The sequence below is a fragment of the Schistocerca gregaria genome, chromosome 6 (genome assembly GCF_023897955.1).
Source record: "Schistocerca gregaria isolate iqSchGreg1 chromosome 6, iqSchGreg1.2, whole genome shotgun sequence".
In the NCBI taxonomy this organism is placed as follows: Eukaryota; Metazoa; Arthropoda; class Insecta; order Orthoptera; family Acrididae; genus Schistocerca; species Schistocerca gregaria.
Window position 1 is genome coordinate 375,868,675 of NC_064925.1, and position 72,089 is coordinate 375,940,763.

The window sequence follows — 72,089 nt, forward strand, 5'->3', positions numbered from 1 at the left end:
GGCCCAGAAAGCCAGCCGTTTGTGCCGTTATTTGGTATTGTACTGGCACTTTTGTGTTGTATGTTAAAGGGTAACAACCCTGGAAAGACAAAGTTTCAAGGTTAGTTTTTCAAACTTATTTTAGTACTTTCATAGATTACAAATGATGCAGTAATGATGGCAGAAGAATAAACATCCTTCTAAAAGAAAGTGCGAAGCGACTTCTTGAGCTGTTGCATACTGATTGGCTTTTCTCTGGAGAAGTTGAAGTGCTCGACGGAACATGTATTCAGCCAAGTAACCCACAAAATGTACGCAGTAACATTTCTAGGTATAATCCTGCTTGTGGGAAATATTCAGCTACTACAATTTAAGTTGTGTTCTTAGGACCCTGTCTAACCACACTTACTGCAAAAAGCAGCAAAACAATTTTTTACGACCGATGTTACATTCGAAGGCTTAGCTTTTCATGTAGCGAAGTTGTATGTACGTTAATTTCAATCATTAACTTTTCCTATGTGTGTGTTCGCCCTACGTACCAATAACGTTGCTGTTGGCTAACTACTTCACGTGCCCTACGCTCTGAATATCTGCTGTCATTGGCTGGTGAGATCACGTGACATAAGCTGTGACTGGCTGACAAAAGCGTATCGCAACCTCGATTTCAGTGCTTCGGAAGCTACTGTGCTGTGTTTGGTGGAATTCCTGTTGCTATATTTGATAGAATTTCTGCTTATACTTTCGTAATATCAAAATATGTAGTGCATATTTTGCCACGCATCAAAGATCTTCCCCAAACAAGTTGTTTTTCGCTGGGTTTAGTTCCCTAAAGTGTCGGTAAGTTCTATGTAGCTGCATAAACACTTCACCATTCAAAACATTGATATGTTTTACATCTCCAATGGAAAGTATATTGTCACTTAATACGGAAAAAATGTGCTTCCACCCGGGAAACACTGTGTTTTTAACTGGCAAATCTGGGAAAATTCTGAGAATTTTTTTTCCTCGGTGTTTGTACGCCCTGACAGTTTCAGTAATGTACACCACATACTCACATGCCCTGACCTCCTGCCGGCCGCGGTGGTCTCACGGTTCTAGGCGCTCAGTCCGGAGCCGCGCGACTGATACGGTCGCAGGTTCGAATCCTGCCTCGGGCATGGATGTGTGTGATGTCCTTAGGTTAGCTAGGTTTAAGTAGTTCTAAGTTCTAGGGACTGATGACCTCCGATGTTAAGTCCCATAGTGCTCAGAGCCATTTGAACCATTTGAACCTGACCTCCTCCCCACACCCTCAAAGTACACACAGACAGAGAGAGACAGAGACAGAAAGACAGAGACATTAAGTGATGCACGCTGATCCAATCAGAGTCCTGCTCGACCTTTCACGTGTTCGAACGCCAGCAGTCTCACGACAGACAAAGACCGTCGGTGTTTCTCGAAGGCATCGATAAAGGTCAGGGAAGATACTGAGGTGCAGATGTTCTCAACTAGGTTGCCAGCGTCCGCACGCAAGATACCGCATCCTCCACTGCCCCTGCTTCATTACAACTCTGAGCCACATTGAAGAGTTCAGATTACTAGTGGTCCATGGTGGATCCAGAAATTCGCCACTTCACCGCAATCATACTTTAAGACGCCTAAAGAACAACTTAAGTTAGCATATCCTTAGATGCGCTGCATGCCATAACTAACGAGTACCACATGTGCGCGTAGCACACAAACGACACACTGAAAAGCATACAGTCTTTGTTGGGAGGGGATAGTCATGCTCTGTGTTTGGCACATCGTCCCTTGATGTTTGTCAGTGGCAGCCCAAAACATGCAGGATACAGTTACACATTTGAAGAGTTGGGCACCCAAGCCACCGAACTGGCGCCCTGTAGAAACGGTTGCATCAGGTGGTGAGTCGCCACGAAGATGTAACAAACAGCTTCGAAGCATCTGCGAAAAAAAAAAAATGGCACACAGTGGAGGAAAGAAGAGCGCATAAGAGTTCCAGCATACACTGTTGTCATATTTGCCTATTCAATGGGCATAGTTCTTTAATTCGATAGTTTACTTAAATAAATTAATGTAGCCCTGCAATGTTTCATGAAAGTTACTGTGAAAGTTGCTGTGTCCCGTCGCTCGTGCGCCGTCTATAACACCTCTTTCAAGCTCACTTAAATCTTGATAATCTGCCATTGTAGCAGCAGTAACCGATCCAAAACTGCGCCAGACACTTGTTGTCTTATATAGGCGTTGCCGAACGCAGCGCCGTATTCTGCCTGTTTACATATCTCTGTATTTGAATACGCATGGCTATACCAGTTTCTTTTACGCTTCAGTGTAAGTCTTTGACTCAGTACCGACAACTTGTCTCTCACTGCATCTAAGTTCAGCATCAGAGAATGAGATCCTTTCTTCCCGGGTGAACAGAAGTTTACGTGCAGACTCAAACAGAAGAACTGGAAGTGAAGTCTGAAAGTGAACAGTCTATCTGCAGAGCGCTTTCGATTAGGAAAACTTTGAGATATGTGACTGTCGGCATTGCGTAATTATGAGTGGTAGAGTAATTCATATAAGTATCCACCGTAAAATGCTGAGTTACAAAATGTTGCCCCCCTGCCTTCCTCGAAAAAATGGTTCAAATGGCTCTAAACACCATGGGACTTAACATCTGAGGTCATCAGTCCCCTAGATTTAGAGCTACTTATACCTAAGGACATTACACACATAACATGTCCGAAGCAGGATTCGAAACTGCGACCGTAGCAGAAGCGCGGTTCCGGACTGAAGCACCTAGAACCATTCGGCCGCAGGGGTCGGCTGCCTTCCTCGAATTTGAGATGGATAACCATTAAAACAGTTATACTTGGGGTTCCAATTTGTGCACTGGTCAGTGCGGTTGGATCTCTGTAGACACAGTCGCAATCTCTAATACCATTCCCAGATTATGTATGTAAAGTAACAGAATCTATCTTTACGTTTCTTTACACATTCGTTCAAATTTACATCAAGCGGTCGGGTGTCGGCCTCTTACACATTTCAAAGAAGTCCCAGCTTCTTGTTCCCACTCCACTCTCTAAGATGTTATCTATCAAAGACCGCGTTTTTCGGAAAACTTCCCACTGTTTCCTTCTACAAAACTGCAGTTCTTCCGGGACACTGGCTGTTAGACAGCAGGCACCCCATGGGCACGGATTGTTAAAAACAAACTCAGCTGTCCTGCACATTCCTGTGATTTACTCTGCACTGTATGACTTCAAACGCACAGCACCAACTGGGGAGGTGCAGTTCTTTCCTTTCTCCCGCTCAACAAAACACAGCTCTGGCCGATTTCACCTGTCTAGCTTATCCCTTCAAGCAGAGAGGTGAACGGCGATTTTCGAATAGCGCTGTGGGCGGACTCCCTGGGGATTTTTGGCCTTGAGCGCCCTCACTGGCCCTCAACCTGTTTCCACAGTGTTCTCCTATTTAGCTACACGTGCAGTTTAACGTAGGAAATGAGATCAAAGTAGCTATGTGTGGGTAATCACTATAGTCACATTAAAATCACACTTTAGTTGACACTTCACTAGTTAGAGCTAGTTTTATCCAATCAGAGAGCTCAACGTCACGTCCGAACCACTCGCCATCCCGACACTGCCACACATTTGGTCAGCCCACTTCCAATACGCACACACAAAAACGCTGCTAATGAAATAAACCTGTTTCATACACAGCACTAAACAAATACTATCGGATACTTCCACACAAGACGCGATTCAGCATCACATATTAAGTTATCATAATCAGAGATATCGACTTACATTAGACAAGCTTCGAACGATGTTGCATGAAGCCAATTTTCTTTTATTTTTTTAAGATTTCAATTCATCGTTGCGGCAACAGTCATAAACATAAGATCAGCTGTCTACTGGCGTAGCACAATGCATAGCGTATTAATACGACGTGTAGAAGTCCGTAGATTCGAATCTCCTCAAATGGAGTGATTTTAAATTTTATTTTTAAATGTAACCAAAAGAGGCAAACTGAGGAGCTACTTGATAGAGAAGTAGTGGGTCCGGCCTCGTAAACTGACATACGGCCGGGAGAGAGCGGTGTGCTGACCAAATGCCCCTTCATATCCGCATCCAGTGACGCCTGCGGCCTGAGGATGACACGGCGGCCGGTCGGTACCTTTGAGCCTTCATGGCCTGTTCGGACAGAGTTTAGTTTAGTTCCCTATTAGTGTCGTTAAAACAAAATAATTTTCAAGGAAAGATCGAATAATAAGATGAACCCTTTACACAGAATAAGAAAGGAACGGAACCAGTCGCTCTGGCAGTTATTATAACCTTTAAAAGTGTGTACAGTAGCGCTCTCTCCTCTCTCTCTCTCTCTCTCTCTCTCTCTCTCTCTCTCTCTCTCTCTCTCTCTCACACACACACACACACACACACACACACAGAGAGAGAGAGAGAGAGAGAGAGAGAGAGAGATACACTCACACCGATTCACTCAGATACCTACACATCCCAATCATTTCAAAATTCTGTATTTGTCAACAAAATTAGTACACCGTTTTAGACATTTCAGATTCACTCAAGATTTATTGTTGCAACATTGCATATGGAGTGCGTGAAATAACATTTACAGATCAATAGCACAGGTGGTTCTGAAGTAGCAGGTATCGGGTAATGCTGAAACCCCAAGTTAGTAGTTGATGTTGCCTCCACCGGTGACAATGAAGGTGCTAACTCCGGTACCCAGTCGAATGTACAGATGGCGAATAGTGTCCTGTGATATGTTATGCCACTCCTGCACGACCTGATCACTTAGTTCTGCAAGAGTTGTTCGCTGACGAGTCGCATGATTCACTTCTCGATTGGAGACAATTCCGGAGATAGTGCTGGCCAGGGAAGTTGCTGCACGTCTTGTAGGGCACGTTGAGTTTCACGGGCAGAGTGTGTGCGATCACTACCGTATTGGAACCGCACAACACCTTCCTATTACAAGAACAGCAAAAGAACAGGACTAACAACATGCTGCACCTACCGAGCGCTGGCTAACGTCTTCTCCAGCCACACTAAAGTTGAAGGAGGGTTGTAGTTTATTGCACTCCAGACCTAAAACTTGTGTTGGCCCCAGTATATCTTATATCAATGCAATCTGCTAGACAGCGCTCACGAGGTCTTCGTCGTACGTGCAAACGACCATCACTTGCGTGCAGGCAGAATCTGTTTTCACCGCTGAAGACCACGGTGCATCATTCCACGTTCCGAGTCATCCTCTGATGACCCAAGTCGAGTCGTGCAGGTTGATGCTGTGGCTTGAGTGGAAGACGGGCTAGAGGTGTGCTTGCCAGTACTCCCACTGCTAATAACCGTTTCGCAACAGCTTTCATGGGCCCTCTTATCTGTTCTGTGGTAGCTGTGCGAACTGACACTGCTGCCTTCACAATATGACGATCCTGGTGGGCGTCTTCGCTGCGTGGACGCCCAGAACCTCGTCTGTGGGTGTGAGAATGTTCACGTGACCACTGATACCAGCATCGTAGCACAACTGACGCAGCACGTCCAACTTGTTAACAATTCTCCGAAAGGACCGTCCAGCTACTCGGAACTTGCTCACTTGGCTGTGCGAAGCAAGAGTGCGTCTCTGTGGCATGGTTGCCTGATTGCTTCACATGTCTGCACCACACTGAGACTTCTAGCTGTGAGCATTTCGTATAAAAGGGTAGACACAGATGGCGCCCTGATAGCTATGCCACTAGGTTATCTATTGGCGGATGACTTTGAAATCATTATCAGTACATCTAGTATTACCCAGGTAGCATAGCCCTCATCGGATCAAAATCGACATTATTCTTTCCAGGTGCAGTAATATTTTTCCCGCTAGTATATGAAAAACCCAACAGAGCAATAAAACTAGTCTGAACTTTTTCGCAAAAGCTTGTGGCCGTCTGACCAGGGATACAAACAGTGAGAAACAGCGAGCACTCCTATGCATTTAATCTCTATGTATGCCCTAATAATTTAAACCACAGTCCTGTTGCCTCACAAAATTCTGAACTCTTTGACGCACTCACTTACTCATCGCGTAAAGTAGAGGGCAAGCCCATAGGTAATTGCTCACCTGTCAGAGAATAAATAAATTACATTCCCCTAAAATGTTTCGTATAGCAAATGGTACATCGCGAGCAGTGTTAGTAACAGGAGGTGGCAAGCTCAAGCAGAGAGCAACGGAATAGGACAAAAAGCCACTTACAATTAACGCAGTTGAATCTGAACAAGTACATGAACTCATAACTACATACACTACCGTAAGGTGTTTTGAATCGTACCTGATAAGTCCGATTTCTGCAAGATCTGATGCTTTCGTCATCTGTTGTCTACACTATGTAATAACCTATGAACAAATAGTATGTTCGGGAAACTCTGTCATTCGCAGCCATATTGTCTCAACCGCAGGAAATTTTGAAGAAACTGCGTCGGCGCCAGTTTCACTGGTTTGCTGAGAATCTTTTACAAAACAAGAAGTTCTATTAGGAAGCAGTGTAGTCCTTGACAAAAAGAAAAGCAAGCGTAGGACACACACACACACACACACACACACACACACACACACACACACACACACACACAATCAATCCACACTAGAGGAGGAAGCATGTAAAGGGAGTCTGTCCAATACGGAGACTTGTTTATAATAAATTTATTGCAGCCAAATAGCCGTACAAGTTCAAAGTACGATTATAATAAGACATGAAATTAGTAATTTTACATATTGTGGTTTACAGTCACTCATTGACCTTGACCTTTTGGTACGGAGTACTGCCGGCCGCGGTGGTCTCGCGGTTCTAGGCGCGCAGTCCGGAACCGTGCGACTGCTACGGTCGCAGGTTCGAATCCTGCCTCGGGCATGGATGTGTGTGATGTCCTTAGGTTAGTTAGGTTTAAGTAGTTCTAAGTTCTAGGGGACTAATGACCACAGCAGTTAAGTCCCATAGTGCTCAGAGCCATTTGAACCATTTTTACGGAGTACTATATGATAACGTTTGCGTATTCGATAACATAGTTTGGTTCATGATATGACGTGTTGTTGCAAATAAAGTGGTGGAACAGTGGAGTACCATTCTCGTTGTCACGTGTCTCATCTCGAATTTTCCTTTCTCCCTGTTCGATCAAACATGGCACCTGTGCTGCAAAGTTCTTGAGGTACGTCTTCCCTTTTCCCTTCAATGCTCTTAACGGACTTTCCGAAGCTCTACTGTTAGGTAGCATGGGGTTTGTCGGTAGGTCTTCAATGACGAAGCTGGTATACAAGTCTGGTTCACGTTGTTTTGGACACTTCAATTGCTTTCTTTATGTGGGTCGCCTTTACTATTAAGTGTAAACTGTGAGATGTGGTCTGATGATTTCTATGCTGCACGTCAGTATTGGAGAGAATCTGGTTGTGAATAGGACCATTTCTGGCTCTAGACTGAGGGATCTAACGTGTTCTGTTCCACGGATACCAATTATTGCTTCCATTTTTTTCTATGTTACAAGTTTTGTGAAACATTTTGCACTTGTTTGTATCGGTATATTTGAAGTCTTGTACGATTTTCAATTTCTCTCCGATAAGAAGATCGCAGCCGAAGCAGGTAGCCTTCCTCCAGTCCTAAGTACCATCATTTCTGTGTTTGCCACATTTATTTAGAAACAATGTTCGACGCACCAGTCTACCATCTTTGCAATGCCTTTTGAGTCAATTCGTCTCCATATGTGTATGATATTACGCCCTCCTTTTGGGGTATTCTCAAAATGTCTTCCGCTGCAAGGATAAATAACAAGAGGACTCCGTGGGTCTCCCAGAAGTACCCGTTTGTTTGGAGTATCGGCTCTGATTGGGAGAAGTCGTGTAAAATCCATCCAGTATTGCGCACATGATTAGTGTCCATATATTGTTTTCACTTGATGTTTCCTCTAATTGTTTTGTCACTAACTTTCTGTGTATAAAGTCGGTGGCCCTTGGTAAGTCTATAAATACTACATAAAACTTCTCTCTTGTCTTCTAGGGCTTCGTCTTTTGCAGGAATTCTTTTGCGGTCAGAGTTGATCTTTCTTTCCTGAATCCCATTTGGCTTTTGGGGAGGTGTTCGTCGATTGGTGTTTACGACACTTCATTCCCCTTCGGACTTCGATTCGCGGCCGTGGATGTGCAAGCTACGTCAGTTTCGTAACACGTCGTTAAAACAGTCGAATGGCAAGAAAGTAAGAGTCGACCGTTGGCCGGGTCGATTTGTGACGACCTCGGAAGCGAGCTGTGGGGAGACTTGCGCCCGCCCCCTTCTGCCCCTCGGTCACCCCTCGGGTGGCCCGGGCTGCGCTTCCTTCCGGGAGCCCGACAGGGCAGTCCAAAGGGGTCAAGGGCCGCTGTGTGGCTCCCCTCTCCGCGCCACCTGTTGGCAGATATTTGAATATGTAACGAGCCGCTTCCTGGCCACCGCTCTCATATCCTCCCGCGGCGCCACGGCTGACAACGCACCGGCCAGTTACCTACCTGTTGACTGTCTATCACTGGCTGCTGCTTCTCAGCGGCTTAAATCCGACTATTGCGTCTGCTTGTATACCCCTTAATTCACCAGCGAGCATGGTTCCTAGCTGCCTTTTTCTGATTTCATCATCACATTGCAATCTGCTATGGTGGGTACGACATTACGCCAGTGTCAAACGTAAGTATCCGATGCCATTTCACACTACAAACACGCTGATGAAACAAAACATGATGACCTCTACCCACCGCGCTATTGAATGCCAGCTGGTACCGTTGCTGACGCGTGACGCGGTAAGAAAAGTACCTATGTAGTGGAACAGAGACTAATGAAGACATGATTCGAGTGACGATATGAGCAGCAAATTGGGAAATCCACTGACTTAAGCGAGTCTGACGAACGGGAGATTTCTATGGCTCGCCGCCTACGAACAAACCTCTCGGAAACAGCAGAGATAGTTGTCTGTTCGAGGGCTTGTGTCAAGAACATCTGTGGAAAGTGGTTGAAGGGCTGTGACACCACGAGTGGGCGACACCATGTTGGACGTCCATGGTTCAAATGGCTCTGAGCACTATGGGACTGAACTGCTGAGTCCCCTAGAACTTAGAACTACTTAAACCTAACTAACTTAAAGACAGCACACACATCCATGTCCGAGGCAGGATTCGAACCTGCGACCGTAGCGGTTGCACGGTTCCAGACTGTAGCGCCTAGAACCGCTCGTCCACTCCGACCGGTTGGACGTTCATGTTTCATCAACGAATGTGGGGGTCGATTTACCTACTCTGTAAAGTACGATAGGCGGCGATCTGTGGCAGATCTGACAGAACAATACATAGCTGCTGCAGGCACAAGTCTTTTGGTGCACACCGTTCAGCAGACATTGCCGAACACAGGCCTCTACAGTAAACAAGTTTTACGTATATCCATGATGGCCCAACGACATTGTCAGTTACGACTGCAGTGCGAATGTGGTCATCGAAATTGGACAATGGATCAATCGCTGCTCGAAGCACGCACCATGCACTGGATGGAAGCAGGTCTAATGCTATAGGGAACATTCACCTAACCTTCCACGAAATCTGTGGTAGTAGTCGAAGGCACCATGACAGCCGTGAAGTACGTGAGCATTAATGTGAACCACCCGCATTCCTTGATGGTTCAAATTGCTCTGAGCACTATGGGATTTAACACCTGAGGTCATCAATCCCCTATAACTTAGAACTACTTAAACCTAACTAACCTAAGGACATCACACACATCCATGCCCGAGGCTGGATTCGAACCTGCGACCGTAGCAATCGAGCGGCTCCAGGCTGTAGTACCTAGAACCGCTCGGCCACTCCAGCCGGCTCATTCCTTAATGGTTGATGTCTTTCCAGATGGTGATAGCATCTTCAAGCAGGATAATTGTCGTGGTCACTGGGTCAGAATCGTCCTCCAGTGGTTTCAGCAGCATGATACAATCTCACTCACGTTAGTGGCTTGGCCGCCAAATTCCCCTGGTCTGAACCCTCACATGAACCACCAGAACCTTATTTACGGGTATTACGTGACCTGTAAGAAGACATGTGGTACCACATACCTTCGGGAACCTGCCAAGGGCTTGTGGAGTTCATGAAACGCAAAATCACTGCCCTACCGCGCTACAAGTACACTCCTGGAAATGGAAAAAAGAACACATTGACACAGGTGTGTCAGACCCACCATACTTGCTCCGGACACTGCGAGAGGGCTGTACAAGCAATGATCACACGCACGGCACAGCGGACACACCAGGAACCGCGGTGTTGGCCGTCGAATGGCGCTAACTGCGCAGCATTTGGGCACCGCCGCCGTCAGTGTCAGCCAGTTTGCTGTGGCATACGGAGCTCCATCGCAGTCTTTAACACTGGTAGCATGCCGCGACAGCGTGGACGTGAACCGTATGTGCAGTTGACCGACTTTGAGCGAGGGCGTATAGTGGGCATGCGGGAGGCCGGGTGGACGTACCGCCGAATTGCTCAACACGTGGGGCGGGAGGTCTCCACAGTACATCGATGTTGTCGCCAGTGGTCGGCGGAAGGTGCACGTGCCCGTCGACCAGGGACCGGACCGCAGCGACGCACGGATGCACGCCAAGACCGTAGGATCCTACGCAGTGCCGTAGGGGACCGCACCGCCACTTCCCAGCAAATTAGGGACACTGTTGCTCCTGGGGTATCGGCGAGGACCATTCGCAACCGTCTCCATGAAGCTGGGCTACGGTCCCTCACACCGTTAGGCCGTCTTCCGCTCACGCCCCAACATCGTGCAGCCCGCCTCCAGTGGTGTCGCGACAGGCGTGAATGGAGGGACGAATGGAGACGTGTCGTCTTCAGCGATGAGAGTCGCTTCTGCCTTGGTGCCAATGATGGTCGTATGAGTGTTTGGCGCCGTGCAGGTGAGCGCCACAATCAGGACTGCATACGACCGAGGCACACAGGGCCAACACCCAGCATCATGGTGTGGGGAGCCATCTCCTACACTGGCCGTACACCTCTGGTGATCGTCGAGGGGACACTGAATAGTGCACGGTACATCCAAACCGTCATCGAACCCATCGTTCTACCACTCCTAGACTGGCAAGGGAACTTGCTGTTCCAACAGGGCAATGCACGTCCGCATATATCCCGTGCCATCCAACGTGCTCTAGAAGGTGTAAGTCTCACGCGGTCCGCACGTCCAGCACGAACGCTGGTCCAACTGAGGCGCCTGGTGGAAATGGCATGGCAAGCCATTCCACAGGACTACATCCAGCATCTCTACGATCGTCTCCATGGGAGAATAGCAGCCTGCATTGCTGCGAAAGGTGGATATACACTGTACTAGTGCCGACATTGTGCATGCTCTGTTGCCTGTGTCTATGTGCCTGTGGTTCTGTCAGTGTGATCATGTGATGTATCTGACCCCAGGAATGTGTCAATAAAGTTTCCCCTTCCTGGGACAATGAGTTCACGGTGTTCTTATTTCAATTTCCAGGAGTGTATATTCTTCCATAACACACAAGCGCTAGGCGTGAAGTACACTCGCGTCAAAAATTAAGGCAACAAACGGAAATTTTGCAAAAGCTTGCTTTTATTTTACCACAAAAGTGTAAACAGGTGAAAAATGGAAATATCGTGTGACTACGGCCTCCAGTCGGGTAGACCGTTTGCCGGGTGCAAATCTTTCGATTTGACGACATTTCGGTGACTTGCGCGTCGATGGGGTGAAATGATGATGATTAGGACAACAAAACATCCAGTCCCTGAGTGGAGAAAATCTTCGACCCAGCCGTGAATTGAACTCGAGCCCTTATCAGTAATACTCTCTCGCGCTGACCGCTCAGCTACCAAGGACGGACAGTGTAAACAGGTGATGGCAAAGTTGAAACAATGTGAAGGACGTAACGTAAACAACTGCAGCATGCATAACAGAATACGAAAATGTGTTTCATTTTTTCCAACTTAAGAGATTTGCACACGCATTCCAACAACTGGTTAATGTATTTACTTTGGTGTGTGGCTACCTCTGGCAGCAGCACAGGCCTCACATGGACAGAGCATGCTGTGAATAACGTCATCAATGCCATGTTGAGGCAATAACGCCCGTTCTTCCTGCGGAGCTTCTCGCAAGTCTTGGAGAGATGCTGGAGGATGCTGACGTGATGCAACCCGTCTCCCTAGTGCATCTGAGACATGCTCTATGGAATTCAAATTGGGAAGCAATCAGGCCAGGCCATGTCTACAGTATCTTCCAAGAAAAGATCTAACACTCGTGCTCTATGAAGTCGAGCATTATCATCTTCAATAAGAAGTCTGGACGCGCAGCATCTCGCAACAACCGTACATGAGGTCCCAATATCTCGTCACGATACCTGACAGCATTTAAACCTATCCGATTCACCCGTACAATTTCATAACGAGATGTTCGAGTGACCAACATAATACCTGCCCTCGCCATTAGAGATCTTCCTGGACATCTGTTTCTTGCCACAATGTTCGGATCTCTAAGTCGTGTTCCACATTACCTTCAGATGTGGATCTGTCGAGAAGTACTCTCCAGACCAAATCGAGACCCATCTTTAAAAAGAAAACTGACCTGTCGCTCGACCGTCCGAGTCCATGTTGACGACTCCACTCCGGACGTTCCAGTCTTTGAAGACGCGTCAGAGGCACACATACAGAAGGCCTGCGACAATAAAGACTCTGTCGAAGCCTTCTCTACACCGTTTGCACCGATACAACACGTCCAGTGGATGCTACGAGACCCATGCTAGTTGCTGCTCAGCATTAAGGAGTACCTTAGTAACCTAATAACGGTCCTCTCTTTCTGATGTCACATGTGGTCGGCCCTGCCCTGGTCTTCATGATACTGTTTCGGTCTCTGTGCCGGCCGCTGTGGCCGAGCGCTTCTAGGCACTTCAGTCAGGAACCACGCTGCTAATACGGTTGCAGCTTCGAATCCTGCGTCGTGCATGGACGTATGTGATGTCGTTACGTTAGTTAGGCTTAAGTAGTTCTAAGTCTAGGGGACTGATGACTTCAGATGTTAATCCCTTAGTGCTTACAGCCATTTGAACCATTTGAACCATTTCGGTCTCTGTAAACTGTTGCCACATCCGAGAAACAACAGAACGATTCACGTTAAGCGAACGGGTCACTTGAGTTTGTGGTTGTCCTTCTTCCATTCTTCCTATGATCCTCCAGCATAGAGAGTGTGGTAAGCGTCTCTTCTGCGCTATACTGCACCGTCAGTGACTGTGTACACAGCAATGGCGATTGTGGGGCTACCCGGTTAACACTACTCCGTTTGACAGGTGCCCTGACGTCATCGCTTGTGTGGTTTTCCGTCGATCGAAATGCCATCTTCCGTGCAGAACAGGATTATACGGATATCTGTTGACATTTTGTACGATTATATCGTGAATTAGATGTGTGACGGGGAAACAGCGGTTTGTTGCTTTAATTTTGGACACCAGTGTAGTTTCTACCAGCGTCAGTCCTATCTTCTTCTGCCCCATTCACACAAACTACGAAGAGAAATGAGTACAATTTACCTTACGCCACCTGACCCATTTTAATCTCACAACCCCTACGCGAAATAAACAATGGACACAGTATTAATGTCGTTTCGTGTACACCAAACACGTTCGTCTTTATTCACCAAACAGGCTTTCGTGAGAATGAGGTCGCACTTCTTCCAACGATACACATTCCATTTCCCTGAGCATCTGGGATACACTTTCGTAAAAGGTGTACTCACTATGATCTTAACAACGCGTTTCTCAAGTCATTCGACTTTATACGCGGGACCGGGAGTGGTAAAGGCATCAAGCAATGGTGCAGTATTACTGTAGTTTACGTCATACTAGACACCTGTATAGAGTTTGCTAACAATTGTGGTGTGCTTTCCAAGCATCCTTCTAGTAAATCTACGTTTGTCATTCGTTTCCTCTGCTGATGATTTCACGTGTGCATTTATCTTCATATCTTCCATACTGCCACTATCTTGATACTTCAGAGGTGTGAAAGGCTCCAGATATTTACCACTAACAATGCAATTTGAAACTATTACGTTCTTTTTCTTGTTTTCATGCCTTATTTTTCACTTACCCATATTCAAGAAGAGCTGTCGTTCAGTACGTCAGTTTCAGACACTAAGTCTACAATTCCTTACAGCCACTTTCGATTATACACTCACGTAGACAACAGGATTGTCAGCAAATAATATGTAATGCTGGTAGTTGTAGCTGATAAATTAATTAACTATAGTAAGAAAATTAAAACTCATGCTTCGATACCATCGACACCTAATGTTATTGCTAAGTATTCGGAGAACGATCACTCAAAACCTCATGGAGGTAACTGCATATTTGTGAATATGGTGTACACTGTATGATTATATCTCTGTTACACTTGAGCCTTATGTTGCAGTGAGTAGCACGCAACGGAAATCTAGGGAGGGAATGTACTAGTTTACCTGTAGTCTAACATGAATGAATAAAACAAGCTGCTTTTCACATGTTTGGTATTTCCTGAGCCCGTGCTCGGTTTCTTTATATTGGAATTCTTCCTCTAGGGAAGTCTCAGTAAAATAACTGAAAGAACAGATTATGATTCTGCAAGAAACGTAACAAGACTGAAATACACGACGCTTTAAGGTGACCCTACACACAAAAATCTATAAGATTCAGTCCAAGTGTCCTACGAAATCGATCTACGGAAGAGGTTCGACCAACCGTCTATCACTCGCCATTTTTGCAGCAAGCATTCGCGAAGTTTGTTACTGCTCAGGTTGCTCGAAGAGAACTGTATCCCTCCTTCGTTGAAAGAAAACGCATTTCATACAAGGCATCAGCCAAAATTTGCTTACCAGCACAGTGTCTTAATTAAATTATGTTTATAAAGAACGAGGTCAGTAACTGCTGGTAACATGAAATTTGTAGTTGTTACACAAATCGTTCAGTTGCAGAACATTCTTTATTATGTTTCTAACGCTTTGTGCTGTCTCAGTTTTCAGCATACGGGTTACATTTCCCTGATCACAACTCTTACTCACTTCTTTCCAAAAATAGTTTTTAAATTTTCCTAAGGTATTAGGCAAGCTTGTTCTTCAAATCATCTCTCAGTAAATCCATCCGAGAGCTGCATTCTTCTTTCTCTACATCTGCGTCCATATTCAGCAAACTACTGTGAAGCACATGGCAGACGGTACGTCCTATTATACCACATAAGTAGGAGGGCAGTGGGAATTCTGGGTCATGGTCGTGGGACGAGAGTAATGGCTGTACTGTATCATGCAAGGAATGCAACTGGCATTCTAGATCAAATTTAAACTTTGCCTTTGGGTTGCCTATATGCATAGACAAATGTATGATGTGATTATTCCCCTCCCCATCTTCCTCCTTCTCCCCCTTCCCATTGATTCCTTCTAGGCAATCTTATAATATCTGTGAATGAATTGTCCACCAGGAGTGTGCTTTCCTTAACTGCACATAGTGAAGTCGATATATCTACACTCTCTGAATATCATCATGTGATATAATCTAAGCGCTAGTGCAAAGCATGTCACATTCGAAAAGTATACCAGAAAATGATGGGAGGACATAACTGATTACTTAATTTGGTATCAAAGTCTGTACGATAGTTTAAGGAAATGGGGGTGACATGGAAAACTAATTAACAGAACAATAGGTTATGTGCCGACAAAGGGCCAAATATTAGGCTAAGACTCCCAGAGCACAGTGCCAGACATTAGGTTATGCAACATGTTTGCTCTATGTAATTACTTCATACAAGACCTGCATGATTCCACACAGCAGAGAATGAGGAGCAAGAGAAATCTCACCCCCATCAACGGATTATTTTTTATAAATAAACAATATACCCTTGAATTTCCTGTTGTGAGGTCCTTCCTCTCCACCACCAGATAGTCATCTTGGATTACGTCACGAGAGGCAAGACAGCACCCTCTGGTGGCAACACTGTGTACTAGGTCAGCTGGACTCCAGTGCTCCAGGTGAACACACTTGAAGGCAGTACTGCCTCTAATTGTTTAAATAAAGACTGAAAATAAAGACTTATATCTATCCTATCCAGGACAGGCTGAGTCCTTTTCCAGGCAAATTCCTAGGAAGACGTGGCAATCAGAAGACTTGGTTAGTGTAGGTAGCAAAAGTGCCCTTTTCTCCCACCATTTTCTTAGATTAGTGGAGATAGATGTGGTATCTTGCATTTTCCTGATGGAATTTCAACTTCCCGCCTTTTTCTGGTGGAGGAGAGGGGAAGCGGAGGGGATTTACCAGAGGGGGAGAGTTTAATTAATGATCAATTTAATTAAGTAGTCAATCAAATTGGTAAGAGTGAGAGGAGCTATTCCAGTAACTCAGAACTGAAAGTGTACCTGTAGTAGCGAGGGGGAAATTTCCTGAAAGGAGGAGGAGTGGTATGGGTGAGAACAATAGGTTAAGTACCTGTCAATCAAAAGGAAGGATTCTTTTAGCAGAACAATAGGTTAAGGACCTGTCAGCCAAAGGAGAACAATAGGTTAAGTACCTGTCCATCAAAAGAGAACAAAGTTTGCCCCTGAGTACATACCTGCCCCTAATGTAGGCAACCTGCATTAACAAAATTGACCAGAACATAGCTTGTCCCACAACTACCACTGTCTACAAAGACCTGATGACTAACTTGAAAAGTAGTGCCATATGTTTCTGTCGCTTTCAAGTGTAGAACCATTCAATAGAAGTTACTTGTTCTGCTGTCATAAAGTGTAACTAACTTTTGAAGTTACCTTACATTTTCATAACACACATCCCTCTCGTAGGTTTAATTTCGGTACATTACATTTACAATATGTATGTTACCATTTCATTTTCAGCTAGTTTATTCCTAAATCAGTTTTAAATCGCCTTAACTTCCACATTCAGGTGATGACTAGGCATGTCTTCCAAAAAACAGCCTCATATTACACTACAATGAAATGAACACACTTAGCTGCTTACAGGCGTTGACATACGGCAAGGGGGACAGATGAAAATGTGTGCCCCGACCTGGATTCGAACCCGGGATCTCCTGATTACATGGCAGACGCTCTATCCATCCTTTTTTATGATGAAAATGCTCGGGATCGAACCCGGCCCCCCTGCGTGGTATAAATCAGTTTTAAATAGCCTTAACTTCCACATTCAGGTGACGATATATATATATATATATATATATATATATATATATATATATATATATATATATATATATATACTAAGATGGTATCTAAGATACCATCAGTGACCATGCAGTTCGTTTGAATGAAATTACAATGAATGGGCGGGGGCAGTACGAATGTAGTGTGGGACAATACGGTGAGAATGTGGGTTTCGCGGGAGCCGTGCCGGAGATAAACACCTGCAGTCGTGCTATCCTGTGTGTCCTCGGTGGCTCAGATCAGTCGGTTCTCAGCCGTGACACCGTGCGGACGGGCTCGGCGCGCCGGGCAGTGCGCCGCAGGTGTTGTTTACCCGCTAGCGCGCGGTCGCGTCGTTGTATTCCTTATAGTACCTGTACCGACCCGCCATGGCGTTCTCATATCGAAAAGCTACAATCAAACTAACGTTCAACGCATCGTACACGAGACCGAAAGGCCATGAAATTGAACGGTTTCTGCGAGACATCATGCACATAGAACCACAAGAACTGATAGGCATTCATCTGTCTATTGTAACCAGCACAGTGTACCTCAAACTAATTGACGAAGCGGCCTGCGACAGATCACTCCAACGATCTGCAAACGGCTTTAGCTTCTGTCACGCAGACGGTAACGTGAGCGTGGTAGGAGTTGACCATGCTGGTCTGGGGGTGCGTACCGTGCGCATCTTTGAACTACCGTTCGAAGTTCCAGCCAACCTAGTCGTTGATGCGCTGCGGCCATACGGCACAGTTCTGAGCCATACGGAGGAGAAATGGAACACATTCGAAACGTACCCTGTCCTTAACGGGGTACGACAAGTGCGCATAGAACTTAAGAAGCACGTTCCATCATATATTTTCGTTGGTGGCTGCCTCGAAATTGTTATATATGACGGACAACCGAGGACCTGCTCGGGCTGCGGCCAGGAGGGCCACGTTAGAACTGAGTGTCTGCACCGCCGCCTCGTTCAGGCGCCCCGCAATGAACTTCCCCAACGATCCACTATGACCTCTCTCCCTCTAACATATGTGGAGGCGGCACGACATGATGTGATGGATGATCAAAACCTGCTACCTCCTGAAGCCGCTGGCAGTTCCGTTGGAGAGTCAGCGCCGTCGACGACGCCGCAGCCCAACGGTGCAGAGGTTCCTACAGCCTCTGCCCACCGCAGCGTCGTGGGCACCCAGCCACCGGACACAGGGATTCGTAGTGACCGAGACTGTGTCGAGCCCCGCCCTCCAGTGGATGACGAATCTCGGACCCGAAAGCAAAAATCACCCAAGCGACACAAGAAGAAGCGATTGTCAGTTGAAGAACAGGACAATATTAATGTGCTAATAGTAAACTGCAGAAGCGTCTATAGAAAGGTCCCAGAACTGCTCTCATTAATAAACGGTCACAACGCCCATATAGTACTAGGAACAGAAAGTTGGCTGAAACCAGACGTAAACAGTAATGAAATCCTAAACTCTGATTGGAATGTATACCGCAGAGATAGGCTGGACAGTGAAGGGGGAGGCGTGTTTATAGCGATAAGAAGTGCAATAGTATCGAAGGAAATTGACGGAGATTCGAATTGTGAAATGATTTGGGTGAAGGTCACGGTTAAAGCAGGCTCAGACATGGTAATTGGATGTCTCTATAGGCCCCCGGGCTCAGCAGCTGTTGTGGCTCAGCACCTGAAGAATAATTTGGAAAATATTTCGAGTAGATTTCCCCACCACGTTATAGTTCTGGGTGGAGATTTTAATTTGCCGGATATAGACTGGGAGACTCAAACGTTCATAACGGGTGGCAGGGACAAAGAATCCAGTGAAATATTTTTAAGTGCTTTATCTGAAAACTACCTTGAGCAGTTAAACAGAAAACCGACTCGTGGCGATAATATATTAGACCTTCTGGTGACAAACAGACCCGAACTATTTGAATCAGTTAATGCAGAACAGGGAATCAGCGATCATAAAGCGGTTACTGCGTCGATGATTTCAGCCGTAAATAGAAATATTAAAAAATGTAGGAAGATTTTTCTGTTTAGCAAAAGTGACAAAAAGCAGATTACAGAGTACCTGACGGCTCAACACAAAAGTTTTGTCTCAAGTGCAGATAGTGTTGAGGATCAGTGGACAAAGTTCAAAACCATGGTACAATATGCGTTAGATGAGTATGTGCCAAGCAAGATCGTAAGAGATGGAAAAGAGCCACCGTGGTACAACAACCGAGTTAGAAAACTGCTGCGGAAGCAAAGGGAACTTCACAGCAAACTTAAACATAGCCAAAGCCTTGCAGACAAACAAAAATTACGCGAAGCGAAATGTAGTGTGAGGAGGGCTATGCGAGAGGCTTTCAATGAATTCGAAAGTAACGTTCTATGTACTGACTTGGCAGAAAGTCCTAAGAAATTTTGGTCCTATGTCAAAGCGGTAGGTGGATCAAAACAAAATGTCCAGACACTCTGTGACCAAAATGGTACTGAAACAGAGGATGACAGACTAAAGGCCGAATTACTAAATGTCTTCTTCCAAAGCTGTTTCACAGAGGAAGACTGCACTGTGCTTCCTTCTCTAGATTGTCGCACAGTTGACAAAATGGTAGATATCGAAGTAAACGACAGAGGGATAGAGAAACAATTAAAATCGCTCAAAAGAGGAAAGGCCGCTGGTCCTGATGGGATACCAGTTCGATTTTACACAGAGTACGCGAAGGAACTTGCCCCCCTTCTTGCAGCGGTGTACCGTAGGTCTCTAGAAGAGCGAAGCGTTCCAAAGGATTGGAAAAGGGCACAGGTCATCCCCGTTCTCAAGAAGGGACGTCGAACAGATGTGCAGAACTATAGACCTATATCTCTAACGTCGATCAGTTGTAGAATTTTGGAACACGTATTATGTTCGAGTATAATGTCTTTTCTGGAGACTAGAAATCTACTCTGTAGGAATCAGCATGGGTTTCGAAAAAGACGATCGTGTGAAACCCAGCTCGCGCTATTCGTCCACGAGACTCAGAGGGCCTTAGACACGGGTTCACAGGTAGATGCCGTGTTTCTTGACTTCCGCAAGGCGTTTGACACAGTTCCCCATAGTCGTTTAATGAACAAAGTAAGAGCATACGGACTATCAGATCAATTGTGTGATTGGATTGAGGAGTTCCTAGATAACAGAACGCAGCACGTCATTCTCAATGGAGAGAAGTCTTCCGAAGTAAGAGTGATTTCAGGTGTGCCGCAGGGGAGTGTCATAGGACCGTTGCTATTCACAATATACATAAATGACCTGGTGGATGACATCGGAAGTTCACTGAGGCTTTTTGCAGATGATGCTGTGGTGTATCGAGAGGTTGCAACAATGGAAAATTGTACTGAAATGCAGGAGGATCTGCAGCGAATTGACGCATGGTGCACGGAATGGCAATTGAATCTCAATGTAGCGAAGTGTAATGTGATGCGAATACATAGAAAGATAGGTCCCTTATCATTTAGCTACAAAATAGCAGGTCAGCAACTGGAAGCAGTTAATTCCATAAATTATCTGGGAGTACGCATTAGGAGTGATTTAAAATGGAATGATCATATAAAGTTGATCGTCGGTAAAGCAGATGCCAGACTGAGATTCATTGGAAGAATCCTAAGGAAATGCAATCCGACAACAAAGGAAGTAGGTTACAGTACGCTTGTTCGCCCAATGCTTGAATACTGCTCAGCAGTGTGGGATCCGCACCAGGTAGGGTTGATAGAAGAGATAGAGAAGATCCAACGGAGAGCAGCGCGCTTCGTTACAGGATCATTTAGTAATTGCGAAAGCGTTACGGAGATGATAGATAAACTCCAGTGGAAGACTCTGCAGGAGAGACGCTCAGTAGCTCGGTACGGGCTTTTGTTGAAGTTTCGAGAACATACCTTCACCGAAGAGTCAAGCAGTATATTGCTCCCTCCTACGTATATCTCGCGAAGAGACCATGAGGATAAAATCAGAGAAATTAGAGCCCACACAGAAGCATACCGACAGTCCTTCTTTCCACGTACAATACGAGACTGGAATAGAAGGGAGAACCGATAGAGGTACTCAGGGTACCCTCCGCCACACACCGTCAGGTGGCTTGCGGAGTACGGATGTAGATGTAGATGTAGATGTAGACAGGGATGTGAAGCCGGTGGCAGACATCGACTTCGTTGACTCGTCCACAATTGCAACGGACTCCAGTGGCATCATTCACCAGAAGGTGCCTGAAGACAAGGAGCACTCTCCTAAATTTGGCGGCCCAGAAAACGAGGCGCATTGCGTCGACTCCCAAAATGTGGGCACCTGTGAAAGCGACCAGCCACCAATGACATCACAATCGTCTCTTGGTGATTGGGCAGACGACATGGAGGCAGATGATTCACAGAAAACATCGATATCTCCACCATGGCTGACATTGAGCCCGGAGGGCTTTGCCAGTCAGCGACTCATACGGCACAGTAAGCACAGCATGCAGATGGATGGCTGTGTGGTGTGTGAGATCACTGTGGGCTTGCACCGGCACATTGCCTCCGCCACTTGATATGTCTCAGTCTTACCGTGTGGGAACAGCCAATGTAAAAGGTGTCCACTCCACTGTCAAGACTTGCATGTTACACGACATGATCAGAGCGGCAGACTTGGACATTGCCCTTCTCCAGGAGGTCCGTCCCGAGCTGCGTTTAGACCTATATGGCTACACCACCTACAGCCTACCCTTAGGTGATGGCGCAGGAGGAACGGCCATCCTTCTCCGAGATGGCATAGACGCGACGGACGTGACGTACTTGCCGAACGGGCGAGGCATCGCACTCACACTTGGCGCAGTCCGCCTCATTAACGTCTACGCTCCCTCCGGTAATTCGCACCGTGGTGACATGCATGTCTTCTCTTCGGAGGAGGTAGCCCCACTTTTGCAAGGAAATATGGACCATTACATAGTGGGCGGCGATTTTAACAGTGTTCTGCGGCTCGAGCGCCAGATACCGCATTACGTCCCATGCCCGGCTCTACAAGCATTGATACGTGACCTCGCGCTCCACGTCACATGGCTCTTACATCATGGACCCAGAGTGGATATACGCACTTTACCAGCCATTCTGCCAGTCGTCTGGACCGGATATACGTCTCGCGTGGCCTCCGCACAGCAACCTGTGATGCAGAACTTTGGCCGACGGCCTTCACGGACCATCTCGCGTACATCTGCACTGTAACCTTACCCCGACAACTCACAAGACGCAGCAAGGGCCCGTGGACGCTGAACGTGTCCCTCCTTCTCGAGGAAGCGTGTCGGCGAGCAGTCACTGACACGTGGCATTGATGTATCAGGCGCCTACCCATGTATTCTTCCACGATGCTGTGATGGTTGGGATGTGTCAAACCTGCACTCCGAAAGACCTTGATGGCCTACGGGCGTGACAGATCGAGCTGGCAAAGGGCAACATCGGAATTTTACTGTACAGCGTTACGTGAGCTGGCGACGCAACCGCCGTCTCCCGTACGTCAGATGTCCGTACAACGCATCAAAGCTCGTCTACTCCGCATCAGGACAGAGCAGCTAGAAGGTGTCCGTATCCGTGGGCGAGTGCAAGACTGTATCCCCCAACGAAACGTCAGTGTACCACATTGTGCGCGAGAAGCGCCACCGCAAACGTCAGCTCATTACGGCGGTAAACACGGAGGAGGGCGGACGCGCAGTGACACAAACGGACATCACGCACACGTTCGCCAGACACTGTGGGATCTTGTACATGGAAGATCCGCGAAATGTACGCGATTATGACGAGCTGTTGCACGATTTTCTCACCCCTAGGGATTTGGCACCCGATGATAGTCTGCTGTTGCCCATTACACCCGACGAGATGACATCGGCCTTGGCACGTGGAGCACCGAACAAGTCGCCTGGACCGGACGGTTTACCCCTGGAATTCTACCGCACTTTTTACGACCTTATGGGCGACAAGTGGCTCCAAATGTTTCAATACCTGATCCGACCTGATTTCACTGTCCCCACAGAATTCACAGAAGGCATCTTGATCCCAGTACCGAAACCGAATTTTGGTTGTAGGTGGCAGGACTTTCGCCCACTCACACTCCTCAACACCGACTACAAGATCTTCGCCCGTATCCTCCGCGCGCGTCTCCACACCGCTATCGGGAAAGCCATCCACACCGATCAGACATGTTTAGGTGGTGTCAGCAACATTCATACGGCGTTAGGAGCATACTGCGACGCAATTGCTTTGACGGCGACCTGCAAAATACGAGGCGCCCTTGCCGCGGTAGATTTTGACCACGCATTCGACCGCGTCGACCACGGCTTCTTACGCGGAGTTTTGCAACACTTGGGCCTCTCTCCGGAGTCTGCACAAGTGGTCCTTCGACTGGTCCATGGAGCGCGCTCCCGCATGATGGTAAACGGTTATCAGTCTGGTCACATTGTTGTTGGACGGTCAGTGCGACAAGGGTGCCCCCTGTCGGCTATATTATTTGCTGCAGCGCTTGAACCAGCTTTACATGGTCTACGGCAGCGATTAACTGGTATCTCCTTGCGGGACGTGACCTTTCGTTGTGGTGCATTCGCCGATGACGTGGTGTTCCTGGCCAGATCAGAGGATGAAATGAATATGCCACTTCAGTGGTTACGCCAGTACGGTGCGGTCGCTGGGAGCGTCATCAACGTGAAGCAGACAAAATTCATGGATGTCGGAGGGGGGCTTTCCCACACAACGGCGGTGCCCTTTGACAAGGGGACCGTACTCAAGTGTTTAGGAGAGCAATTTTATAGCGATGACTGCCGCACGGCGGCGGCTACGTACCGCCGGCTCCTACACCAGACACGTGCTCTGCTGCAGGACAACAAATTGCGTCTCTTGGATATGCTACTCAGAACACCTATCTTGTCTCAAAACTGAACTATTTTGCGCATGTCCTTCCCTTGACGGCTACGATGGCCGACAGATTTCAAGCAGCATTTGGACATTTCGTAAGCACCGGTCTGGTTTTTGAAGTCCGATGCGCCACCCTGATACTGCCGCAGCGGGCGGGTGGTATTGGTTTAATTCATGTTTATAACCGTGCCCGATCGCTTTATCTCAACACTATGCGTCGCACATGGACCTCTGCCCACGCCTCTCTGACGGGCACCCTAATAGCGGAAGTGGCACCACACTCTCTGCATCCCCCGGTTTCTGTAGGACACATTTCACCGGCACTCACCCACATCAGAGTGTTTTTGATAGACTTCAGCTACTTACGGTCAGAACTTCCGACGACACGGAATCCCAGCCTAAAAGACTATTATCGCCTCTATCAACAGCGGCAACCTGTAAATACGGTCGCCCACAGACATCCTAAAGTTGCCTGGAACACGGTGTGGCGAGCGGTACACACGCCTTTTCTACCTACGACGGTGCGTTCATTGTGGTACGTGGTTGCGAATGGGAAGTTCGCTACTCGTCAGAGGCTCCATTCCATACATCTGTCGGACGACCCCTCGTGTCCGACATGCTCAGTCGCTGACTCGGATGCACACCGTCTGACGTGTGCCGCGACCAGCGAGTGCTGGCTACTGACGCAGCCCATGCTGGCGTTACTTTGGCGGCGATTGCGGGAGTCCGTCTCCCCTGATGAGGTATTGCGCCCCGACGGCGCATACTTTCCATCAACCCTAACGAACGTCGTTAACTGGCTAAAAGGCATGGCCGTTTACTACATATTTTGCGATGCTCCCAAGGGCACACTCGGCTTTTGGTCCCTATTGATGACGACACATGCAGCTTTCAGCCGCCACCCGAAGTACAGAACTCGTTTCGCAAATTATTTAGGTTCATTGTTTTCGGATCCTCCTGCCCACTGGGGCGTTCCGGGTATGAGACGCTGAAACTGAAGAAGAACCCTGGAGCATATTGATCCTCTACGGACGGAATAGGGGGAAAACCTCCCAACAGACGAGAAGAGCACTCGGACGCTCGGCTACGGCAGTGGTAGCTTTGTAATGAAACAAAATAAATCTATAAATACAATACAAAATGAAAATAAAATAAAAAAATTAAAAATATTCTAAAACTTAAATAAATAAATAAATAAAACAACATCGACAAACCCACTACATCCCCTTCCTGATCCTTCGATTAAACAAAAGAAAAAGAAAAAGGAAAAAGATCGATAGAGCGTCTGCCATGTAAGCAGAAGATCCCGGATTCGAGTCCCGGTCGGGGCATACATTTTCATCTGTCCCCGTTGACGTATGTCAACGCCTGTAAGCAGCTACGGGTGTTCATTTCATTGTAATTTCATTCTAACGAGCTGCATGGTCACCGATGGTAACTGTTCTTTCGGACACGCCCGAAAGAACAGATACCATCTCAGTATATCATATTACACTGCCCACTTTATCACGGAGTATAAAACGGTTTTCATATTTTGCCAGTAATGCCAATTGCATTACTTTGCATGCAGATTGGATTAATTTATACAATGAATAGTCAATTTATCAATATAATTTAACACACGTTCTAAGTAATCATCAGTGGTTAATTCCTTAAATCATAAGCATTTCACCCCTTTTGCTCTGCACATTGTGTGTTTGTTTCAATTTCCAGAGATTACATTTTTCCTGAATGAGATTTTCAGTCTGCATCGGAGTGTGTGCTGATATGAAACTTCCTGGCAGATTAAAACCGTGGGCTGGACCGAGACTCGAACTCGGGACCTTTGCCTTTCGCGGGCACGTGTTCTGCCAACTAATCCACCCAAGCACGACTCACGCCGCGTCCTCACAGCTTTACTTCTGCCATTACCTCGTCTCCTACCTTCCGAACTTTACAAAAGCTCTCCTGCGAAACTTGCAGAACTAGCACTCCTGAAAGAAAGGGGTATGGTGGAGCCTAGCCACAGCCTGGGGGATGTTTCCAGAATGAGATTTTCACTCTGCAGCGGAGCGTGCGCTTATATGAAACTTCCTGGCAGATTAAAACTGTGTGCCGGACCGGGACTCCAACTCGGGACGTTTGCCTTTCGCGGGCAAGTGCTCTGCCAACTGAGCTACCCAAGCACGACTGACGCCTCGTCCTCACAGCTTTACTTCTGCCAGTACCTCCTTTCTTTCAGGAGTGCTAGTTCTGCAAGTTCCACAGGAGAGCTTCTGTAAAGTTCGGAAGGTAGGAGACGAGGTACTGGCAGAAGTAAAGCTGTAAGGAGGGGGCGTGAGTCGTTCTTGGGTAGTTCAGTTGGCAGAGCACTTGCCCGCGAAAGGCAAACGTCCCGAGTTGGAGTCTCGTTCCGGCACACAGTTTTAATCTGCCAGGAAGTTTTACATTCTCCCTGTCAGTCTGGGAATTCTATAATGATGACCCCTAGTAATTTATCTTTCATTAAACTCACTTCACTTTTATTGAGGCATGGGATGTTATAAGTGCTATGAAGGCATAACCCGCTCAAGCTGCATATATGCATCACTTTTAATATCATAAATACACTGATAGATAAAAAATCGCAACGCCAAGAAAGGAGACGTTCCACATAAGCGAAAGTTGGTAGACGTGTTTCTACATCTGAAAAGTAATGCCTCTTCAAATTTCGTGCTAACCTCTAAAAAGTAGCGCTGGTAGCGCCATTTTGAGGATGCAAAACAAGTTTGCTTTAAATATATTCTATAACGATCGTGAGCATTAGTTACCATCGAGAATGGAAGTGATGAAACTGATGTTAGTCAAGAACACCTTTAAGGTAACGGCTCTGATGGCTTTGAGCACTATGCGCCATAACTTCTGAGGTTATCAGTCGCCTAGAACTCAGAACTGATTAAACCTAACTAACCTAAGAACATGACACACATCCATGCCCGAGACAGGATTCGAACCTGCGACCGTAGCGGTCGCTCGGCTTCAGGCTGTAGCTCCCTGAACTGCACGGCCATTCCGACCGGCTTTTAAGGTAACAGAGCGGACAAAGACGCCATTATCAAAATCTGAGTATGCGCTGAGGTCGTGTAGCAGGGCTAAGAGAAGCTGGAAGATCCTTCTGAAATACTGCAGAAAGACTTGGCAGGAATGTAGCCACCGTACATGGTTGGTGGCAGTGGTGGTCATGAGATTGTTCGATTGTAAGAAGACCGGGCCCTGGGCCGTCACGTGGCAATACCGTGAGGAAAGACAATGGTGATCAGTGTATGGCTCTGGCCCATCTTACTGCAGCTGCAGTAGCAATTTGAGCAGCCGTTGGCACCACAGAGACACAACGAACTGTTACAAATCAGTGAGCCGTGCTGCGGCTCGCGTTGGTGCTGTTTGTAGGTTTCCGCCCTCTGTTGGAGGCGAGACAGTATCGTTTAGTTGGCATGGTTGCGGTTGTTTGTCTTCCTCTCTTGTTGACTGCCGCCATGTGTTTCGCAAGGATTGCCTGTCCGCTAGTGGCAGCAGCAGCGGTTATCGATATGTAGTAACTGTAGCCCTATCTTTGGGGCTACGTCGTTGTTTTTCCGGATCGTGTGAATGGGCCAGTTCGGCTGGAGACTCAGGAGGAGTCAGGTCCGCGCAGTGCCAGAACACGGCGGGACTGCTGGCGGCGCACATGGACTGCCAGATGGAAGTGCTGTGGTCGCGAGGGTGCACGACCTCGTCGTAAACCGGATCCAGCAAGCCTTAAGATGACTGCATTTCAATTCAAGTAGGGAAACCTCCACCATTGTGATATCTCCCGATTCTCCAGTGACTTGGGTCTGCATTGCTTGTCGTAATGTCACCGAGGCGAAGAGCAGCGAGTAGAGTGCTTGGGAAAGGCGGATCTGATGAACTTTCCTTGACTTCTTATTACTATTTACTACGTTCAACTTGTTACCATTTATTAAGTTCAACCAGTGGTAATTTTTCTTGCCTGGTGGCCGCTAACGCCCCAGTTACCTGCCCTGGGGGTAAGTGTATGTCACGGCAGTGTACGTTTCCTCGCCTTGCCGATGCTGTCCGGTAATTCGTGTGGTTTTGACAGCTTTCTTGATTGTAGGCCTGTTGGTGATTCTTCTACTTTGGTGGTAGTGGTTCCTTTTTCGTTCTGGGCGTTCTAAACACAGTATTCTGGGGACGTAGTGCGGACCACCGGTTCCGGCTTTGGCGTATTGTTCCATCGTTATCGGGCGTCAGGTACCTTCAGCAAGATTATCATTAGTCATTTGTTAGACTGCCACAAGTCTGAGTTACCATCTTGTGAACTGAATGCAACTCTTGGCTGCCTATCTCATCGCTCGCGGAAGTGTTTGTTGCCGGACTTTCAGAGGTCAATTTCTGGAGCACCGTCTGTGGCTCCCTAATTCTTGTAAGACGTGTGTGTTCTAAAACGAGGTCTTATGGCCAGTAGTTCTTTGTAACGCTCCTTAAGCCCATGCCTCCAGTGGGTATAATCTGCCTCAGTACCCTTTAAGGAACTTACGTACTGGTACTTGTGTTTCATTATTGTATTGTTTATTACAATATCTTGTAATGCCTACATTAAGTTACATATGTATAGTTAATTGTTCTGATCGTCTTCTGGAATAAATCTAGCAGTGGAGTGTTCAGTGGATTTTAAGTGTTGTGTTACAAATTTTACTGTCATCTTATTCACTTGTTTAGTGACAAATTGCTTGTTATTTAATTAACCTTTGCTATTCTATTTTCTGTTTTATAGCACGTTTCCAAATTTTCTATATTTTTGCCGTTCCTGGCGTGTAAGGCCTTCAGCCATGATTTTGGTCATTTGCCTTAAAATTCTAATTTGATATTTATATTTTCAGATCGGAGCAGCAACTGACTATGTGCCTTCTCTGATGGTTACTAGTTTCACTACACCCGCTTTTTAACTTTCTGCATAGCTTTGCCAAATTAGTATTAATATCAACACATGATTTCATGCATGGAGTTCGACGAAATGATAATATCTGGTGAATTTTTATTAGAATAAGATACTGATTTATTAGAATAAGATACTGATTTAAATTTCTCTAGTTAACCATATGATTTTCTGTGTAATGCCGAAATCAGCTTCAATGCAACTAATGGCTTGTTGCTACTTTGCGCTGGTACTATTTTCACTGGACTTGATGACAGATGGTCAGAGATAATTTCTTGGGTTTTTCTTGATACTCGAAATCTGCTTCTAAAATGTAATCCTTGTCTGAATCATCTGTCGTGCTCATTAAATGAAAACTCTTCAGAGATACTCGCGAAAAATCAGGGAGTGGTATGTGTACCATTATTGTCCAGCTGCAGACAATTGACATTAAGGTATAGATTATAAGACTGATGGTTAGTTTCATTATACTCAGCCATGAACGTCTTACTTGCAACAGCATGTCTGTGTCAACAGTGAACAGTAGAATCTGTGACTCCAAGCCCGACAAACTGTAATTGTTCTAAGCCCGAAATAAGTTGCAATTTTAGTTTAATAATTTTTAGCAAACCGCCTCGCGCTAAACTACATGAAGCAATCTCCTAACGTTTTGCATTTAAATAAGCCCCGCTTCATGTCAACTCTTGGGATTCATGTTCTTTAAACGTTGTTTCACCGGTCAGCAAGCTTACAGACGCTTCAATTGATGATAACTGTCCTTCCAACAAATCAGATTCGTCAGTTGCATACTCTTATGGAAACATACCTTTCTTATAGATCAAATTAAACTGTTCAGTGTTGGGGAAAATTATTCATGTTATTTTGAGATCATCAGGCTAGAAATATTGTAAGTAGGCTGTATAGGTTTTTTTATGGGTAACGCCAAATAGCGCTCTCTATGAAAAATCAATGGCTGTGCTGTGCGCATTCTGTGGCTAGTTTACATTGTTGTCTGCCATTGTAGGGTTGGGCAGCGGCACCTGGATGTGAACAGCGCGTAGCATTGCGCAGTTGGAGGTGAGCCGCCAGTAGTGGTGGATGTGGGGAGAGAGATGGTGGAGTTTTGAAATTTGTAAGACTGGATGTCATGAACTGCTATATACATTATGACTTTTGAACACTAGCAAGGTAAATACATTGTTCGCTATTAAAAATCTTTCATTTGCTAACTATGCCTATCAGTAGTTAGTGTCTTCCGTAGTTTGAATCTTTTATTAAGCTGGCAGTAGTGGCGCTCGCTGTATTGCAGTAGTTCGAGTACCCAAGAATTTGGTGAGGTAAGTGATTTGTGAAAGGTATAGTTCAGAGTTAGTCGGGGCCATTCTTTTGTAGGGATTTTTCAAAATCAGATTGCGTTGCGCTAAAAATATTGTGTGTCAGTTTAAGCACAGTCTTGTATAATTGTTCGAAGGGGACGATTCAATATGAGACGCGTCAAAATGTTGAAGTAAGTAACGAAATTATATGTCGCAATGATGTTACACTGTGATAGTGTTAGAATCTGACTTATACGTTACCATGGTTGTCGCAATCACAAAAAATGGTTCAAATGGCTCTGACCACTATGTGACTTAACATCTGAGGTCATCAGTCCCCTGGAACTGAAACGTAGTAGCTAACCTAAGCACATCACACACATCCATACCCGAGGCAGGATTCGAACCTGCGACCGTAGCGGTCGCGAGGTTCCAGACAATTCCGCCTAGAACCGCTCGGTCACCACGGCCGGGTCGCAATCGCAAAAACATGGCATTGTTTTAGTTTTACCGTGATATTATGCTCAACTTCTTGCTGTTCTTTGCATAGGTTCATAATTACAGAATGAGCATCGCAACTAAGCAGATTATGACACAGTCTCGGAATTGCAAAATTAGGTTTGAAATTTCAATTACAGCTAGTTTGCGCAGAATCTCGAACTCTGCCAGTAAAATTACAGTGATTTCTCTGTTTCAAATCAATTTGTTTCAAGCTTTACTTCTAGACGTCGCGTTTCTTCCTCATCAATGCTAATAATCGTCTGTTAGCTTTGTAACAACGCGCTCAGCAGTCAGATATTTTGCTTTGCTTTCTTTGCTGATCATTGGTTTCCGATTCCCTTTTGACCTGTGTGTTGGACATCGTTGCACAAATTCCCTAGTTACAGTACAACACAGACAGCAATTCACTTTATTTAATGTTAACAGTGCGCTTAGCTTGTCCACATATTAATTTACATAGATTTTGAATTGAGGACTAGTTGGCGCAGTTGACGTGCAATCAATAATTGCCCCCCAGATACTGAACTCTAAGTTTCTCTGCAAAACGTATTTTTTCCTTGTCGCACTTAGAATGAGCACATAATCATACAATCACTTCTCTATCTTGCAGTTTTCTCGACCAGTGTTCAACATGAAGTAAATGCTGTTACACAGTAAGCCAGTCTCGGCATAGTGCAGCCGGTTGTGCCACTACCTTGCTTGGAGTTGACAAAAATGGTAGTCTGTGAGCCCACTGAACACAGCATGCTATAAACACAATTTGCGTATTTCATCAGCGTAATCTGAGTGATTAATTTAAAAACTGCAGTTCATTTAGGGCTCGGGTCGGTTCAAAATCTCACTGGTACCATCATGTTTCTGTAGCTATGTGTGGTGTAAATATAACTAAAATCATGTCTTCATAGCGAAATGTTTATTTCTAAAACAACTTGCAAAAGACGCTCATAGTCACAACTCACATCTGATATATTTCTGCACTGTCTCTAATCTATATTTAATTTGTATGACCTACTGCAATATCAGTTCAGTCTCAAGTGGCGCTTGGGATCCCTGTGAAATCTATTGAAAAATGTTTTTCTCCCATTAGTTCAAGGGATATGATGCCACAGATCGATGTATAAACATGTACTTAGTCGGACAGGGTGGCCGAGTAGTTCTAGGCGCTACAGTCTGAAACCGCGCGACTGCTACGGTCGCAGGTTCGAATCCTGCCTCGGGTATGGATGTGTGTGATGTCCTTAGGTTAGTTAGGTTTAAGTAGTTCTAAGTTCTAGGGGACTGATGACCTAAGATGTTAAGTCCCACAGTGCTCAGAGCCATTTGCCATACACTTAGTAATATAAGTAAGCTGCCTGAATGCTGTCACTACTTAATTTTATGCTCTTATTAAAGAGTTTTCCTACTGCATACCAGTTGGACGTACCGATGTGGTAGCGATCATACTTTAATCGACTATTATTTTCACAAAACCGTTTGCCACAGAATACGTGCAGTATCTACGAAATTTAGAACGACTGAGATTTCATGTCTAAAATGTCTAATTTTAATGGGATTTTGGTACTGAATCCAACAATGGTCTTTGATTTTGCGAGAGTATAATATTTCTGAGGTTATGAGGAATTTAATATTATCATTTATGTTTTAGTAACATCAATTCGACAGATGCGTATGGGTTACAGTTGTGCATGTAAAACATGATCTTTTGTCCCAAATAATCTGCTGAACAAATGAAAATGAATTTTAATATTGCACAACAGTTTCCTGTGATAACATGTTATGCAATTTTGAAATCAGCCAGATGAGTAGGTCTCCCACGAAATATTTTTGTCGTGTTATGCTACAAACCATGAACTCGTGGGAGCGAGATATGGGATAATGTTCAAGTGGTTTCAGTTTGAAATATGGATTTCATACAGGAAACTTAAAACAAATTACGGAAGGATTGGATGCCATCAATGGAATTACCAAGCAACCACATATGTTGGGCCGTTGTCACAGATATGTGTATGAAACAAATGGAATTCAGTTGACATAAATTCTGATCAGTATTTTGTTTTTATGTGTCGTGATCGAAATTGCATCGACAATCGATAATCGACTATGAAATTATCACAGAATGTATGCTATTGAGCACGGAGGAGATAAATCTGTTTGACATACCTTATTACGTAAGAGCTGAGAATAAATTCTAAGAGTCTCTTACAGATGGGTGTCAGAGACATTGGCCGGTAATGTTACGAATCACTTCTCTTGCCCTTCTTGTGGGCAGGTGTGACATGTTCTTTCTGCCAACTATAGGGCAGAGTTTCTTGTTCGTGGGATGTATGATACGTATTGGCCTGACTAATCTGAAAATTCTACATATGCCACCGGGCCCTTCCGCTTTGTTCAGTTTTAGCAACTACCGGTGTTTGTCAACGTCGCTGAAAGTTATATCATTCACTTTTGCTATGGTACGAGGATTAGATGCTATATTTAGAAAAAATTGGAGAGTAGAAAAGTAGTTATATAATAACCAAGAGCTTCGATGGTAAACCACTACGAAGCAAAGAAAAACTAAAAGTTAGAAGGAGTATGTGTATGTAGAAGCGCTATGCAGGGGGAATCAGATTAAAGATAAGACGTAGAAAGAGATGAGGAAGTCGATAAAGATGACTTAGGAGATATGGTACTGTCATAAGAATTCGACAAAGCACTGTAGGCCATAAATCGAAACAAGGTTTCTTTAATAAATGACATTCCTTCAGAGTTAGTGAGGTCCATGCGACCCAGCCTGACCAACCTGTTCCTCCTTGTGTGTAAAATATATGATATTAATGCGTGGTACCTGTCCTTCCGTACACGTCGGGAAGAGCAAACACCACGCATCAGTATAACTGGTTCGCCTATATGGGAAATGGATCTGGCTTCTTCAGTGTGGATGCACAAATACGTAAGGAAATGGACGGGACTGCAGATGGGTGGAGCTCGGTGGGAATGTTGATCGGCCATGAGTGCAGAGATAGTTCGCGCTGATTCGATAACACTATGTTGCCAATGGCGCAGTTGTTAACGCACTCCCTAGTAAGCAAGAGATCCCGGGCTCGAATCCCGTTCTGGTACACATTTTCACCCTTCGCCACTGATTCCGCGTAATTTCCCGGTGCAGCTGACATCAGTAATCCCTTTCCTTTGCTTTCTTTTCCTTTCCTTTCTCCACCTTCCACGTTGAAGTTACATAAAATATATAAGATAGGCAAAATACTCTCAGATTTCAAGAGACCGTTATAATCCAAATTCCAAAGAAGACAGTTTCATAAGTCATTCTAGCAAAATTTTGACACAAATTGTTAATAGAAGAATGGAAAAACTGATAGAAGCCGATCTTCCGGAAGATCTGTTTGTATTACGTCGTAACTAAATGTATTATGTATATATTCGCTCATGGGAATTGTAGTTAATAATATACTCATTCATAATAACCATGGTATCTATTCAACGAGCCTCAAAATTATTTTAACTTAAATAACACATTTAACCATTCAAAGAATTCAATCTGATTAAATAGATTTCCATTGTTGTCAACTTCTTAGCGGGATTAAAAAATATAAGTCATAAACACAGAGGTTTTCAAATAGAAGTTGAGAGGCTTCCTTTCATATAAACTTGTTAGGCAGTGGAGACCCTTACACTGTATTTTTCTGTGGAACGTAAAAGAAAAGTCAATAAAACGCACTCATGTATTTCTCTTGCTTGCCGCCTTCGCCATTTTAACGTCGTTTAGAGAACATAATATTAACTAGGAAAACTCTTCCTAACACTTGGTAGAATCGTGTATATTTAGTCGAGAAGCGTCTTTAGACTTCTTAGTCGATCTTCAGGCTACAGTTGAAGTCACAAACAAAGATAAAAATTATGTGTAATTTACACAAATATTATCTGACAGAAGATGCAAAAATGACGTAGATTTTTTGCATAATCACATTAACTAAAAGCAGGGCGGAAAAAAGGTTTTTATGTGGAGATAAATCTAACAACTGATGAGAAATAAGATGAATTTACGATTTGCATCTAGCTTTTGTAACGTTATAAATATTAGAGTCAAATCGTAAATTAATTTGGTTTCTTATCAGCTGTTAAATGTATCTCCACATATGACCTTTGTTTCCGCCACTATTTTAATTAATGTAGTTATTTCTAGGTGACATAAAGTAATGTTTTCCTAGATAAACAGTCTACGTCATTTTTGCATCTTCTGGGCAGATAATATTTGTTTAAGTCTCACACCATTTTATCTGTGTTTTAGACGTTCACTTGTCATCTGAAAATGGCCTAAGAATCCGACAGCTATGTGACCAAATAAATACGATTTTGCATAACATTAGGAAGCATTTTTCTATTTCATAATATTATCGTATACTATCAATGACCAACGGAAAATACAGTTAATATTAAAATATGTGTGAAATGTTGGAAGAGAAACGCGATTAGAATTTTTACCACAGTTAGTAAGCACTGAGTAAAAATTTAGAACTCAGCTTGAAGAATGACAACATTTTTTGCATACACTGCTACTAAATCTATCTATTTACAGTGGCGATTTTAGGTGTCTTGCCATCCTAAGGCAACTGCGTACTGTGAAGTGAGTCAGTACCTATTCATTCCTCTCTAGAGGACATCGCTCTCGTAGCTCTTATGTAGACACATTTAATGTCACATTGATAACAAAACATAATTTCTCGCCCTTTGTACGTCAGACCATCATAGTGGTCATCATTGATCGGCTGAGTGTCTTGGCTTCATTACATCATTCATTGTTTAAGTAAGTGTATCTTCGACTGGACGCGTCAATCCACAGCGATTTGCTGCTCTTCGTAATGTCATGTGAAGAGGTGTGCAGGTATTTTCACTTGCTTCATGCAGACATCTGCTCACTGCTCTTCCCCGTCATCTTTGGCCTCTAATTTGCCTTGAAAGATGATCTTTTCTAAATTATCCCCTTCTGTTCTGAAAATAGCCAAAGGAACTGGAAGTAACTTTGACTGACCCGGGAGGAAAATTACTTGTGAAGCTCAGTTCTTTTGTAATGGCAGCAATGTTACTTCTTACAGTTCACGCGTAAGATCTTCCGCCAACATCACGTCACGTAGGGAATTCGGCTTTTGCGACTAGCTTTCAAGTCCAGGTCACAGCCAAGCAAAGACGCAGGGAACATAAACTCTTGGATATTGCCCGGTTCAGCCAGAGCTTGAGTTTAGCCATTTCGGCTCGGCCAATGACAATTCGCCGTTTCATTTTTTTATCACAATTTCCAGTGTCAATGATGAGGGATCCTACATATGCAGAATCATTCACTACCTCCAGATTATTTAAGTAACCTGTAAGCTGCATTTCACATAAACCTTTAGGATTAATAAACAATAGTCTGGCCTTTCTTGTGTTTACTATTAAGCTAACAGTTTTCACTCTGAAGAACAGACGACGAAGCTCCTCCTTACTTCCTGAAAGAAGCGTTGTGTCATCGGTATAGTGCAGATCGTTGGTTTTCCTGCCCAATTGTAAATCCACCATTCCAGCCATCCCGAGCTCCCCTGACCACATATTCTTAATATACCCTCTAAGACAAAAAATTCGATGCATCCAAATCGGTAGATATAAAGTACATTTACAGACAAAACAAATAATTACAATTTCAAGAAAACTGAATGAATTATTCAGGAGCAAGAGCTTCAGAAACTGAGCAAGCCAATAATGCGTTGGTACCTTAAACAATCAGTTATTCGGCTTGACATTGATTGATGGACTTGTTGGATATCCTCTGGAGGGATATTGTGCCACATTCTGTCCAATTGGCGCCTTAGGTTGTCAGTATCCAGAGCGGGTTGGAAGGCCCATCCCATAATGCTCCAAACTTTCTCAATGGTACAGAGACCCGGTGACCTTACTGGACCAAGGCACGATTTGGCAATAATGGAAACAGGCAATGTAAACTCTCGCCGTGTGAGAGCGGGCATTATCTTGCTGAAATCTAAGCCCATGATACTTTACCATGAAGGTCAACAAAACGGGGCGTAGAGTATCGTCGACTCTCCGCTATGCTGTAAAGGTGCCTTGGATGTCAACCAAAGGTGTTCTGCTATGAAATGAGATGGGACCTCAGACCAGCATTTTGAGAGCCAAAGTGACACATTCCCGTCTTGACTACACCTTATGAGTATGATTACGATCCGATTAGTTTATCTGCCTGTCAGTGTCGCCCTTACTTCCCCATACAGCTTAAGAAGAATGTTATGATGATCTTACTAGAGATGAGTTTTGGTGAGGTCGTTTTAGGTAGTACCTTATACTCCCAGTGAAATTGTTTGATGTCGGTTGCGAACTTAGAGGAATCGCCTTGCTTAAGTAGGATTTGACATTTTTGTTAGTTTGTTTCACTGTGGTAATGCCGACCTGTTATGTGATATAAAGCAAACCAAATCATACCTTTTTATTCCTATTTGCTGTATAACCTAGATAACAAGATAGTTGTGGATATTCTTAGTGTTCGCTATCCATGTTATTTTCTATTAATATGTGGGACTGCCGCTGGGTTTTGCGCCAAGTTATTTTGGATGCTGTGACAACTACTTGTCTTACCACCCGTGATATTGCCTAGGCTGTAAATCTGCATACTATTGTATTTCATAGCTTACTGTGTGACATTTTACTTTAAACTAAGATTGGTTCTCATGTATACTAGGTGGTTCCGCATCTAAAATAATTTTATAGGATTTTATACACATAAAAAATAATAAAATTTAAAAGAAAATTAAAAATTTAAAGAGGCTAAAAAAAGAATGATGGGCTTTGTTGCAATGGAGCACTTGACTGTACACTGTCTAGTGCTGTTCTTTTTAATGTATTTACATGTTCCCTGTGGTGTTAAATAGTTTAGACCATTCACTGTGGATTCTGAAGAAGAGGCTTCACCATAATCACTATCCAAGCGGAGTTTGATTTCTTCTGGTGCTATTGCTTCTTTTTCCAGGAACTTTATCTCTGGACGATGCTCGATTTTATCCACTGTAGTACATAGCATGCAATGCTTTACTCAAACGAGTGCCGCCATTCGACTGAGGCTAATAGCGGGCGTCAATTCGTGTGCACGTCCGTACTACGTTGAAACTTTAAAGCAGGGAGGAGCCCGATGTGATATTACAAAACATAAAATATTAGATCACTTAATTATAACATGAGTATTGAGAAATATTTAGCTTTATTTCAAACCATGTCCACAGGGCTGAGTATTCATTATTGCCAGTCAACATTAATCTATCATTTCATGCAGAACTAGACATTAGTCTCTTCTACATCTACATTTATACTCCGCAAGCCACCCAACGGTGTGTGGGAGAGGGCACTTTACGTGCCAATGTCATTACCTCCCTTTTCTGTTCCAGTCGCAAGCACAGATGATAAACATGTATGCAGAGTCGTGTCTAACACAAACGTCGCACCGCTGGCTCGGTAGAGCGAGAATGCAGTCGTCTTCGGCGATGATTGCTGAGTAGGAGCGGCAGTGCTCTCAGACGTAAGTAAGAGAGTTGACGCGGTGGCGTGTGAGAACCCTTCTCGGCGTGTCTACGCCGCCCCCTCTCTTTCCTCGTTATTTCTGGCAGTCACAATTCGGTGGAACTTGTGGTTCCGTCGCGAGGTATCAAAATTGCCTTGTCACCTCGCTCTTCGGACGGCACTACAGTTACGAACTTTCAGGAATGATGCAGAAGGGTAAACGTACCAATTCGAGGTAAGGGACCATGACCACGAAACGTCAGAGTCGAAAATTATTAGCGAAAATCGTTCTGATACCTCGACAGTGGAATACATGTACCGATACTGTTGTTACTAAGATTGCAGCGTAGATGACTTTCAGAGGTCGTGGAATGGACCAAAACTAAAAAAAAAAAATAATCAGTAAACATGGGCTGTAAGGTGCATACAATAAGAGCTATGAGCACCCGTTCATGTTCGATACCGTTAAGTACACATTTTCTGTTGAACAAGTGCCCATAGCTTTTAGGGTACGCATGTTAGAGCGCATGTCTACTTGAATATTTTTTGGTCCTTAGTACCAACTCTGAAAGTTTCCTGTTCTACAGTCTTAACAACAACAGTATCGGTACATGTACTCCGCTGTCAGAGGTACCAAAATGATTTTCGCTTATAATTTTCGATTCGGTCGTTTCGCGATCAAGGTCCCTTACCTCGAATTGATACATTTACCCTTTTCCACCATTTCTAAATATTTGTACCATCATCATCATGGAATCACATTATATTTGTACTAAAGTTTTATACCACATGTTAAAAAGTGTGTTAGTACAAAGCATCAAAAATGGAAAATAAGAAGTTCATAAATTGCAACTCCAGGACGTAGAGTAGGTTGGGATAAAGCTCTGCACGGGTTAAACAGCCGCACAAAATTTTTGAATTGACTGCAATCGATTCACGAGTTGACCACCAAGTAGCAGGTTTCTCATATTGTAACTCACTGTTCCAAGAAAGTTCGTCCCGGCAGGTCTCTCAAAACGCGTGAGAAAAAGGTAAATCTGTTTTATACTACTTACACGGAAGTTTTCTCATGGTTTATAATGTATAATGTCGGGTTTGAAAAGAAGTATCATCGAATTACTCGTTAACGCTACTGCATTTAAGCTTCACAATCGCGTAAAAATAATTGTTCCAATTGGTCTCCAAAGTCAACAACGGCGCACTTGTCAGGAAATGGTGAAATGGGGCAGGCGTTTGGGGGTAAATCCCCGCAGCTCCAGCAATGTTACGACAATTCTTCAATGATAAACCTCGCAAAAGATGACGTTCGAGACACATTGCATGAGATTATCTCGCCTGAAGATATAACAAAGAATTAGACAAAATAAATAATTAGGGGAAACTTTCTAGCAAAGCATTGATATTTGTGCTTCCGCCATCGACACACATGGAGGACCGAATGGAAGAAGGATGCGTACGCTAGGCAGAGCTTGATACTGAGAACAAAAGAAGCTCCAAAGAGATAAAAAAGCGTGCTACAGAAACTGAACGACTTAAGCTAGATTTCATTACACCAATACTACAAAAGCAAGAAAACTGATCAAACGGCCAGCTGATTATTCTTCAGTCAGATTCAGGATTCTTACATGTTAACAGTAGCTCTGATACAGATATGGATTTAAAGTTTATCGAATAAGTATCCGAAGAAGAAGTCGAATAAGAGCCTGGGACTTCAAGGAAGAGTCAGAGGACCTAACAAAGTACGCTGTTTATTAAGTAACTCGATAGCTTAGATTTGGATGACCCTAGTAACCTCCTTTGAGGAAAATAAAATATTATTTTCGTAGAAGTATTTTAAGCATTATATTCAAATTTACGCAGCGTTGCAGTTAAATATTGCTTTAGGTAACGTGGCTACAACACAACAATTGTTCAAAGGATTATTACAAGTGTTTTTACAGTGCTGTCACCCATTTTTATACATGTTTATCTGAAATGGGTCCGCCTTGCAAAACTTCTCTCAATTCTGTGTGGTAAAACACCGCATTTTTTTCACTTATGATGACGCGGCTGCGGGTCGGTACCGGTGGGCCTTCAAGGCCTGTTCGGACGGTGGTTTTTTAATTATAAATTTCTCTGTAATTAACAATCACGGAGAGTTGGAATTTGGATGGGTTATAGGTAACAACACAACCGACGATTTAAATTTGAAATAACGGGAGAATCTACCCCTCATTGACCACAATATTAGAAATACTGAAAATTGTGGGCTTTATCCCCACATAACCTACAGAGGAACAAAATTACAAAACCTTTACTGTTGCAACTCTCTCCTAAGTACAAAAAAGACAAATAAAATAAAAAGAAACAAATTGGCATCCTATCAAATTAGTGTTTTCACAGGATCTACGAACATGTACTTTGAGATGGTCCACCAGGAACCACAACCAACGTACAAACCTGCGAAATGGTGCACAGTCCATACGAGTCATGTTTCCAATTATATAATACTGCAAGGCTGTGGACACGAGTAAGAAGGAAACAAAGATACAGGTTAAGAGACTGGAGCCGCTAGAGGGACTCCGCTGCGGCTGTCCGACCCGTACGAGTCGGGCAGAAGGCGCCTTACCCCGTAAGTGTAGGCGGGCCGCTCGCCCCCATATCGCACGCGGGCTCCGGACGGAGGTAATCTAAATGGAAATACGGCGGCGCGCGCGTCCGGTGCTCCGCGGCGGCAGGGCAGGCCCTCTGCAGGGCGGACACAGGGCGGTGTCGCAGCGGTGCGTGGCGGTGAGAACACGGCACGGCGCGCAGATCAACCGGCCGTCTCCCACGCGCCGTCGGCCGACATGTCCCGCCTGTTCGCACCAACAGGGAGGCCCCCAGCTACACGACTGGACGCCGCGTGGCGTCGCGCCGGCACAATGACATTTATTTACTGCCGCTGCCTTGCCTAAGATTCACATCAGCAGGTGGTACCCTCTTACACGACTCGTTAATAGCTTGTTAATAACGGCTGTCATTCTTACCATGCGGAGTTTCTTACGTAGATGCGCACAGAATGTTTCTTACTCCCCTATTAGTTTTTATTTCCTAGTCCGTACTACGTAAAATATGCACAGTGCTTATCGGAGGCCCGTGCTGTACATACACTCTAAGACAAGAAATGACGCACCACGACAGAATTATCCAAATGGAACAGAAATCGGTAGATGTGTTACACACTTACAGGCAAACCAACGATCACAATTTCAGAAAAATATGGATGATTTATTCAAGAGAAAGAGCTTCACAGAGTGAACCACTCAAAAAATGTTTGAACTGGCTCTGAACACTATGGGACTTAACATCTGAGGTCATCAGTCCCCTAGAACTTAGAACTACACACAGCCATGCCCGAGGCAGCATTCGAACCTGCGACGGTAGCAGCCGCGCGGTTCCGGACTTAAGTGCTTAGAACCGCTCGGACACCCCGGCTGGCAGTGAACAAGCCAATAAATTGTTGGTCCGTTTCTGGCCCTTATGCAAGCAGTTATTCGTCTTGGTGTTGATTGATAGTTGTTGAATTCGTACCAAATTCTGTCCAATTGGCGCGTTAGATAGTCAGAATCCCAGGTGGTTGGAGCGCTTTGCCCAGAATGCCCCAAACGTTTGAAGTTAGGGAGAGATCTGGCGACCTTGCTGGCATTGGTAGGGTTTAGCAAGTACGAAGCAAGCAATAAAAACTCACGTCTTCTGCGGGCGGACATTATCTTGCTGAAATGAAAGCCCAGGATGGTTTACCATTTAAGTAGGCTGTTTAGGTATTTATGTTGGTAACGCCACGTAGCGCTCTGTATGAAAATCACTGACTGTGCTGTGTGCAGTCTGAGGCTGGTCGGAATTGTTGCTATTATAGTGTTGGGCAGTCGGCTGTTAACTGCGGTAGCGTTGCGCAGTTGGAGGTGAGCCGCCAGCAGTGGTGGATGTGGGGAGAGAGATGGCGGAGTTTTGAGAGCGGATGATCTGGATGTGTGTCCATCAGGGGGAGTAAATTTGTAACACTGGATATGGGAAAAAGAACACATTGACACCGGTGTGTCAGACCCACCATACTTGCTCCGGACACTGCGAGAGGGCTGTACAAGCAATGATCACACCCACGGCACAGCGGACACACCACGAACCGCGGTGTTGGCCGTCGAATGGCGCTAGCTGCGCAGCATTTGTGCACCGCCGCCGTCAGTGTTAGCCAGTTTACCGTGGCATACGGAGCTCCATCGCAGTCTTTAACACTGGTAGCATGCCGCGACAGCGTGGGCGTGAACCGTATGTGCAGTTGACGGACTTTGAGCGAGGGCGTATAGTGGGCATGCGGGAGGCCGGGTGGACGTACCGCCGAATTGCTCAACACGTGGGGCGTGAGGTCTCCACAGTACATCGATGTTGTCGCCAGTGGTCGGCGGAAGGTGCACGTGCCCGTCGACCTGGGACCGGACCGCAGCGACGCACGGATGCACGCCAAGACCGTAGGATCCTACGCAGTGCCGTAGGGGACCGCACCGCCACTTCCCAGCAAATTAGGGACACTGTTGCTCCTGGAGTATCGGCGAGGACCATTCACAACCGTCTCCATGAAGCTGGGCTGCGGTCCTGCACACCGTTAGGCCGTCTTCCGCTCACGCCCCAACATCGTGCAGCCCGCCTCCAGTGGTGTCGCGACAGGCGTGAATCGAGGGACGAATGGAGACGTGTCGTCTTCAGAGATGAGAGTCGCTTCTGCCTTGGTGCCAATGATGGTCGTATGCGTGTTTGGCGCCGTGCAGGTGAGCGCCACAATCAGGACTGCATACGACCGAGGCACACAGGGCCAACACCCGGCATCATGGTGTGGGGAGCGATCTCTACACGGGCCGTACACCTCTGGTGATCGTCGAGGGGACACTGAATAGTGCACGGTACATCCAAACCGTCATCGAACCCATCGTTCTACCATTCCTAGACCGGCAAGGGAACTTGCTGTTCCAACAGGACAATGCACGTCCGCATGTATCCCGTGCCACCCAACGTGCTGTAGAAGGTGTAAGTCAACTACCCTGGCCAGCAAGATCTCCGGATCTGTCCCCCATTGAGCATGTTTGGGACTGGATGAAGCGTCGTCTCACGCGGTCTGCACGTCCAGCACGAACGCTGGTCCAACTGAGGCGCCAGGTGGAAATGGCATGGCAAGCCGTTCCACAGGACTACATCCAGCATCTCTACGATCGTCTCCATGGGAGAATAGCAGCCTGCATTGCTGCGAAAGGTGGATATACACTGTACTAGTGCCGACATTGTGCATGCTCTGTTGCCTGTGTCTATGTGCCTGTGGTTCTGTCAATGTGATCATCTGAAGTATCTGACCCCAGGAATGTGTCAATAAAGTTTCCCCTTCCTGGGACAATGAATTCACGGTGTTCTTATTTCAATTTCCAGGAGTGTATTATGACTTTTGAACACTATGAAGGTAAACACATTGTTTGTTCTCTATCAAAATCTTTTATTTGCTAACTATGCCTATCAGTAGCTAGTGCCTTCAGTAGTTAGAATCTTTTATTTAGCTGGCAGTAGTGGCGCTCGCTGTATTGCAGTAGTTCGAGTAACGAAGATTTTTGTGACGTAAGTGGTTCATGAAAGTTATAGGTTATTGTTAGTCAAGGGCATTCTTTTGTGGGGATGTTTGAAAGTCAGATTGCGTTGCGCTAAAAATATTGAGTGTCAGTTTAAGCACAGTCATTTATAATTTTTCTAAGGGGACGTTTCAGCCATGCAGGACCATAAAACGGGACGTAGAATGTCGTTGGCGTGACGCTGTGCTGTAAGGATGCCGTGGATGACAACCGACCCTGCAATGATAACAAATGGCACACCAGACCATCACTCTCTGTTGTCGGGTCGTACAGTGGGTGGCGGTCAGGTTTGTAGCTGCTGGTAAACCTTTCGGGATGTGAGGTCGTGGTCCAAGAAACTCTTCCGTTCCTGACGTTTCGTCCATGACTTCGGTGGACATCTACAGAGGCGCTCTAACACGCCAGTTATATAGAATTTTGTACGGTATCCTTTGGGAGGGTGTCCATCAACTGTTTCAACCAATGCCAAGCCGACTCTTGTCGACAAGACTCAGCGGAACAGCGCCTCTGAAGACGTCCAGCACAGTCGTGGATGAAACGTCAGGAACGGAAGAGTTTCTTGGACCACGACCTCACATCCCAAAAGGTTTACCAGCAGCTATGTCATCCGGTCGTGAAAGCCGTCATTCTATAGTCAGGTTTGCATCCCGCCATCGTCTGGAGCGTCTCCAGATATGTCTTCCTCCTGAAATCTGAATGACTGAAGCAGAATTGTCTTCAGTGGTGAGTCCCACTTCGAACTGATCCCTGCTGATCACCTAAGGCGGATGTTGAGACGCCCCAGATAGTGATAGGATACCAGCCTGACTGTCGCTCGCCATAAGGTCCGACAACTGGAATGATGGTATGGGATGCCATTTCCTCCATAGTGCTTTGTCATGTGCGGTACCGTTACAGCACATCGCTATGTCGACGATATTCTATGGCCAGTTGTCCTTAGGGGCAAGCCATATCCGGTTTACATTTCAGCAAGACAAGGTCCGTTCGGGCACGGCGACAGTTTCTACCGTTTGTCTTTGTGCTTGCCAAACGCTAGCTTGGCCAAGCAAGGTCGCAGGATATCTCACCAAATGAGAACGTCTGGAAAATTTTGGACAGTGCCCTCCCACCAGCTCGGGATTTTGACTAACACGCCAGTTAGACAGAATTTGGTACGGTATCCTTTGGGAGGATATCCAGCAACTCTTTCAACCAATGCCAAGCCGAATAACTGTTTGCATAAAGGTCAGAGGTGTACCCACGCGTTATTAACTTACAGTTTACGAAGCTCTTTCTCTTTAATAAATCATCCAATTTTTCTGAACTTGTAATCATTTGTTTGTCTATATATGTACATCAAATCTACGAATTTATGTTGCATTTGAAAAATTTCCTCGTGGTGAGTTGTCTTTTTTTTTTTGTTAGATTCTACTAGGTCTAAAACTTTGCTTCCGCCGTTTTTTCTCGAAGTTCGTGGCTTTATTGTGAAAAAAATTACAAAAAAGTTATTATTCATAGTATTGCACATCGCTGGCCACTACATTCTCCCATCTTTCGGGTAGCATACGAATCCCGTGACGGAAGAACTGGGCGTCTTTTGTGGGGATCCATGAATCGACTCAATTTTTCACTTGTTCATATGATCGGAAGTGCTGGTTAGCCAGACAGTATGCCACTGATCTAAAAGGTGGTAGTAAGAGAGAGCAATGTATGGAGAATACGGCGGGAGAGATAGAACTTTTCATTTCAACGTTTCCATGAATATTTTGACTGGTTTTTCGACATGGGGTCGAGCACTGACCTGCTGCAAAATTACCTTTACGTGTCTATCGCTGTATTGTGGCCGTTTGTATTTCAGTGCTGGACTCGAACGCATCAGTTGCTTTCGATAAGGATGTCCTGTAACTGTCTTCGTCTGTTTCAGTAGCTACGAAAACTTTCTTTCTTCCCCCGCCATGCCGGTCTTCAACATCAAAATCACCGTTCTTAAGGCGCTGAAAACATTCTTTGAGCGTTCTCCCAGCAACAGTTCCCTCGCCATTGGTCTTACCCAGAATTTTAAGAGTCACAGCCGCAGATTTCTTCGTGTTAAAGCAGAAAATTAAAACTTCCACAAATGGCGAGAAACTGGTACGTAAGTTGACGTACTTAATCGAGAATAACCTTTTGACGCAATCACAAATCGACTAATATTTTTATGGCATTATTTTCACAGATGCCTAAGCTTATTGTATTACACCTATGACCAACCACTTGACGCTGCTGCCTTCTACTACAAAACGGCGGAAGCAAAGTTGTAGACCTAGTACAATCTAACCATTGTCCCTCGACCGGCAAATTAAAAGGGCCTTCTCAATTAGAGCTAGGAACCGGGAAGTGGATAAAGAAGAGAGTGCGCCAGCCAAGTCTCTAGCTTTTCTTCCCTTCGTTGGTAATATCTCTTTTAAAATAGCAAGGATTCTTAATACTTTTCATGTGAAAGTTGTTTTTCGTCCGCCTTCTAAGATTTCAGATTTGCTGGGTTCGGTGAAGGATGATCTGTTGCTGCGGAAGGCGGGAGTTTACAAAATACCGTGTCAATGTGGTATTGCCTATATAGGACAGACAACACGTACTGTGGAAGAGCGTTGTACAGAACAAGATGAAAAGTATTCATTGTACAAAAGCAAGTAATCAGAATAGCTGGAGCCCGCCGAAGATGACGATGCAGACATTTATTTAAGGAACTCGGGATATTCACAGTACCTTCGCAAAACATATATTCACTAATGAAGTTTGTTATTAATAACCCATCCCAATTCAAAAATAACAGCGAAGTGCATAGCTACAACACAAGAAAAAGGATGATCTTCCCTATTCTAGGTTAAATTTGAATTTGGCAAAGAAAGGGGTGAATTTTGCTGCCACAAAATCTTTTTTCATTTGACAAATAGCATTAAAAGTCTGACAGATAGCCAACCAACATTAAAAAACAAATTAAAAGAACTTCTGAATGGAAACTCCTTCTGCTCGATAGATGAACTTAAAATTTATTTAAAGGAAGCTTATGTTAAAGGCACTCGTTCAAGATCATTAAGAAATTTTTTATTCATGATCTATGGATCAAGTATTAATGTATTATGTATGTATGAACTAAATATTTACTTAATTCAGAGGACAATTTTTTAAATTACAAGCAAGAGATATTTGTTCGCCACAGGGGTAAACTTTCAAAACAAATCGTTGGGTTCTGAGAAATACCCAAAAATTTATCAAAACTGACCCAAACATATATTGTAATGTTTATTGGTAAACGGCTGACACATAAAATGATAGATATACATCCGTAAAGCAAACAGAATACGGAATACAGTAGCAGCAATAAATATGAAAAACTTTACAAATAAGCACGTGTAGCTGTAATGCAAGGACAATGATTAGTTAACTCACTAGTTTGCGCAATTAGGCAAAATAGAAATGTGAAATAATGGGCCCATCCTTGATGCAAGCCTTTGAAAAAATAAAGATGACTCATAAGGTGAGAAAATCAGTATTATTATTTTAATACTCTACAAACACAGATGTGAAGCACCCAGAAGGAATTTCTATTTCAGTAATGTGTATATTCATAATAGATGAACGTTAAGAAACGATAGGGAAGATCAGTGTTCTGATCTGAGATAGGGGAAACTTGTTCAAAAGCGACTTCGTTAAAAGTTATGAGCGAAAAAGAGAAACTATGAAATTCGCCGAAAATTTGTTGTCACAGAAATGCAATTAGACACACTTTTTTAAAAAAGTATTATTTATCTGCACAACGTGAACAAAGTGCTACGCCCGGAACAGCTTTTCACGGCGAACGCCGCAAGCTGCTGTGCACGTCGGTAGCGTCGCCCCAGTCCAGTAACATGCGTTGTTTTGAACAATGTCTCTGGCAGAGAGAATTCTTGCAAAAGATCTTATTTGTTCTAGGCAGCGTGCGTGACGCTTTTTCATATGCAGCTCTACTACTGCACGGTTAAGATTGCTCATCCAGGTATTGCATCTTTCAAGACTAGATCCGGTACAGTCTTTTGTCCTTCTCGGTCGTCGTGATCTAACACATGACCGAGAAGGACAAAATGTGTGAACAATGCTTAGGTCGGATGCTTCCCTTGTGGTTCCTTGGAGCGAAAGACGCTGTTGGCTTCCCTGAAGTTTCAGAATGCTTGTCTGTGCTCAGAGTTCTTGTCTATTAACCAGTAACAGAAGAGAATTGGAGCATTTGAGGTGTGGTGCTACAGAAGAATGCTGAAAACTAGGTGAAATGATAAGGTAAGGAATGTGGAGGTTCTCCGCAGAATTGACGAAGAAGGAAGTGTGTGGAAAACAGTGACAAGGTTTAGGGACTTGTTAACAGAACACCTGTTAAGACATCAGGGAATAGCTTCCGTCGTACTGGAGAGTGCTGTAGAGGGTAAAAACTGTAGAGAAAGACAGAGGCTCCAACACATCCAGCAAATAACTAGGAATGTAGGTTGCAAGTGCACAGTGAGATGAAAAGTTTGGCACAGGAGAGGTACTCTGCAGCTTCTCCATTTATGCTTATTCTTTGAATAACTGTGTTGGTCAACCATGACCATTCACCTAAGTTTAAAAATCGTCTTTCCTTTACCAGTGAACACTAAGTGAATAAGCATCCCACGGCGTCACCGTACACCACGCGAGTGTTACCATAGAGAGCGGTCATTTGTAAATGTATTCGCCCCTGGTGAGCTGCTTATCCGTTGTCAATTGATGAACAGAAGTGATGACTGCAAGTCGCAGGAATATATTAGCTGCTAAATACGCCACACTGAATTTTGTGGTTTCCCATTATGTACAATGTCAGTTAGATTTTGTATCTTGGGCATGTACTCGTATTCTGTAATACTACAACCGGTCTTTAAGGACAGAAATAAGTGTTTTCGACAATGACATGTCACAGATAAGTCGGAAATATTTTAACATTTCATCTTGCAGGTGAGAAGGGCTGCACAACCGAAAACACGATTGTATACTTTAAGCAAACAATTAGCAGTCAAATTGCATAAATTTATTTAAAAAAATTCTGTATGGCTGTGGCCCCCGCGAAAGAGAGATGTAGAAGTTTATGGAATAACCACACGGCGACAATAGCCGGAATACGACCTTAAGTCTAAGGAAGCACTTAGTCTCGGCCTCGCGTTTACGGCTAGATTTTTGTAACCTCGTTTCTGCGGTTAACATTCACTTGCGCACGGGAGCGAGAAATGTCACAGAAAGTAAAGAGAGACCTGCCACAAGACGGGAAGGCAGCCAGCGTGGAGCACAGAAAGTGCGGGAGTGTGAGTGCACATGCGCCTATCTGCCGGCAATTAGCAGCCACGGCGACGAGATTTCCAGGCCACGGGGCTCAACCCCTCCCCCCCCCCCCCCTCCTGCCACCTCGTCCTCCTCCTCTGTCGCTTTCCTGGCTTCCTCCTGCCGTGGGCCCTCACGTCACTGCTGACACCGTTCTCCGGTCACCCACCTCCACTCAGTTGTTGTTGCTGTCGCTGTCATTCCTGTGAAGTGCGCCGTGCTGCAGAAACGGGTCACGCAATTTCCACTCCAATTCTGTTGCCCACTGACGTTCCCCTGCTGAAACTGCGTACTGGAGCAAACGCCTCGTATCATACTCTGTGACAGTGTCTACACTCAGAGAGCTCCCTGGAACTGTTCAAGCATGACACTGGGGCAGATGACGCCACATCATTAGAATATTGTAGCAGGAATCTAGGGCCTACAGATCATCTGAATTTGGAATACAGACTTGTCCAACAAGAGAGTAAGAGGAAAGACAGACCGCTGACACTTCTTGGCAGGTTAAAACTGTGTGCTTAAAGTGTCCTTAAACCAAACCTACTAGGTCTTCACCACAACCAATTTTGCAGGGTTACAGAAGATCAGATTAGATTTACTTCTGTTCCAGTTGATCCGTAGTGAGAAAGTCCTCCGGGATGTAGGACATGTCAGAAAAACAGTAATACATCACAAATAAGCTAATGTGCCTTCTGTTCCAGTTGATCCGTAGTGAGAAAGTCCTCCGGGATGTAGGACATGTCAGAAAAACAGTAATACATCACAAATAAGCTAATGTGCCTTCCACAAGTCCCAAGTGGAATGATCGTCACTTTTTTAATGAGCACTATATGAAAGAATCATTTTACAAACACTAATGCACTGAATTTAAAATGAAAAAGTTTTAATTTATTTATAAGGTAATAAACATGTAATGTAACTACTATAATACTTATTTACAATGAACACATTATTCAACTGAAATTGTGCAGAAGTTATATTGTACTTGCTGTTTGTTGTTCTGGTCTTCAGTCCAGAGACAGGTTTGATGTAGCTCTCCATGCCGCTCTATCCTGTGCAAGCTTTTTCATCTCCCAGTACCTATTGCAAGCTACATCCTTCTGAATCTGTTTAGTGTATTCATCTCTTGGTCTCCCTCCACAATTTTTACCCTCAGTGCTGCCCTCCAATACTGAATTGCCTCAGAATATGCCCTACCAACCGATCCCTTCTTCTAGTCAAACTCTGCCACAAATTTCTCTTCTCTCCAATTCTATTCAATACCTCCTCATTAGTTATGAGATCTACGCCTCTAATCTGCAGCATTGTTCTGTAGTACCACTTTTCGAAAGCTTCTATTCTCTTCTTGTCTAAACTAATTATCGTCCACATTTCACTTCCATACATGGCTACATTCCACACAAATACTTTCAGAATCGACTTCCTGACTCTTAACTCTATACTCGATGTTAACAAATTTCTCTTCTTCAAAAACGCTTTCCTTGCTTCCTTGTACTAATGTAGCTGGACCTACTGAGAAATTCATCAATGGAGTAGAAGGAGTTGGCCACCAATAGATCCTTTAGGCTTCTCTTAAACTGAATTTCATTGGTTCTTAAGCTTTAAATGGCTGCTGGCAAGCTATTGAAAATGTGTGTTCCTGAATAATGCACACCTTTTTGTACAAGAGTAAGTGCCTTTAAATGCTTGTGAAGATTATTCTTATTTCTAGTATTGATTCCACGAATTCAGCTGTTGGTTTGAAAAAGTGATATATTTTAATGACAAATTTCATTAATGAGTATATACATTATGAAGCAGTAGTTAGTATCCCTTGTTCCGTAAACAGACTTCTGCAGGATGTTCTTGAGATCACACCACATATAACTCTTACTGCACTTTTTGTGCCCGGAAAACTTTAGCTTGGCTTGATGAATTACTCCAAAACATAATCCAGTATAACATTATGGAATGAAAGTAGGTACAGTATGCCATCTTTTTCATTTTTATATCCCCTATGTCTGACACAATTCGCATTGCAAATAGAGATTTGTTAAGAAGCTTCAGCAGTTCTGTGGTGTGCTCCTCCCAGTTGAATTTATTATCAAGCTGTATCCCGAAGAATTTAACACTGTCCACTTCTTCTATCTGCTTGTCATCGTATGTTAGGAACACCCCTTACAACTTCTGAAATGCATGTTGTGAGTTTTTTCAAAATTTAGTGACAAAGAATTGGCTAGGAACCAGTGATTAATGTCCACAAATATTTTATTAGCCGATCTTTCTAAGACTAAAATTCATTTGCTTTTTATTGCAATGTTTCTATCATCGACAAACAAAACGAACTTGGCATCTGGTAATGTTACTGATGAATGGTCATTGATATACACAAGAAAAGGTAAGGACCCAAAAATGGAACCTTGTGGGACCTCACATGTAATTAGTTCCTGGTTGGATGATGCCTGATAGCTTAATACATGTCTCTTTCCTAATAACACCCTTTGTTTCCTGCCAGAGATATAAGATTTGAACCATTTTGCAGCATTTCCTGTTACGCTATAATATTCTAATTTACTTGAAAGGGTATTGTGATTTACCCAGTCAAATGCTTTTGACAGATCACAGAATATACCAGTTGCCTGCAATTTTTGGTCCAATGAATTAAACACAGTTTCACTTTAAGTGTAGATAGGCTTCTGAATATCAGAACTGCAACTTCGACAGTACGTTATTTGAGATACGATGGTTATAAAGCCGACTGTACATTACTTTTTATAATTTTTTTGAGAATGCTGGAAAAAGTGAAATTGGATGCAAATTTGAAGCTATTTCTTTATCTCCCTTCTTAAACGGTGGCTTAATTTCAGCATATTTCAACCATTCAGGAAATATTCCACTTACAAACGACTGGTTACACAGATATCTTAATATGTTACTTAACTCAGAATCACATTCTTTAATTAACTTTGTTGATATTTCATCATACCCACTAGATGTTTTTGATTTTCCTTCCCCTTCCACCCAGGCTGGACGAAGGACCTCATCCCCTGCATACTTGAAACAGGCTCTGGCGTCCACAACAACGAGCAGTGACTTGGTCCAGCAGGTCTGAGTTTCTTTGGCAAAATGGATTAACAGGGGAAGCAAAAACTATTTAAAATTCATATGTCATGGGGTCAAGATTTTGTTCACTCGTGCCGGCCGTGGTGGCCGATCGGTTGTAGGTGCTCCAGTCTGGAACAGGGCGACCACTAGGGTCGCAGGTTCGAATCCTGCTGCGGGCATGGATGTTTGTGATGACCTTGGGTTAGTTAGGTTTAGGTAGTTCTACGTTCTAGGGGACTGATGACCTCAGATGTTAAGTCCCATAGTGCTCAGAGCCATTAGAACCATTTTTTTTCCTTACTCGTAGCGAGAGCATCGCAGAAATCTTCGTTGGAGTCACTACTAAGAGGCTTATCAGAAAGACTTAGAGAGGGAACGGTTGAGGCGCATTGACTTACTACGCCTTTCATGAACGACATCTGGGACGCTACTGGGCGCCAGCAACGTGCTTGCAAATCATCAATGGGAACTTTGTGACCGGTCTGTAGACGTCTGCCTTCACTTACTTCCAGATTCCTTTCAAGGACTTGTTTAAACCATACGACGCAGAATCACTGTTGTATTGCGTTGCAAAGATGAGTCAACACGCTATTAAATGAGGCGTCCTAATGTTTTGGATCGTCAATTTATGTCCTGTGACGGAGATAGTTGTGGTGTCCGAAGATCGGGAAGCCAAATCGTGATTGGTACCTCACAATGAAATGATAGAATAGTATAGGCGCTGCATGCCGCACCGACGAATGAGCAATGCCGGCGTAGCCACACCTTCTACAGCTTTGCTACGTCGGGACAGTGAATGGTCTGCTTATGGCTGGCTGAGCAGAGGAACGCTCGACTAAGTTCTCAGTCAACGATCAAGAAGACAGCATCGTTTTAGACAGTCCACCAGTCCATTAAATGCCTTAGCCAGCACTTATATGAACATTGTGTCATTCAGTGTAAAGAGAGCTTCAGATATGATATTTTTATTGTCTTAGTCGTAAGTAGGTACACTGGATTACTAGTTTCAGCAGGGCTAAGCTGCCACTTTCAGATCGTCGATGTACAGCTCATGAAAGCATGCTGTCTTTGTACCATAGTAACGGGCTCATGATGTGAAACGTCCCCTTAGAAAAATTATACATGACTGTGCTTAAACTGACACACAATATTTTTTAGCGCAACGCAATCTGACTTTCAATAATCCCTGACTAGCATTAACCTATACCTTCCACAAATCACTTACCTCACACAAATCTTCGTTACTCGAACTACTGCAATACAGCGAGCGCCACTACTGCTAGCTAAATAAAAGATTCCAACTACTGAAGGCACTAACTACTGATAGGCATAGTTAGCAAATGAAAGATTTTGATAGAGAACAAACAATGTATTTGCCTCAATAATGTTCAAAAGACATAATGTATATAGCAGTTCATGACATCCAGTCTTACAAATTTCAAAACTCCGCCATCCCTCTCCCCACATCCACCACTGCTGGCGGCTCACCTCCAACTGCGCAACGCTACGCGCTGTTAACATCCAGCTGCCCAACACTACAATGGCAAACAACAATGCAAACTAGCCACAGACTGCACACAGCACAGCCAGTGATTTTCATACAGACCGCTACGTGACGTTACCAATAAAAAAAAACTAAATAGTCTACTTACAGATGAAAAGAGTGTGAAAGTAACTTAACCTAACCTAACCACACTCATACAGGTGCGGCTCATCAAAGAACTCAGACCCATGCTGCTCCCCTTAATGTGTCACATCTGCGAGATTGTGTTGCCATGAGAACGGAATTATATCTTCTAATGTTATATTCTCTTTTCATTATGAGTCCATTTCGATAGTGCAAAATCAAACGTGCGGTTTGTCGCACAGAATGATTTCATAACCTGTACACAGCGGATCAGAAGATGGGAGCTGAGCCCTGTCGAAGCTAGGAATTCAATATACCACATGCGATCAAGGCAACAAAAACTTTATATCTGAAGCTTTCTTTTTATTGAATTCATGATCGCCCTCCAGCTGACAATGTCAGGTATTTATTTTATTATATTATATCATTTATTCTTCAAGTGAAGAATCTTGTAAATTTGCCTGCATCAAGTAATACTTTAGTATCCAAGAGAGTGGTAAATATTCAGAACACTCCTGTGGGAATGGATTATAAAACGTTAGCTAGATATTCATAACAACAGTGTAAGAAAACTAATATTTTTTATGTTTCAGTTCCACTTGGCCTCCTTTCGGAACAAAGCAAAGAACCTACCGTTTTCACATGTTTGACCACAGCTCACAATGGTGACCATGCGAGTGCCCTGACTGATTCTTCCTAAGTCAGTTTTTCTGTAAGCGACTGTCTCTTTGTCGTTCTGACGCAAATATAAACGTCAAAGCCGGCCGCTGTGGCCGAGCGGTTCTAGGCGCTTCAGACTGAAACCACGTGGCAGCTACGATCGCAGGTTCGAATCCTGCCTCGGGCATGGATGTGTGTGATGTCCTTTGGTTAGTTATGTTGAAGTAGTTCTAAGTTCTAGAGCACTGATGACATCAGATGTTAAGTCCCATAGTGCTCAGAGCCATTTGAGCCACTGAACCGTAAACCTCAAAGACGAGCTAATGCTGTCCAATGAGATCTCGTTGCGCCGGGGATGTTGTAGAAACAGAAGAAAAAGTAGTGTTTGCTAGTATGAGAAAACGCAAAAAGTGTAGTGTAAGAAAAAGAAGGTTCAGAAGAGCCGAGAAACTACGACAGGTGAATGGGCAACCGCTTTCCTTTTGAATTCCAACCTCCGCCAACAACGAAGAAAAAGGCAGTGGACTTCTGAATGTGTAAAAAAAAAGCAAAAACACTGTAAGTAAACCGTACGACAAATTTATAAAGAAAAACTGATTTTAATCTGTAACATACTACGTATCCCACATTTCCAGAATGACTACTGCAGATGTTCCGCAAATAAAAGGGAAACGCGCATGGCGAAAAACTCTCTGAAACTCCGGTAAGCCTAAGACGAAAAAAAAGGATACTAATTGAAAAGAAGATATGCTTTTTCCTCTCGTGAAAAATCACTTTAACTAAACGTCAATCAGCTTTATATTTATAGTGTTTCTGTTGGGCGGATGTCCTGTCGCAACTGGCACGTGCAGTACTCCTTTTTTAGGCGGATGCCTCCATGGAAGCCTAATATTTTTACTTGGAAAGATCTTGAGTTCCCTATTGCAGCAGCAATCTTATAGGGATTTTGAAGTCAGAAATAGTTTATGGCTCTTTTGGTAGGCGTGTGATGAATATACGAGGAATCTTCGAGTGTGAATAAATAATCACATGAAGTCGAAAGAAACTTCCAGGTTCTCAACACTAATATTTTCTAATTTACTCTCAAACCATATGTATTCGCAGCTAGAGGCGGTAGCAGAATCGGCTACCCGTCTGATACAGTTAGAATAGTCAAAGACAGTTGCTATCACATACGAGTCCCGTCGCCTCTCGCTTGTGAGAAGCAAGGTCCAACTGAAACAGGGTTGTTCCTACTAGACTTGTTACCCATTGTGCCAGTCTATCCGACACACATTGTTTACGAGACATCCTTTGCAGATTCGACCTTACATTGCGAGACAACCTCCTACCGGTTGCCTGGCAGCACCTGACCTTCAAAAACCCAAGCCTGTGATAGAACAGGCGGGCGACACCGACCGACCTCTGCTGGCGACGGACTAACCACTCTTTACGTCTGGCATATGAAATAAACACAGGGCGCACGCTGGCCTCCTCCAAAGTGGGACGATGAGCTGTGCCGAGGCATAAGTGTGGGCTGAGATTGCGGAATGTTGTTCTAGCGTTTTGTGTGGGTCATTGCAGCTAAATATGATTGTTCTTCTTTCTGTAAATGTACTCTAGAAAAAGAGCAAAACTGTATGGATGTCGCATAGTATTTTGTAGTTAATCGGTTTTGCTTACTAGGTTACCATCATACGGTAACGGAACCATCACCAAAGATGTAAAGTAAGTGCTGAGCGGCTTGGAAAATAAATTATTGCATGTGGAGAGTGAGACGAAAACAATTTCTATGTGCCGTCTTCGAGAACTTGTTTGTAGCAAAACTGCAAATATTTACGCTTTTCTTTTATGAATATGAAGTCTGGTCTACCAGGCAATGACAGAAGAATCAGTTAACATGTACTCCCTTAACCTAACAACAAGCTTCCACCTATCTTTATCACACATGACACTCATGATTCAAATGGCCCTGAGCACTATGGGACTTAACAGCTAAGGTCATCAGTCCCCTAGAACATAGAACTACTTAAACCTAACTAACCTAAGGATAGAACATAGAACTACTTAAACCTAACTAACCTAAGGACATCACACAACACCCAGTCATCACGAGGCAGAGAAAATCCCTGATCCCGCCGGGAATCGAACGCGGGAACCCGGGCGCGGGAAGCGAGAACGTGACACTCATGTACGAGAACAACTTCTATAATACAAAATTCGTAAATTTTGTTACATAAATCATTCTTACAATTATGTAATGAAGTAAAGAGTACCTCATGAGTCATACAAGCAATTCCACGAGAGACAATGGAGAAAAACACTGAAAATCGAAGCTGTGCGTTAAGAAGGCCTGCAACAGTATTAGCAACAACTATTCCCGGAGCAGAAGAAGTAATTTGTTGACAGACGATCATAGCTGAAACGTAAATTTCTAGGAGTGCTTCTCGAACGTCTGGCGCAGTCGTGATGTCACATTACCGCTGATTTTATTTCACAGTTTAGTGACATGGATTCGCCGGTCATTACCAAATGTCTGCTGTCACTACTGTGTTACATAATCCCGCGGATGACTCATCGGCGCTGTCCTCCAGCCGGATCATTGTAGTTACCACCGAGCGAGGTGATTAGCACAATGATTCGGCATTAGGAAGGACTACACTTTAAACCCGCGTCCGGCTATCCTGATTTAGCTTTTCATGATTTCCCTAAATCGCTTCAGGGAAATGCCAGGATGGTTCCTTTAAAACGGCACGGCCGCCTTCTTTTCCCAACCTTCCCTATTCCGATGGGACTGATGGCCTCACTGTTTGGTTTCTTCCCCCGAATCAACCAACTAACCAACTGCACATGTTAAAAAATGACGAAATTCCTCCATCTGTATTTAGGTGTTCGTTTATTGGCAACTAGTTTCGATGTTGTTACAATATCATTTTCTGGCCCTACATACAACATACCATACATAAACAACCAATGCAACAACAGTAATTTATAAGTTATTATGCAAAACAATTCTATTATAACCATATTACATAATGCATAATTTTAATGAAACTAATTATCTTTTTGGTCATTTCCGTTAAAATGCCATGATTCTGGAGATTAGCCATTTACGTGGTATAACTAAATACAAAATGAAGCTGTGTATGCACAATCGTCTTATTATAGGTTAATATCAGGTATTAAAAAATGGGAGTATATAAAAGCTTAAGCGAGAAGCCTTTATCGTAATGGATGATAATATAGGCTTGGAACATTGTAATTTTTTAAAATAATGAACTATAACAAGGAGAACATACACATTGCCAAACAGACATATGTTAGGTAAACTTCATTGTGTACTAGTAGTGGACGGTGGGCGAGGTAGACTAGAGTTACGTTTGCAAAATTCTGTACTGTCGTCATACTAAAGTAACAGTGGCGTAATTTACAGAGGCAACTTCGTTCCTAACACCAAGAAAGAAATGGTAAGGGACCGAAAAAACGGTGTGAAACCCAGTTGATAGAAGGAAGTCAATAGTGTAAAATACATGCTAATCAATTTTTAAGAAATTACAATGTTCCACGCCTATATTATTATCCATTAGAATAACGACTTGACGCTTAAACTTTTATATACTCCCTTTTTACAATACCCGATATTAGCCTATAAAAAGAAACTAGAATGTTCCACTCCTATATTATTATCCATCAGAATAACGGCTTGTCGCTTAAGCTTTTATATACTCCCATTTTTAATACCTGATATTAACCCATAATAAAACGATTGTGCATATACAGCTTCATTTCTATTTAATGATACCACGTAAATGGTTAATGTCGAGAGTGATGGCATTTCAAGGGAAATGACCAAAAATATAATTAGTTTCATTAAAATTATCCATTATGTAATATGGTTATAACAGAATTGTTTTGCATAATAACTCATAAATTACTGTTATTTCATTGGTTGTTTATGTATGGTATGTTGTATTTAGGGCCTGAAGATGATGTAACAACATCGAAACTAGTTGCCAATAAAACCAACACCTTAATACAGCTGGAGGAATTTCGTCACTTTTTGACATATATTATACTAGCTGACGTCCCAAGTCGTCCGTTTCAATTATGGATATACGGAGAACCAACTGTACGTACCAGTATTTGTGTGCTTGCTCAACAGCTAACCTTCTGCACTTAACGACAAGTTATACCAGATTTTACTTATCGTAAAGCTCGGTAGCATTCGTCATTTTTTGACATATATTATACTAGCTGACGTCCCAAGTCGTCCGTTTCAATTATGGATATACGGAGAACCAACTGTACGTACCAGTATTTGTGTGCTTGCTCAACAGCTAACCTTCTGCACTTAACGACAAGTTGTACCAGATTTTACTTATCGTAAAGCTCGGTAGCACTTCCGCTTAATTGTAGCTTAACGTTGCCGTCTTTCCGGTAACGTAATACAGAGCGTCTCTGTAACGCCGCATTCATACGTACAGGTTGTAAGTATGTATTCCGTCCAAATGCATCATAATCCAAAATGCATTCGCCCGAAATCATGGCACGTTCCGGTACATGGCGCGATGCTCGAGCCGTCTCCCAGCAGGACTCAACATTTCGTTTGCGTCGGTGCTGGTCTGTTGTCAAGCTGTCGTTGAGTACCTGGAACATTGATGCTAAATACGCAAAGTACACTCCGAGCTCATACGAAGACACTTGGCAACTGCGATACTCTCTTCGTCTGCATCGTGATGAGGGAACGTTGGACAAGATGAACAACTGTGTAGAGTATGCAACAGTTCGGGAATTTTTCACGTGTACCGGGAGGCTGAGATCATCCGCGATCACTGGGGCGGTGACGGTGCTGTTGGTGATGGTGATGATGGATCCCTTCCTGGTGCGGGACGGCTGCACCACGTGCCGGCCGGCCACAGCCTCCTAATTCATTCAAAATATCGTATAGCCATTCACCGGAGAGCTCTGCCTAATAATTCATTAAATATTCATTATACGGACGGTGCCGCCCGCCTGCATATAAAGCGAGCTCACGGCGGGAACCCCTGCCCCCTCTAAACGCGTGATGCGCTGCGATTCTGACGGGAGATCGCCGTCCTGCAACGTCAATCAGGAGAATGTCCTCCGAGCGTCACCTCTTCCTGCAAGGCGGGCGCAGGCTCTCATTCCAGCCGCTTACTGTACTTTGCTAGAATAACGAGCAGCAGTGCTGTCAGAAGGTGTTTGTGGCGAACATAGATTACTGGGAACAGATATCAAACTCTTACTTTCTGCGTTACCACACAAACTATCTGAGATGTCGATGTGCTTGTTTAAATATCTTAACTGTGAAGATACAGTTTTTGGTTTCGATGCGAGCTGACGATTAAGTTCTCGCACACAACATTTCGTCCTCTTCAGGTGCTGCGAATTGTGCGCTCACTGTCCAGCCTCGAGCTGTTCACTGTTGTTGTCATGTTTATGTTTATAGCGGAGTTCGAATTCCACCCTCTACTGCACCCTTTGATGTGGATTTGTCTTTTCTTTGAGTATATGTTACTCTTTGATATGCGTAGTCCTTCAGTGTTTTCCGCTTCTGATACCAACTAGTTGTAGTCGACTCACGAGCAGTATCCGAAGATTACGGTAAGCCCATTCCTGCAAATAATGTACACAAGAATCGAATCACCAGCTCTGTGGAAACGCCTTCACTCAGTAATTGCCAGATATCCCCATAAAACAACGATTTTAGGTGGTGGTGGTGGTGGTGGTTAGTGTTTAACGTCCCGTCGACAACGAGGTCATTAGAGACGGAGCGCAAGCTCGGGTTAGGGAAGGATTGGGAAGGAAATCGACCGTGCCCTTTCAAAGGAACCATCTCAGCATTTGCCTGAAGCGATTTAGGGAAATCACGGAAAACCTAAATCAGGATGGCCGGAGACGGGATTGAACCGTCGTCCTCCCGAGTGCGAGTCCAGAACGATTTTAGGCCCTGCCTATAATATAAACATGAAAGCAACGCCAGACAAAGGAGAAACGTTCATAACTTGTCTGAAAACACAAGCTATTCGAATGTCTGGTGGTCATTTTCAGGAAAATTTCACATGCTTAAGAAACATCATGGAGGAAGCTGAGCAAGACTTTCATGGAAATGGATGTAAACAACTAAACAAGAAAGTAAAGAGGTATAAATGAAGGTCAGATCACCAACACAAATTCATAAAAGGTGCCAATGGAAGGATGCTAATGAACGTCAAAGAATAGGGCGAGGATGGATGAAATACTTCCGGGTTCTACTAAATTGTGAAGAACCAAGCGAATTATTCAAGTTTACCCAGTAACAGTGAATCCAGAAAAACCCTCCATCCACCAAAGAGGAGATAAGAAAATGGATTAAAACTTTAAGAATGGCAACAGTCTAGAACAGGATAGAATTCACACTGATCTTCTCATAATTGGAGACGAAGCCCTATGAATCCAAACCCAATTCACAATCTAAATGAGTTAATCTGGCCAAAATAGGCAACATCAAGTAAATGGCGGGGGGGGGGGGGGGGGGGGGGGGTATGCCCCATATACAAGAAGATAAATTAGTTAATGACAACTATGGGGACATAGCGATACTGAACATCTGCTACAAGACGTTCCTCAACTATCTATTAGAACGAATCAAACGTCTGCCAGTAGAAATGACTGGAGAGTGCCAAGGAGGTTTTCAAACAGAACGATCAACAACTGACCAGATATTTTTCTTAAAAAAGGTGTGTGAGGAAATGTACGAATATGTCCGAGAATGACATCTTCTCTTCGTAGATTTCAAGCAGGCTTTTGGTAGTAACTATACACTAACTCTTATTAAAACCATAGAAGAATCTGGAATACCCTAGAACCTGGAGAGACTTGTAAAGAAATGATGAAATGACAAGACAACTAAGGTTCAGATAGGCAATAAAATGATGGACTGTATCCAAATAGATAAAGAAAAGGAAATAGATTGTGATTTGTTCTTTTCAATTTGGAATTCGAAAAGCTAATGTAGGATTTTAAAAAAGAGAACTCGCAGGCTATTCAAAACAACAATGAAAATATTACCAATCTGATCTGTGCTTATGATATTGCGCTAATAACACCCACGCGAGGAGAACAGAAAAAAGTATTCAGACCCTAGCGTCAGTGGTATCGAGATTCGGACTGCAAATTAGTAAAGAAACATTACGTTGCCATAGTAAGAAAGCTAAACAACTCTCAACATTACCATGTATAAACGCATGAAAGAGTTCAAAACAACCTTGGATCGATTTTCACTGAAGCAAAATCAACTGAAGCAGAGGTCAAGGCGAAACTGTAACCGGAAAACATATACTATTATTAGATAAAGCCGATATTAAAATGCAGAAACACACCCAATAACTAAAACTAAGACTTCACAAAACATTAATATCGCCAGCAGTACAGTATGATTGTCAGAACTGGAGCACACAGAAACGAGACCTTTACCGACTGCTTACACTTGAGAGAAAGATGCTCAGGAAAATATATGGACCAGCCTGTAACCCAACTGCTAGATAATGGAGAGCGCGTCATAATACAGAACTAGAAGCACTGCAGTAGAGCCCAATATCGTTGGAGTGATGAAAAGCAAAAGTCTACAATGCAATGGACACTTAGTGAGGATGGGAGAAAAGAGATGGCCCAAAATAGTAGTGGATTTGAGCCAGCCGACCAGTCCTAAAAAGAGATGGATGGATGAGGCAAGACAAGACTTACTGCAGCTGGGATTGCTGGAGACTGGAGAGAGGCAGCAGAAGGCAGTATCAGGTGACGAATCCTAACTGTGTCGAGTGGCCCTCTCCGTTTCATCGCGTAAAGTAAGGTAATCGTGAAGTATTTTACGCTTAATGTTTTGCTTGGAACAGTCACACAGAACGTTTTGTATTGTTAATCGACATCGACCATCATTGGCCGTCATCAGAGCGACTGAAATCAACATCACATGGCTACGTGTTTTGTCAGGCTGAGTTCCGTCATATTGTTGCACAGAAGAGCTCAACGCCACTCAAATCCTCTCGTTTTATTTGTGTGTAGAAGGCATCTTCGTGGTAATAAGTAAGAGTGTAGTTTATATTACAAGTCTGAGAAACCACAGCTGTCATAATCAAACCACACTCAAAGGCCAAGAGGCACCGTTTACTGCGTCGGAGTGCAGCTGGTTTGGACGTGTGAATGGCTTATTAAATACTTGTCACTTTGTTGTTAATAGACAGTTGCAAATATTTCTAATTGCAAGTTCAGCAAATGAAGACTCGACTGTGAAAATATTTTCTGTCATGGTCTCCAGAGGAACAGAACATAAAATATGCCAAATACAGCCTTCGCATTGAAATAGTCATCCAGAGTTCTGTGATCAGAAAGTATCGTGAATGTGGGACGTGCGCTTTGTGAAGATGGGAAGCAAGCGCCTGGAACAGAACCCTGGTCAATGGTATAGGATTTGTCTTGATATGACCTAAGGAAACGACAGTCGTATGGTCATAAACGTAGGTTGTTTGATTACTCTGGGAGATGGCTGATCGGAACTGCAACATCTAAAACGTTAGTTCAGTTTATTACAAGAATGATAAAAGGATTTACTTAACTTTATACAATCCACTGCCACAGGACTGTGTCTAACAATTCCAATTGTCTTTTAACATCAAAGCATACCTTCATGCGCACAATTACAAACTCTTCTCTTGTTGTAGAAGTTCAACTTTTACCAAAGAACACTCCTATCTCAGACTTAAATAGCACTGGTGCCCTAAATAGATGTTGTTAACCGCTTCATCGGAGGTCACGAACTGCGGGCAAAGCGAGTCCATGATTGGCTTTATATCGCCTACTATTTCAACTGAAATGGTATGTCTTCAGGAACGCCTCCTATTCGTCCTTGGGGATTGTAGAGAGACATCGATAATGTCTGTGATACCGATAAGCGTTGCCGACTCTAGTGTGACAACGCAGTCTTTGAACACCACATGTCTGACGCCTAATGGTCTTCCTAGAAGAGTTTGGAGGCGGTCGGGTACCAACAAACAGGGCGCTCCATAGCAGTGGAACCACGCTTCTAAAACTAAAACAAGCTGAGATACCAAATTACCGCTCTGTTTTCTGTTCAAGAATTGGGCATATTTCTTAAAAAATGAAAAATAAATACTGCATGAATTAAAATGAGTCACTACTTCATATTTATTTACTAATAACACAAAGCTGTTCATAAATTTCATAATATGATGAATGAATAAAAATTTCATGTGAAATTCATCCTTGCTCTAACTACCACATTGTCAACTTTGGGGAAATATCAAGTGGAAGTTCTGTGATCTTCAGCTTTTGAAAACTATAAAACTAAATGGTCTTGTAAATAACAGAAAACGTACATAAAATATATTCAGTGCAGTGCATAACTCAAATTCAATTGCTCAACTTAAACGTCGTGCAGTGTTTACATAAGCTGCTAATCAAACTTTGAAAGAGTTTTCGTTTACAGGAAACGTGATTTTTTCCAAAAAACCATTTAATTCTAAAATGGTTTGCGGGTGATGTTTTCTAGTGTCATGGGTCACACATACTTATAATGCGGTCAGACCGAATTTGGTCCCTCAGCAAGGTATTTCCCTTTCATCGTGCAGTAAGTGGGCCACGTGTCCTGCCAATCACGGAAGTATTCATGGTACAGCCAATCTTCCAAAGTTTCCAAAACGTTCGAAGTGGCTTTCACAAGCGTGGCGTTAACTTGATTGAGTTTCGCCAAATGCACTCAGAACTGAATAGGGTTACAACAGACAATGATTATTTTGTACTTTTATTTCCGTTCATGACTAAAACATAAGTAGCATAATTTTCTCGTGAATGAAGTCTCGAGGGTACGTAGTATTGTTTGGAAAGAATCCGAGGTGGGTAAGAACAAGAACATGAGGGTAGATGTCCATATGTAAGCATATAGGCAGCGATTTTTCCGGTGCTACTCACAATAGTTAGGAACAACACAGGAGATATAGTGTGGTGACAGTAAATTCATGCCATAGTTTGCAACAATACAATCGGCTGATGAACAATGAGGTGACAAGTCATGGGACAGCGATATGCACATATACAGATGGCGGTAGTATCGCATACATAAGATATAAAAGGGCAGTGCTTTGGCGAAGCTGTCATCTGTTCTCAGGTGAGTCACGTGAATAGGTTTTCTACGTGATTGTGGACGCACGACGGGATTTTACAGAGTCTGAGCGTGGAATGGTAGTTTCAGCTACATGCATGAGACATTCCATTTTGGAAAGGAAATCGTTAAGGACTTCAGTATTCCATGGTCCACAGTGTCAAGAGCATGCCGATAGTAGCACATTTCAAGCATTACCTCTCACCGCGGACAACGAAGTTGCCGACGGCCTTCACTTAACGACAGAGAGCAGTAGCGTTCGCGTACAGTTGTCAGTGGTAACAGACAAGTAACACTGCTTGAAATAACCGCAGAAATCAATGTGGTACGTACGACGAACCTATCAGCTAGGAGAGTATGGAGAAATTTGGTGTTAATGGACTATGAAACAGACGACCGGCGCGAGTGCCTTTGTTAACAGCACGAGATCGCCTGCAGCCTATCTCCTGGGCTAGTGGCTGGTCCCTAGATGACAGGAAAACCGTTGCCTGGTCAGATGAGTCTCGATTTCAGTAAGTAAGAGCTGATGGTAGCGTTCGAGTGTGGCGCAGACCTCACGAAGCCATGGACCGAAGTTTTCAACAAGACACTCTGCAAGCTGGCGGAGGCTCCATAGTGGTGTAGGCTGTGCTTACACGATATGAACCTGTCATTGACTCCAAATAGTTGTGTGCGGCTTCGTAGCGACCATTTTCAGCCATTCGTGGACTTCATGTTCACAAACAGTGATCGAATTTTTGTGGATGACAGTGCCCCATGTCAACAGTCCACAATTGTTCACCACTGGTTTAAAGGACATACTGGACAATTGGAGCAAATGATTTTGTCACCCAATGGCCTGCCATGAATCCCATCGAACATTTATGTGACGTAGTCAAGTGGTCAGTTCGTGCAGGAAGTTCTCCGCCGGCAACACTTTCGCAATTATGGACGGCTTTAGAGGCAATATGGCTCGATATTTCTGCAGGGAACTTCCAACGACTCGTTGAGTCCACGCCAAGTCGAGATGGTCCACTACATAGAGAAAAGGGACGTCCGACATGATATTAGGAGGTATCTCACGGCTTTTGTCAGCGTATGTAGATACCGTGAGTACTGCAAAACCGGATGTATTGGAACAGTGTTCGTCAATTGTGACGAAAGTGCAAAAAATGCACGATTATTATTGTGACCACAGCTGCATCTTTAAAAAGATATTTCCGTAGATTTTGTCGAAATAAAGACCAATTGGTTGCGGGATTGTTCAGTTACGTTATTGAGAGCAGAAATGTGAGCAGGTTACAGAGCAAAAAACGTTTTCATATCGAAGTGAGACGTAATAGTACATTGACGTAGTCATAGGCATCCACACATTAGGCGGCCGGTCTGGCCGAGCGGTTCTAGGAGCTTGAGTATGGAACCGTGTTGCCGCTACGGTCGCAGGTTCGAATCCTGCCTTGGGCATGGATGTGTGTGATGTCCTTAGGTTAGTTAGGTTTAAGGAGTTCTAAGCCCTAAGGGACTGATGACCTCAGATGTTAAGTCCCATAGCTCAGAGCCATTTGAACCATTTGAATCCACACATTAATCAGTTAACGGAGTCACAGCAGGTAGTAAAGAAAGTAAAAATTATTGTTAAAGAAAGGTGTAAACTATAATGATAGTAGGGTTGATGACAAGGCTGTAAAAATACTATCGTGCATTTGAAATATGGAATTCATTCTTTAACAAATTTGATAAATGTACGGTTAATGTAGCAGAAAATAAAATCGTTTAGAGTAAACCCAGTAGAACTTTCAATGTTAACAGAAGTGAAAAAAATATTGTGACTAGTATTAATATCAAGCTTACTAATGGGGACAGCATTGTCAATGAGGAGGAAAAGTGAAAGTACAATTATGAATGTAAGAAGGCGTAAATCTAGATGACAGTAAGGAGAAGGAGAAAGAGAGAGGTTTCCCACACAGAGCCAGCCAGACTGAAAGCTTCTGAAGGGTTTCGAACCTTGCTGTGGTGGTTCCCTACAGTTAACATATGATGTTACAAGTTCTAAATACTTCCAAACTTAAATACTACATTTTTAAAAAGCGAATGTGCTGCTATTATTATTGTTTAAATTATGTTTCATCTATTGCTGGTTTTACATACCTTTGTAGTATGACGACTACGAAAAGACTAACTAAGTACAAATGTCAAGAATCATCTATAACTGGTTTTGTGTCCCTTTTAAGAATAGTGACTACGAGATGACAATAACTACAGTACTTTGTGTTGTGGTTGGCAGGAGAGCCAACCGTGTTAGTAAAGGAGGCCGAAATGCACGCGTCTCTGCTCACGCAGGCTGGCGTGAGGTCAGGAACATGACAAGGGAACTAGAATTGAGAAAAACGGCCGTTGCTGGTGGAATACTTAACTTTAATCCATTAATGAAGAACGTCGCTCATATCGTACATGATTCACAATATCAAAAGCACTGATACTGGCGGATTGCTAGGTCGTACCAAATGACGAAGCTGAAGGCTATGCAAACTATCGTCTCGGCAAATGAGAGCGTAGAAGTCAGTGAACCATCGCTAGCAAAGTCGGCTGTACAACTGGAGCGAGTGCTGGGAAGTCTTTCTAGACCTGCCGTGTGGCGGCGCTCGGTCTGCAATCACTGATAGTGGCGACACGCGGGTCCGACGTATACTACCGGACCGCGGCCAATTTAAAGGCTACCACCTAGCAAGGTGGTGTCTGGCGGTGACACCACACTTCGCTTTATGCAGTGACCTGAATCAGGAACCACATTAGCTTTTGCGTTTCCATGGTATATTGTTTGCATTCTGGTTAGTGTCTGCTTGCGTGGTAGTGTTAGGTCTATGATAGTGCTAATGTGTTTATATCTTCTCATCGTTCGTCTTCCTGTGTGTTACGTGTCTGTACCTGAACTGACTGGTGTGATCGTGCTCGTTTGCATATTTTGTATAATGTCTGTCAGACTTCATCAGCACGTAGGTTATCTCCTCCTACTTGTGTTTGTTTCCGATAATCAGTGTCACGAGCTAGTCTGTCTGCAGTACTGTTAGTCTACATACATCGTATGGATGACAAGAAGCGTGTGTTCTGGAGAGCCATGTTCCTGACATACACGGTTGGCACTTTAGAGTAGATTCATACGGTGTACATGTGTGGGATAAGGGTCGTGATCTGTCAGAAAGTGAAGCGTAAGCCGACTGGGATTGATTTGGCTAATCGCCAGACGTTCCCTGATATCGGGTAAAAATAGAAATATCACTTGTTTCCCACTCCCTTTGACCAATCCACCGTTTCATGAGCTGCTGCTTCTCGGTCATAATCAGGCCGCTCCCTTTGTCCAATCCACCGTGTCATGAGTTACTGCTTCTCGGTCATGTTCTGGCCAATAATCTCCGTTACGTTTCGATGTCTCGATGTATTAAAGGGGTAGCGTGAGGAATGAGTAGGAGCGGTCTCGCTGCATCTGCCTACTGCGAGCCCGCGACACGCTCTGGGTGGTCACGGGCGCTAGTGTAGCCCAGTCCAGTCGGTATAAATAAAGTCGCCGGCCGGCGATGCAATCGCGTGTGAAACCGGAAGCTCTTCTGACCCGGCCTTCCTGTCTGCGTGGCCTACCGGCAGGCGCACCTGCTGCTCGCCTCTTGCATTGCGGCTGTCCCCAATACTATTTCTCCTTTCAAAATATTTTCACGTACTAGCGTACAATTCAGTACCAGACTCTCCCTCATAACCTGACTACAGCGGCGCAAAGAGAGGCTCACAAAACACACTCTTTAACGCTCGTGTGACTCACGGTACAAAAACTACAAAGTAATGTACCTTAATTTACAGCAGACAAGGCACCTTAATGTGTGTGACCGAGCGTACGTCTGGTACAAAAAAAAAAACTCTGAGTCTCCCTCCCCCTTCTCCCACCTATAGTGGGTGAGAAGAAGAGCTGTCGATTAACTTCCGCATCAGATCTAATTAATCCGGTTATCTCGTCGTGGTCATTTCTCGCTACGTAAGAACGGGGAACCAATACACTTGCTCGACTCCTCTTGGAACCTACGCTCCTAGAATTTCAACAGCAAACATCTGTGACGACAAGCCCCTCCTGGAGAGAAGCACCACTAAGGAATTACCCGACCGGGATGGAAATCGATAGATGTGATGTACATGTACTGATTAACAAATGATGGGACGATTTATTCAAGAGAATGAGCTTCACAAACTGAGAAAGTCAATAACCCGTTGGTCCATCTCCGGCCCATATACAAGCAGTTATTCGGCTTGGCATTGATTGATAGAATTGTTCGATGTCGTCCTGAGAGATACAATGCCACGTTGTGTCCAACTGGCGTGTTAGATTGTAAAAATCCCAAGCTGGTCGCAGGGTCTGTCCATCGTGCTCCAAACGTTCTCAGTTGGGGACATGTCCGGCGACCTCGCTGTGGAATGTAGGGTTTGGGAAGCACGAAGAGAGGCAGCAGTAACTCTCGCCGTGTGCGGGCGGGCATTATCTTGCTGAAATGTAACGCCAGGATGATTAGCCATGAAAGACAACAATACGGGGTGTAGAACATCGTCGACGTACCGCTGTGCTGTAAGAGTGCCTCGGACGGCAGCCGAAAGAGCTCTGCTATGAAAAGCAATGTGTCGCGAACGGAGTTAGTCGAAAAGATGCAACAAACTGAAACGTGCCACCTGATGCTACAGTTTAACTGCATCAATAGCGAAAATGTAGCAAGCGCTAAGCTTTTTTCCTTTCATTATTTTGTGGGAACGTCAGCGAGGAAAAGTTTCGTAAAAGTTTGAAATTATGTTTAAAGTTTGTTGGAAGACGCTTAGCGCTGTTTTCATCAAACCGTGGATGAATATAGACGGGGTAATTGGTGCGTCGTGAATTACGCTGCTGTCTTTGAAGCAGACAAACCGAAAGCTGGACGGTAGCAAACTTCTGCTGCCGCAGCATTATCAAACGCACGGCTGTTGACGAAGCAATATCAAACGCAGTTCTGGTATCGTTCGGTAACTGTACAGAGAGCGCTATTGCCCGCATCTTGCAAGAAATCGGGGTCAGCCATGCATCAACAGCGAGGATTTTGGTTTGGTGTGGAATATGTTGGACGTTTCTTCACTCAGGGTAAACTAACAGCAACCGTTATCTCCAGCTGTCAGACGAAGATGTACTGCCATCAGTGCTGTGTTAAGTCGGGATATCTCCAACAAACTTCCAGCACTGTGGTACTGCACCTTATCGGAGGCCAGCTGTCCGGGTGGACCTAAATATGCAGTTTACCACTAGACCTAGCAGAGTGATCGCCACGTTTCCCGGATATAAGTCTATTAGATTTATTTCAGTCGGGACGTGTGAAGGCAACTTTGTGTGCGGTGAATATCAGAAACCTGGCAAACCAAAGGCAGCTGATTGTGATGTTTGTGCCCGCATTCCGGTACATGTGTTGGTTAAAGTCCATGAAGAACGCCTGAAGCTGATACCGACAACGTTACAACTTGCTGGACAACACTTTGAGCACGTCCTGGACACTTTATGTTTAATCACCAGACTTGTATTTGTCCTGTCCACAATTCTACATAAACACGAGAATAGATTTCGAAATATTCAGATGTGATATCATTGTTTTTCTCGTCTAATTCTCTAGTGTCTGATATATCACAAGGCTCTCCCCCCCACACCCCCTTTGCTTTTGGAAATTACCGATTGATTCTAAGATGCGGCTTCTAAAATACTATTCATCTTAATAAGATTGTTCACAGGTTTTCCCCTCTCCCACCTCATACTGCTTCACATTAAATTTCTGTTTACCCATCTCTTTTTGTTTTATAAGTGTAGTAGCACTTACAGAGAAAGTGTATGAGGATATTGAAAGGGTAATGTAGTATGTAAAGGGGGACGAAAATCTAATAGTCATGGGCGACTGGAATGCAGTTGTAGGGGAAGGAGTAGAAAAAAAGGTTACAGGAGAATATGGGCTTGGGACAAGGAATGAAAGAGGAGAAAGACTAATTGAGTTCTGTAACAAGTTTCAGCTACTAATAGAGGATACCCTGTTCAAGAATCACAAGAGGAGGAGGTATACTTGGAAAAGGCCGGGAGATACGGGAAGATTTCAATTAGATTACATCATGGTCAGACAGAGATTCCGAAATCAGATACTGGATTGTAAGGCGTACCCAGGAGCAGATATAGACTCAGATAACAATATAGTAATGATGAAGAGTAGGCTGAAGTTCAAGACATTAGTCAGGAAGAATCAATACGCTAAGAAGTGGGATACGGAAGTTCTAAGGAATGACGAGATACGTTTGAAGTTCTCTAACGCTATAGATACAGCAACAAGGAATAGCGCAGCAGGCAACACTGTTGAAGAGGAATGGACATCTCTAAAAAGGGCCATCACAGAAGTTGGGAAGGAAAACTTAGGTACAAAGAAGGTAGCTGCGAAGAAACCATGGGTAACAGAAGAAATACTTCAGTTGATTGATGAAAGGGGGAAGTACAAACACGTTCCGGGAAAATCAGGAATACAGAAATAGAAGTCGCTGAGGAATGAAATAAATAGGAAGTGCAGGGAAGCTAAGACGAAATGGCTACAGGAAAAATGTGAAGACATCGAAAAAGATATGACTGTCGGAAGGACAGACTCAGCATATAGGAAAGTCAAAACAACCTCTGGTGACATTAAAAGCAACGGTGGTAACATTAAGAGTGCAACGGGAATTCCACTGTTAAATGCAGAGGAGAGAGCAGATAGATGGAAAGAATACATTGAAAGCCTCTATGAGGGTGAAGATTTGTCTGATGTGATAGAAGAAGAAACAGGAGTCGATTTAGAAGAGATAGCGGATCCAGTATTAGAATCGGAATTTAAAAGAGCTTTGGAGGACTTACGGTCAAATAAGGCAGAAGGGATAGATAACATTCCATCAGAATTTCTTAAATCATTAGGGGAAGTGGCAACAAAACGACTATTCATGTTGGCGTGTAGAATATATGAGTCTGGCGACATACCATCTGACTTTCGGAAAAGCATCACCCACACAATTCCGAAGACGGCAAGAGCTGACAAGTGCGAGAATTATCGCACAATCAGCTTAACATCTCATGCATCGAAGCTGCTTACAAGAATAATATACAGAAGAATGGAAAAGAAAATTGAGAATGCGCTAGGTGACGACCAGTTTGGCTTCAAGAAAAGTAAAGGCACGAGAGAGGCAATTCTGACGTTACGGCTAATAATGGAAGCAAGACTAAAGAAAAATCAAGACACGTTCATAGGATTTGTCGACCTGGAAAAAGCGTTCGACAA